This window comes from Pygoscelis adeliae, unplaced genomic scaffold (genome assembly GCF_000699105.1).
Source record: "Pygoscelis adeliae isolate BGI_AS28 unplaced genomic scaffold, ASM69910v1 Scaffold263, whole genome shotgun sequence".
In the NCBI taxonomy this organism is placed as follows: domain Eukaryota; kingdom Metazoa; phylum Chordata; class Aves; order Sphenisciformes; family Spheniscidae; genus Pygoscelis; species Pygoscelis adeliae.
Window position 1 is genome coordinate 457419 of NW_008824552.1, and position 59938 is coordinate 517356.

A 59938-nucleotide genomic window follows, 5' to 3' on the forward strand; every position below is an offset into this window, starting at 1 on the left:
TGCCCACGGCAGGGGGGTTGGACTAGATGGCCTTGAGAGGTCCCTTCCAACCCAAACTATTCTATGATTCTATATCCAGCAACAAGTACCACAGCCCCGTAGGTGCTCAGCCACGTCTGCTGCTCAGGACATCCTCCAGGAGAGTATTAGGATGTTTGTGAGGCTCCTCCCTGAAGAATGGTCCTTGCAAGCTGTATCAGTGATGGAGGCAGAGGAGTAGCATGCTCCTTTCTGTCTCTGGGGTTTGGTGACGCCCTTTTTGTCCCAGGGGATGATCCCAGGAGCAGGACGGTCTGGACGGGTGCCCCCACCCCACAGTAAAAAGGCTTTTTCCAGATGCCTGCTCCAGGCTCTTGAAGACAGGCTGCAGAAGGGCACAGCTCCTCCATGCTACAAAGGCAGGTGATGGAGCTGGGGGCTGGAATGTGAGATGGGAGCAAGACCCTACGGCCAGCACTTTGGGGCGGTGTGTTACAGCAGCAAGACTGGAGACTCCCATGGGCAGGGACAGACTTTTTGCTTTTCAAATGCTCCCAACATGCAGCCTGCAGGTTTATTCTTTGAGGGAAAACCATCCAAAAATCACATCCTCCCGCTGCTTTGCCCATCTTTTTTTTTTTTTTTTTTTTTTTTTTTTTAGCAATCTGCAGAGCTTTTTCCGAGTCAGGTGAGGCTTAAAAAAACAAGTTCCCTGCATTGTGGTGACTCTGAGGCATAGGATGCAAAGGTTTTACAGTCAGAGGAGGTTACCCTTCCCCTCCGTGGCTTTTCACAGTGAACGTGAGTGTAACCTTGCGTAAAACCTTCCTGCAGATTGCCTTGCCTCAGTCTCAAAGTCCGCAGGGAAAATAACTGGAATGGAGTTTAGTGAATCAGGCAAATTAAAAAGGCTCTGCAGAGCCTCCTTGTGCCCATCAAAAGCATTATGGAAGAACACAGCAGTTTAAAGGCAGGGAATCTGAATAAAATGTACACTATTTATAGGAGGTTTACAGCTGTACAATGTTGTCTTTCTGTTTGGACCACTCTTGTGGACCACTCTGATCTTGTGCAGCATGACACGTCAGTGCCTTTGGAGATGCAGACAAGTCATAGCCTGTTTCAACATGCAGACGTCAAAGAGAAAAGAATTTCACAGAGTGTAATGGCAGGCTACTTGCAACCATTGAAATGATTAACAAAAGAAACGGAAAATTAATCAGAGACGTGTCCCACACGACCTGGAAGGGGATGAATTATCAGACCTGCCCTCCCCTCAGACATAAAAAAACCCTGAACAGATCTGTTTACTTCATTCAAAGAGAAAAGGCATCAACATTAGGAATGGCATTTCAATAACTGCCTTCCCCCATCTGCTCTACAAACAAGACAAGACCAAAAAAAAGCAACAAAGGTAATTTTTGTTATTCCCTTGGAAATGTAGGGGGAAGAAGGCTTCTGCTCTAACTTTTCAAAAGTTTTCAGAGAAAAAGGACAAATATTACTGTCATTAAGACATTTTGGTCCTGATATAGTATGATGAAGCTGTTAAAAAGCTGCCTTTCCTCTCTTTATGGCTTGATTCTCTGTAGGAAGGAAGGAGGCTGCCTGTGGGTACCAGGGCACCGCTACTCCTCGGCAAGCTTCAGCGCTGTTCCTTGGGGATCACAGTGCGGTTTGGCACGTCAGGGCACTCTTGGCCAAATGGCTCTCATTTCCTGAAGCTATCAGTAGCCTGATTTCCTGAGAAAACAAGGCTAATGCAGGCAGGCTGGCTACCCCCATCTGATGATGATGGTGCAAAGCTCCTGTGATGTTCCTGTGATGTTCTCCCTTAGCTAAATAGCTCTTCTCCCTGCCAGGTGAGGTATCTTTGGACATCACAGTCCCTCTCACGTACCACTCTGAACATGAGCCTGTGAGATCTTCTCCTAAGACCTAAATCACGCCTTCTAACCCCACAATGCTGCTTCCACTTATTTTCAGTGACGAGTCCCATGAACAAAACCAGAATAAAATCAAAATATCTCTGAATCGGCCTGCCCAAATTCAAGGATTTGCTTTGACCTCGGGGTGAAAATGCCACTTTACCAAACTAGGAGCATTTGAGCCAATTCTGCAAGGTGCTGAACTAACCCAGGTCCCAGTGTTGGCACCAGGAGTTGGAGGGTGCTCAGCACAAGCCAGGAATAATTGGGACCTGGAAAGAGCATCCTGTGGGCCACTGCTTGCCTCTAAGTCCTGGAAAACGAGACCTAAGAAAATAAGCAATTTGGTCAAAACCCCATTCATAACCACAGGAGGTAACCTCTGAAGATGAGGAAAGGGGAAGAACAGCCTACAAAAATCGATGAAGTTGTACCGTATGCTTCTGGATGCACCAAGAATCGAGCTGGCAACTAATGCGACTTTGGGGAACATCTTATCACGTTACAGACTTAGCAGATCTTTAGGGACTTTTTAAAAAAATACAGACTTGCAGCACAAACATGGGCATTTAGAAGGACAAACAGAAACCCTGCTTGCTATGGCAAAAGAAGGCTTTCCTGTTCACTTGTCCTTGCAGGCACAGGATTCTGCTCAGGCCAAAATTTACCAGGATTATAAGATTACACCATATGTATTCATTTCCACTTGCATGCAGGTGACTGCAAAAGATTTGCCTGTTAGAAAATCTGACAGAAAAATCCCTTAGCTCACACCATTTTTAAAGGCACATGAATAAAAAAAACCCAACCTAACAATGGGAGAAAAAAACCCATGCTTTGAAACCTGCCCTGATCAGCTGTTGAAAGCCAGACAAGGGTTTGTTGTTTGGCTGATCTGGGACGGTTTATAAGAAGCCGGATTCTGCCACCCAGTGGAATAAGGAAGATAAACCCAGTCTTCATGCCAAACAGGAGCAGAGCATGGCCCTAGACACGGCCCCGAGGACGCGTTTGGGTTGTGCTTGTGAGACTGGCTCTAGCACTGTGCACCTCATCCTCCAGGCCAGGAGACTGGAAATTAAAGGTGAGAGATGGACGTTGGTTTGAATTAAATATTCCCAGCATTTTCAGGCTGCACTGGGAGCAGTGCTCCTCTTCTCTAGCACAAGCTAAAATCCCACTATTTTTTTTAAAAAGTATTTGGGAAAGCGAGGCGCTGAGAAATGATGCACTCTATGCAGCAGTAAAGATGGCGCCCACTGAGCAAAGCTCCCCATCCCTCGGACCTGACGCTTTGGCCTTCAGAGGAACTGATCTCCTCTCATCTAAACACTGAGCGGCCCCAGCAGACAACCCACCCCAGATACCGGGGTGAGCTCTTGGGATGGGGACTGCATGAAGACATGGAGACAGCAGGCACCACGGCAGTTCGAGAGGCACACGCAGGAGCTGAGTCCAGACCGATTCAAAAAGTTCACCCCAGAGAACAGTTGTCCCACCACGGCTGTTGGCATCTTCGTATCCTTCAGAGTTGCATGGGGTTGAACAAGACTCAGGAGGAGACAGCTCCTCCCTAAAATCACGGCACCATTAGTCTTGTTGTCCCTGTGGATTTGGGATTTGGGACTGCCTTGGCGCATTTTCCTTCCAGTTGCAGTATGCAAACCCATATCCAGAAAACATCCAAGAGGCCCCAATCTATTTTTCCACTTCTCCTTTGCTGAGGTGCCTCCGCAGAGAAGCGATTAAATGGCAGTTTCACAGGAGGCGACTCCACGCACACTACTCTAAACCCAAGCAGACACATCGAAGATGCATTGAAGCGGCTGGGGGGACGGCGGTGGCCACACGTGTGCATGGTGGCACGCGCGTGCCGGCCCGTGTAAACAAACAGCGTCAGGGCATGGTGCTCTGGCTGTCAGGACACACAGCGTGCTCGCAGCGATCCCACAGGGCACGCGGCGGCGATGGGGGCTGCAGAGGACGCCAGCAGAAGGATCGTTGCGGTTCCCCAAAAAGGCACCATTTTTTAACATTGAAAACACAAGATTGGCTCCTTTGAGTGGAATGCATGCATAGTTCATATACACTTTGCAGATGGCAGGTAGGCTCTGGATGGTAGTGTGTGTGTGTATATATATATGTATGTATGTGTGCGTGTTTATATACACATTTGTGGCACCAGAAGAAGAGTCCTTGAGTACTCAGACGTTGGTGAGGATGTTACTGCTGAGCAGCCTCACAGCGATGGTTCCAGAGAGATCGTTTGATCTCTTGTTCCCCTTGTCCTGGAGGTGCAGCGTGTGCACTGACTGCCGGTCGCTGGGATCCCCCGTGAGCGCCACTTGGCCCAAGAACTCATCGCTTATTAAGTTGTGGTTCCAGATCTGGGGAAACAAAACAGACATGAGGGCAGCTCCTTGAGGGATGCAGCCAACCTTCACGCACCGGAGAGGGGAAGGGGTTATTGGGGACCTGCTCTGAGCTGGAGCCGTGGAGGTGGTTGAGGTGTGTGGGGGGTTCACTCTGTTAACTGAGAGGGGTGAAGGACACACATTCACCAGATGTCACGGCTCAGCCACGGTGGTGAGAGGCTGAGCTGCATGAACTGATGATGCTCAGCCTTGGGGAACAGACCTGCTATGGACAGTGTGAGGAGCGGGCAAGTGGGGGTGTCCAAGTGAGAGAGGGTCTCCATCCCTCGGCTCACTGCTTGCCTGCTGGGTACCTGAACAATGATGGGTTGTCCTGGCTTCTTGCGGTAGAAGAGACCTTTCACGTCAAATTCTGGAGACACTGTGTCCTTCTTCACTGGAGAGCGAACCTTTTGCCCTTCGCACTTTATGATCACATAAGGGTCAGCTCCTGGGGAGAGAAAAGGGAATTTTTGCTTTGTTGTAGCTCCTGTAATTCCTCGGAGCCCTTTTCCAAGGGTGTCATGCAACACTTTTTCTCCATACCCCACCAGAGGAGATGGATATCTGCCAAAGAGTTCATCACACCCCAGATGATGTCCATGGAGCTCAGCTGATGGGCTCAGGCTTACTCCTGTTAGGTGACATTGGCCGTGGGTGGCAGGTACCGATGGACTGCTATGAAATGGCCACCTCTGCCTTGACCACATTTTCTACATAAACACTCCTTCATCACTCAAAATCCTCCTGACCTTTGGGATAAATCTTTCATGGAAGACACTGGCCTGCCCACCTCTCCCTTTCAGGACTTCGCTCTGCTGAAAGCAAGCAGAAATAAAGCCATGGATAAGAGAACCGGGCTCAGAGCTTGTTTCACACAAGGAAACCGAGAGGAACGGCAAGAGCCTTCAAGCTGCAAAACCCCGCTTGCTTCCACTGCAGCTCGTATGCTTCCCAACCAGGCTAACCTTGGTTTTACTTTAAGGTGATAACTAGCTACATCAGCAGGGACTGTGCTTATCACCCCTACGCACAAATCATTGGCACATCTTAAATTCCTCCCAGACTGAGTGAGACTCAAATGCTGCAGGGGCTGTCAGCATAACGACTAATGCCGGGGTAAGAAAAATGCTGAGTGGCCAAGTTGATGAGAGATGGCACAATGCTGAGGCAAAATTAAGGGCCGAGATGTGCTAATTTATGAGATCCAAAAATGAGACCACCTGGGCACTGAGAAGGTTTGGTGAGCAACCAGTGAATGGGGAGCCTTAGGACGGAAATGTATTTAAAAGGCCTTTAAAGAGTTGGTTCTTAAAGATGGTTCTTAGAGTATTTGCTTTGGGCAAGAATGCAGGGCGAAGATCAAAATGTCAAAAAGGATCATTGGTGGCAGTGAGAGGCATGGGGAAGAGAAGGATTGAGCACTGGGGGGCAACCAGGGGAAATGAGTGGGAATCAGAGGAGATGAAAGCAGACAAAACGGGTAAGTGGGAAGCCAGAGGAAAGGTTCGTGAAGGGATGTGTAACAGGTCATGGGAAAGGAAGGTTATCACAATATCCCAGCTGGAACAAGACAGTCATGGGGGACAAGCAGGCCACAAAAATGGAGGGTAAAGTTACCAAGTTCAGAGACTACCAGGCCACAGCTGCATGGTACCTGAGCTTCCAAAAAAAAAAGAGAGGCAAAGCGTCCCTCAATTAATGAACATTTTCCCCTTACAAAACAAGTGCTTATTTTGGGAATTTCAGCAGAGAATGAGCTATTGCTATGGGAATTTAACTGCCAGAATGCATTTTCTCACCATGAGCTTTAGTGGCTATGATGGAAAGACAGACCAGGTGGATGAGTTTTGTTGTCCAAGGGAAATGTGGAAATGAGGAGGAACAAACCACCCCCTTCTGAGGGCCAGGGATTTAAGAACCATATCTTTGATTGCCAGACCACCTCCTCACCAGCTTTCTGTTTGCAAGGACCTGGCTCCCCTGGTAAGACACAGCTGCTGGATTTCACAGCTGTTTTTCCAAACTAGCCTTGTCTTTTGGGATGTCACATTAAATCCTCATATTCCATCAGCCGGAGCCAAATTCCTCTCTGTAAATCACTATTTGCAAAGTAGTGTGAAAGGCCTGGGCCGGGAGATGCGAGAGATGCCATTGCACTGGAAAGCACCAAACATGCAGGTTGTTGGTGGTGGGAGCTGAACAGCTGGAAAACAGCTGGAAAAAAGCCATTCCCAAGGGCCTCTTGCTGAAAAAAATGTTTTATGGCTCCAGAATCCACATGTACCCTTGTCTGAAGGAAAGATAAATCTCCTTGTTTCTGTGAACAGTTCAGAGACCTTTGGCTACAGATTTCCCTGCGTTGCTACAGCTACACTAAGCTATTGTGAGTAACCCAAGAAAAAAACATCCTGCCTAGGGTAAAATTCCCTCCCCAAACACCAGACAGGATAGAAGGACTCCCTCTGTGGCATGTGATAAATAAGCAAATTGGGCTAGTCCTTGCCCTAAGGAAGGATCCTGCTCATTACTTTCAGGGCTCTAGCGATACGCAGCCCTGACAATAATGCTTGGGTGAAAAAAAAAATATTTTAATTAAGTTAAAATATATTTTAACTTCACCCTCAGTCAGTTTGCAGACGACACCAAGTTGGGCGGGAGTGTTGATCTGCTGGAGGGTAGGAAGGCTCTGCAGAGGGACCTGGACAGGCTGGATCGATGGGCCGAGGCCAACTGTATGAGGTTCAACAAGGCCAAGTGCCGGGTCCTGCACTTGGGTCACAACAACCCCACGCAGCGCTACAGGCTTGGGGAAGAGTGGCTGGAAAGCTGCCTGGCGGAAAAGGACCTGGGGGTGCTGGTCGACAGCCGGCTGAACATGAGCCGGCAGTGTGCCCAGGCGGCCAAGAAGGCCAACGGCATCCTGGCCTGTATCAGAAATAGTGTGGCCAGCAGGAGCAGGGAAGTGATCGTGCCCCTGTACTCGGCACTGGTGAGGCCGCACCTCGAATACTGTGTTCAGTTTTGGGCCCCTCACTCCAAGAAGGACGTCGAGGTGCTGGAGCGTGTCCAGAGAAGGGCAACGAGGCTGGTGAGGGGTCTGGAGAACAAGTCTGATGAGGAGTGGCTGAGGGAACTGGGGTTGTTCAGCCTGGAGAAAAGGAGGCTGAGGGGAGACCTCATCACTCTCTACAACTACCTAAAAGGAGGTTGTAGTGAGGTGGGTGTTGGTCTCTTCTCCCAAGTAACTGGCGATAGGACGAGAGGAAATGGCCTCAAGTTGCGCCAGGGGAGGTTTAGATTGGATGTGAGGAAAAATTTCTTTACTGAAAGAGTGGTTAAACATTGGACCAGGCTGCCCAGGGAAGTGGTGGAGTCCCCATCCCTGGAAGTATTTAAAAGACGGGTAGATGAGGCGCTTCGGGACATGGTTTAGTGGGCATGGTGGTGTTGGGTTGACGGTTGGACTCGATGATCTTGGAGCTCTCTTCCAACCTTAATGATTCTATGATTCTATGATTCTAAGTTTTTAATTTAGATGTTTTAAGTTTTCAATTTTTATACTTTAAATTTGGCTTGAAAGTGCCTGGCTAAACCTTGCCATATTCAACATGTGCCCTTGACTCAGGAAATGGAGGAGAAAGGCTAGGATCTGGTCTGCTCCCCAGGTGGAAAGGACTGAACATGGGACTCTTGCCACGAGCTTCTGCGTGGCTGCAGGACATGGTGAGGCATGGTGCTGTTGCTCTCTTTCATGCAAGAGCAAGTGTTGGATGTCGAAATTGCATCAGAGCATGGTAGGACCATGAAAATGAACCTTTAGAGGACCGAGGAGGCAGAAACACAGTGTGCTGTGCTGGTGGGGGCTCAGGTCATCTCAGAGGGCTCCTAGGAGCCACACGTGGAGCAGGACTTACAGGAAATAGAGGGAGAGGCTCTCGATCCACACCATCCCAAAATGAGCTGAATTTGACCTACCCTCTACTGATAGACATTTATCCAGCCTCTGGTGATGAAGACTACCCCAACACATCAGCCTGTTCCGTTGCTTCTCTGTCCTTCCTACTAAAAAGCCTTTAAATATGATTCCTGACTTTTACAGCTGCTCCTACTCAGGAGGAAAGCCTGGATTGTTACAGGACCACTGCTAAGGGCTTTGCAGAAGATTTGGGAGGATCTCCCAAGGATCTTAGACAACAGCCTAAATATAACAGCTCCCAGATCACGTGCACAGCAAGAAGCGAGTTTGATTCTCCATGGATTTTCTCCTCCTCTGGTGTCTGAATTGGGCATGTTCACTGAAAAAAATATCTGAGGACATAACAAATCTCAGCAACCTCCCACCTCATGAAACCACCTCCCCCTTCTCCCACTGAAACAACCAGCTCCCATCTCCTCCGGGACTAGACAACAGGCAGGGAAAGACCAGTACCTCCTTGGGAGTCCTGATTCTTGAGCCCAGCTGCGGCGAGGACATGGATCTGGGATACCACTTGTGGGTAACCACACATCCCACTCCAGCAGGTGTGTGGTGGCTCATCCAGCGTCAGCTCTCTGCAGGGAAAAACATGTGGCCTTTGAGAGGTGCCCAGCCTTACCCCATGGGCAGGCCAGAGAGTTTGCTCTAGCAGGATGGAAGGACTATGCACTGTCCACTGTCAGACTCTGCACCCCACTCCGATCTCCTCAACCTGGGTTTGGGATGCTCTCCCCTGTCATGCTTAGGAGCAGAGTGGGAGCTTCTCTACATGTCTGTGGTGAGACCTGTAAAGATGCCCTGGCTCTTGGCCACCCTTGAGAGGAAGCCAAATAGCAGCTCCAGGCAAAGCTATGACAAATTCCAATCAGGAAAACCACATGTCAAAAGCACATGGCTGTCTCCAAATAGCCAGCTCGTCCCCATCACTGCTCTGGCTCCTTACCGGCAATCTGAAGGCACATCTGTGAAAATCCTGAGAAGGAACTCGCCTACATGACCGGGGTCAAAAGTGGTGGGGATGATGACGTAGCGGCCTTCCTTCAGGTCCGTCCTCAGGAAGACGCTGCGGGAGTTGATGTAAATGGAGCTGGCCACCTTCTGCTGCAGGGTGTGCATCCGGTAGTTCCTGTTCAGCTCCACCTGGGCAGAGACCGCAGTGGGATGGTCAGCAGGACAGCACTGACTATCAACGGACATCCACCTTGGGGGGCCAGACGGCAAGGACTGACCCCAAGTGCTGGGAGAGCTGGAGTTAGGAGAACCAGCAAAATGGTCCCAGCTGGGCTGGATGGAAAACAAGCATGGACGTGGCTCTCCCAACTCTGTTGGCTCAGGGACTCGTTGTCTCTTGCATCCCAGCTTGACACTGGGGGCCCAACAAGCAACACATAAGGATCAGTCTAATGGATTTCAACATTTGGAGATAACAGACTAGCCATTGCTTTTAGCAAGGAGAACTTCTCCATGCTGTCACTGTTCACCTCTGAAATCTCTCGTCATCTCTAGAGGGGGGCAGGCTGTGCTGAAGGCACCCCAGAGGCACCCAGATAATGCTTAAATGAACAATACCAACGGTCATGCAGGACTGATGTACCACTCCACCACTAACAAATTTATGGGGGTATTCAGGCCAACATTGAGGAATCACTGTCTACCTTATGGATATCAAAGCCTATGGCCAAGTTCTCTCCTTTGCCCTCTTTGCGACTGGTCCTTTTTGGCTTCTGCTGGATGGAGATCAGCACTTCATCTTCTGCCTTCTTCACATCAAACACATACTAGAAGCAAACGGAGAAAGGTAAGGGAGGACTTCTACTAAGACAGGATCACTGGGCATGGGTGGGGGTGGACACACAGTAGAGTTAACCTCAGCTTCTCCTCACCCACTTCACTGCAGGGACAGCCTAGCTGCAGTACCAGTGTTGACAGCCCATACCCACTCCTCTTGGGAACTGGCATCATCTTGCCAAGCCAGGGATCTCTTTGACTCATCTTAGAAAAAGACTGGGAAATCCAGTCTTTGAATTGCTCGGCAGAATCCAAGGAGTCTAGATGCAGTCTCATACCAGAGACTTTCACCCCTTGCAGTCTGCCACAAGTCCTCCTATGAGGCATGGAAGGAGGAACTGATGTTCACAGAGACCTAAGATGAAGGCTAATACAGAGCTGGAAGCAGGAAACAACTCTCCTACATTCTTGATGACAACTCCTGCAATGGACCAGACCATCCTTCACCTGCTTTTTAGATGAAGGACTTACACAAACTTGGCTCATGGTACTGAGAATCCCAGTTCAGAGCAGGACAGGAGAGAAGAGCTTGTTCCAGGAGATGAACTTCAGAGCAGGGCATTTTCTGAAGGCCAAGCTAGATGGAAATGGCCCTATAGACTACACCTGTCCTGGTAAATTTAACAGTGCCAAGGTTTGGGCAAAGGAACTGGAATTTGATCATTCAGACATCCAAATTGTTGGAAATGGTTCCTGGCCCTGTTTGACTGGCACCAGCTAACACTGCTACCCTGTGGCACAGTTTGCTGTTTGCTTGTGCCAAGATGCTCTACACCAGGCACAGTCTGGTGCAGTCTCCCTGATAAGAGGGATAAGGTTAATAGAGTTGGCCTGGATGCTGGTCATGCTGCGCCAGGGGTCTCAGCCAGAGAATGGTCATGAGCACATTTAATCTGCTAGATGTCTGGTAGCCATTTTGGCCTTCTAGGTCCCTGCAGGAGATTTAAACACTTGGAAGCACATGTGAAGGCTTCAGAAGGTCCTCTGCTCCATGACTCACTTGGGGGTTCTGCAAAAAGGTGTCCTTATGGTTGATACATCCTCCACAGCGGTTCTTCAAGGGGTCATTGTTTCTGGTCCACGCCCCATGTAGCACTGCCTCCTCCCAGGTCTTGTGGATGCTCAGGTAGGACGTGTTGATGAGACGGCACTTGATGATGTCCGTAAAGTATTTGCAGAAGTCTTCAAAGGTCATCCTAAGTCAGGAAAGGACAGAGCTGGGTTATGTTGCTTCATTCCCCTGAACACTACGCTGCAGGGTGTTTCTTGATCATCTGTTAGAGACTGTGTGTGAGTAGCCTCTGATGGCTGATGAATAACAAAAGAGATGGAGCTACCTTTCTCCATGCATGCAGTAAATACTTCTTCAGTTTAAACAATGGAGCTATGTGTTTTGGAGTGGGAGGAGGAGAGTAATGGCCCATCCTCTACACATGGGTACATGTTGTATTGAAACGCACGTGGTGAGGCTGTTAAGTCCAGCACATTCATAACAGGTTCCCAGTACCCTGGTGAAATGGTTTGGACCCAGTGTGATACAGAGCAGCTTGCAATCCTAGGGTCATGGCCATCCAAAGCTAATACCCATGGGCTCAAGGAGGAGGCTTCACTGAAGATCCCGGGGCTTGGAAGGCCATTTGCTCTGGATAGCTGTATGCGTGGAAATGACTCACATGCTTCATGGGGTGGGAGGACTCTGTGGGCATGGCCCGTCGCGACAACCCCAAGAGGGACTCACCAGAACTCTCCATCGTCTTCCACCGTCATCCCCATCTTCTCTCTCTCACTTTTACTCACTTTCTGCCACTCCTCAGAGCTGCGGGAAGAGTACGGGATTGTTACTGTGAGGGCAAGGGGACACACAAGAATTCAAGAGGCTACTTGGCCTCAGCAGGATCTGTCAAGGGCACAAGGCCTGTATAAAGCTCCAGCCATGCAACCAGTCCCCACACCGCTCTGGTTAGCTCATCTTCCAAACATGGGGGGAGTACAGCATGGCTTGGAGCTTCAACTTCCTTCCTGACCAGTGGAGCTGAATCCAGCTCAGCAAGATTTTGTTTGGCCAGTACAATCACAACCCTATCGGTGAAGATAACAAGATGGACTCTGGCCAAAGGCTCTGGTTACAGCAGCCCTTGGTTCTTCATCCCATCCACAGACACCACAGCACTCAGTGGTGGCAGAGGTTGATTCTGTTGGGTGCTGTTTTTGCTGGAACAAGACCGTGAGCGGAAAGGTGAGCGATAATCATCCTTCGCTAGTGTGAACATGCTGGCAATTTCACCACAACACCCACCAGAGCCTTAATGAGAAGGTCTGCCAAGCTCAGCCACACTCTTGCTGACCTCCAGGGACCCCAGGGCAAGGAATGAATGTATCCCAGTGAAATAGTAGGTTTAGGACATGGTTTGAAGCAGCAGCCCACAACTGCCCATACAATGTTATCCTATGGGTGTGGATGTAGCCAAATTGTCTCATGCCTCAAGGCTTGCTCCAACCCAGCTTTTTTCCACCAAATAAAAGGTGCTGCTGTTGCCCATCCTAACTCACGTGTCGCTCCAAGGGCCGTTCCACTCCCGCTCACCCCACGGGTTACGCATGCGGATCATGTCCAGCTTCTCCGACTTGAAGAAGGACAGCAGGCCGTGGCCCAGGCGGACCTTCCGCACGTCCGTCACCGCATATGCGTGGCCCTTCACCAGCCCACAGGCAAGGCGGGCCTCCATGTCAGCCGCTGATGTGGCCTGGGCAGGGGGACACAGACAGTGCTCGTACCAGGGGGATGTGACCACCTTTGCAGGGACTGGGAAAAAAAGAGAGCTCGGATTTCCCAGCAGGTTGCTCTGAGCTGAAAAGGAGAGCACCAGTGCTCAAGGAGAGAGTCAGTTGCCTTGGGAGACATATCAGATGCCATTTTAGGTGCTAGATCCTTCCTGGTCTTCATCTGCTGCATGAGGTCTCTGAGCTCCCATACTGTCAAACAATAAAGCTCATCCTACTGGCTATAATGGGAGGCCTGGCACCCAGCGTTTGTGGAGATGTCTACATGCAGACACCAAAATGCCTTTCTCTGGAAGTGAATCCTCTCCTAACATTTAAAGGGCGGTGGGATGAATCTGGGCTGTTGGACATAGCAATGAGGAATAAAAAGGGTTGGCATCCAGGCTTGACTCCCTTTGCCATTCACGGGAAGAAGTAGGAACCCTTGGCCATAATTTATCGGACCTAATTTAGAAGTCTCCAACAGTGTAAGATGACTGCATCCTAAAATGCCTATTCCCATGTCACCGTGACCATACAGGTAACATTGCTTACTTTGATGGAGCAGCTGATGAGGCCTCCCCGGTTGTGCACCTTCAACACGCGCTCGAAGAGGAGGTTTCGCTTGGCTTCATCAGCGATGTAGTCCCCTTCAGTCAGGTCGATAGGTTCAGAGACTCCACCAGTAAAGTCTACGAGGGCATCAGCTGTGTTGCCTCCGTCCAGGGCCTCATAACAGCCTGACAACCTGAAAGAGGGTGACAGGGATGGCACAACAACACTGGCTTGACATTTTAAGGGGTCTGGGACAGTTCTTGGGGCAGCCCGGAGAACAGAGATTTGTAATAAAACTTTCAGTGGGCGAGGACAGCAAACTAGGGTGAAAAAAATAAGACCCATGCTGCTTGCAGCACTCTTGCTGTCATGGGACAAAGTAAAGGGAACTTGAAATCTCTAGGATAGGCGTTACTTAAACAAACATGGAGTTGGAGGATGTTTTGCTTTGAGGGTAAATTAAGGCTAGAGAAGGTTTTTTTCTTACAGTTTCTGTCTGTTTGAGATATGTCCTACTCCTCCCCAGGAAAGCTGTTGTTTCCACTGGTGCAAACCAACTGATGAATAAACAGAGAGGAAAAACAGGGTGCCCAGGTCCCAGTTTGTCCTGCAACTGCCTGGGTACCTACTTGGCATAAGCTTTCTCCACCAAGGCGCACCAGAACTCGTTTCTGGAGTTGGAGTGGCAGTAGATGAGCTGGTTGTGTAGTGTGGGCAGGCGGTCATCTATCACCACGTCCAGCCACTGACCGAAACGCCAGAACTGGAAGTGGAAGATCCCCACATAGCTCTCGGGTTTCTCGGGATTCCACTCCTGCTCCTTCCAGTCTGGGATGACCTGCAAGAGAGGAGGCACATGCACCTAGGTTATGCCCTTTTTTGCTGGGTTTGACTCTCATCCTGGAACTAACACAGACAACATCAAAGACAAGGAAGAATATGAGGGGGATGGACTTGCTTACAGCCTGGTGGGGCCATATTTTGGACCTGGTTCCTCCAATGCAGACTAGATTAACATGTAGTGAAATACCTTAGACTTCATTGTGCCTTGGAAGATGGAGCTAAAGATCCTTTTCCTCTTTCTAATAATTCTACCCTGGACATCTGCTGCCATCTACTGCTGTAGACAGGCTATTGGAGCAGAAGAGTCCTTGGTCTGACCAGGGGTGGTTATTTTTACGACCACATTTTCGTTCATTTTAGTGTCAGTAGGGTGCCACTAAGAGAGGGCACCTTCTTTGATTCTCTTACTTGATTCTGGTGTGACTTGACTGGCCCAAGAGCAAGTGTTGTATTCATCTGCCTGGTGGCAATGAACAGGGACCAGACACTCTGCGTACATCTACTCCACTAAATAAAAGTGGGAAAAACAAGATCCCCATCCCCACAAGGTCTCCATTCTTCCCTGTCAGGAGATACCATACTCATGCAAGCAAGCACAGGGAGGTGACTTGCTGAAAGAAGGAAAAGAGAGCCGGGGGTGAAAGAAACCCTAGAGCAGCTGAGGGGCTGAGGAAGCGCAGGTTTGGTGTCACTGCCATCTCCACTGCCAGTGGGACAGGCACAAGTGAAGGGTGTCTGCCAAAGTCCATAGTCCTTCATGGCTGCAGGCACCACCAGCTTTGCTTTGGATGGAAAATCCATCCAACAGTTGGGACAGAAATGGGCACAGCCCCACAGCTAGGAGGACCTGCATTTTATTTAGAACCAGGACACAGAGGCACACAGCAAGGAACTGCCCCACCACAGCTTAGCTTTTGTTGAGGGTGAAGGCAACATGGTTTTACTTCATGGCCAGGGTGGGCTGTGAGGCCATGTATAGTTAATGTAGTTGACAAGTACTGACCGATTCAGCTGCAGTAATGTGACCGACTGTCCACACCTTTGCTTCTTTACTTACCTGCTCCTAAAGCATCGTGACCTAAGCGAGGAAAAACCCCAATGTGCCCACGGGGAAAATTATGTTCCAATACACTTAATAATCACTGTCTTGTGGAGACAGCTGCGAGCGTTGGGGTGGGATAGGACAGGACACAGCTACATTGCGTGGAAAGAGGCTCTTCAGGAAGTCCCGGGCCATGGTGAGACCCCCTGCACCGTGCCTTGGCCCTTGTCCAGCTGCTGGAGCCTTCTGCTTTTTATTTTTGGCTGCCGTCACGAAGCCGTAACCCTGCAGAGAGACTTCTCTGGAAGTCTCTCTCTCTGGAGAGCCCCCCAACTCCTTAGCTACGATCCAGCCCAGGGCTTTTAGTGTTCCTACACTGAAATATTAATGATGCCATCAGCCAGCTCACTGGCACTCTTGAGTTGTCTGGATCAATAGAAGCAAAGCAGACAGAGCCATGAAAAAGAGCCGCTTTTGGAGGGTTTGGTGTTTTCCAGGAGTGCTAGCAATGATGCCCCAGACTCCCTCTGGGAGAGCTCCAGGAAAGGTCAGACAGCCCTCCATCAGTCCCCATTGATTCCTCCTGACTGGAGCTCATCCTAATGAATTGTCATAGAGGACCATTGTGCTAATTAACTCACTATTAACATGGGCTTAGAAATGATTATGGCATTGATTAGAGGCAGCTTGTCAGCCAGAGCTGGTAGCGACAGCTTCCAGCTGGCTGGTTCTGAGACTTGGCATTACTGTCAGTGGTGGCAGGAGGTACCAGTCCCCGCCACCCTCCTCTGCCCCTTCATTTGGGGACAGCGCTGAAAACACCCTCTGCTGCTAAAGGTAGCAAAAGCAGTCAGCTTTCACACAGAGCAGGATCCAGGAGCAAGGACTGGTCGTGTTTCTACACCGACCCAAGGGGAAACGAGAGGAGTGGGAATCTCCAGAGCCCAATCTGTCCTCAACCTGCCGAAGTGCAAGGTGTGAGCTCAAACATCAGGTTCATCCCCCCAAGCTCCTCGCAGAGCACAGCATCTCACCCAGGCCAAGGACCCCTCCAGTTGCTCCACTCCCTGGCCAAGGTGTCTGTGACTCCCCTGGCTGTAGGGGAGAGGTGGCAGCTCTGGTTGCAGTGCTGATCGGGACACCACACCTCAAGGCATACAGCACAACCCTGGTCTGTGACCTGACGCTGAGTATTACCTAAAGGATCAACCTGGGGCACATCTACAAACCCCAGCAGTAGCTGCAGCCCAGATCCCTCCAGGAGATCATCATGTGGTTGAGGTCCACGGCTCCCACCCACCCCCAGGAAACCTCCCCAGACGTCTCCATCCCTCCTCAGTGGATGCTGGAGAGCATGCCATGGACCACCCATCCCAGGATCCCACTGAGTCCTGAACTCAACTTGGTTGTGTGACACTGAGGCAGTGGAGACCACGTCTCCTTATTCACTCAACTGTGCTGCTTTTTGCTTAGGGGCTCCCGAAATCTGGAGCTGTAACACCCTTTGGTGGGACAAATTTACAGTGAAAGGGCTCAGAGACAGGTAAATTGGGAGCCCAGAAACACCAGGTTCATTTCCCTGTGCTGGTTTAGGGCTTTTCTCATTTTTCTTAAGAGTGGCTAATTAAGAGGGAAGGCACCTGTGACCCTGGAGAAATGTCCGTGATTAGAAGGAGGAATTGGTAGACGCTCATCCTCCAAGCAGGGGCTCTTCTGCTGGGAACCTGCCAGCTCGGGAAGGGGAGGGAGGGACCCAGCTGTGCCAATCTGCTAAACCACGGTACAAACCAGGATGAAATTCCCCTGGGAGGTGGGACAGAGTGGTGTATCTGAAAGCCTTTATGGGATGCTGAAACCGCGTAGGGAGGGTTTCAGTGACTGGTATAAAGAGGCTCATCTTCCCTGCAGCAGAAAGAGATTACACTGCCCCACTCACCTCCCACCCCCAGCTCTCACGGAAAGGAGGATCCACCTGAGGATCCACCTGAGGATGGTTTCCCGTCCTCTGCCCAGCTTCAAACCCCTCCCCAAAGCACACAAACTGCTAAATGCTCCATTAAGCCTTTCACACCAAGAGAAAAGAAGGTAAATGTTCATTTTACTTTTTACAGGAGACAAAAAGGTGCTCAAAAATACCAGCAGTGACTTGAAAGTTGGCGGGTGCTGCTTTATTGTGTGCAGGATTGGGGCAGCTTCCAAAAAGAGCATGAAGAAGACACGCACAGCCTCAGTCCTTTAAGAGGAACCCTGTTGGCTAGGCTTTTATTTACTGTGGTACATCAATGCCCAGCGAGGTATCTGCAGCAAGAACTCTAACCCAGCAACCAGCAATGGCATATTGTGAGACCTGGCATGCAAAACCCCCTTTGGATGTTGGCAGCGGCTCCTGTTATTTGGTCTAATGTGGTCTGCAGTCAGGAGCTCTGCTCTGGGATGTACAAGGAAGGGTTTCCTATGGGAAAGTCTGCCAGGACCCTAGAAGTGGGTTTGGCCCACAGTGGGTCCATGCTATGGCCGAGCAGGGATGCATCCACTTTTTTTCTCTCCTCACTGAGTCCAGCATTTATTGGGGTCTGAACAAAGACATCAACGTCTCTGGCAATGCCCATGGCATGGCTGTATGATTCAGGGGTTGCTGAGCTTTGGTTGTGGGCAAGACTCAAAGCTCCCACCATCTCTCCAGCCAGTAGCTGATCTTCCTGCTTTCCTTCTCCTCTCTGCCTGGCATAGCTTGGGCATATCATTTTATGCACTATTGTTGGGCTGGGGAGGGCATGGAATCTGCATCTCTGGAGGCTTTGAAGGAGAGGTTGGACTCTCTTGGGGATGGTCCGCACAAGTCAGCAGGCCATGGGTACAAAATCACCTTGTCCTGGCTTTCCCATCACTGCCCTCTCCTTACACTTCTCAGGAAAATCTCAGGCCGTACCTTGAGGAGCGCTCACCCACGTTTGACTGCAACCTTAGCAAAGGACCAACTGTAATAATACTTGACTCTTTCAAAGGACATTTCTATCTGTGGGTCTCGAGAAGCTTCACCACAGTACCCTCTACTTTCTGGTGGAGGAAAAGGGAACGTCCAAAGTCAGTAGTTTATTCACAGCCATGGGACAAGCCAGGCACAAAACACCTTCCTGCTCCTAAACTTGCAAAAGTACCATCTCCCCTCTCTGCTCCCACGGCCGCCCAGACACCGCCCCCTGCCTCAGCATTTGTAGAGGGTAGGGGATACTGCTTTTTGGGGACAGCAGCAGCAGGTTCCTGCTCTGTCGTTTGCAAAGTGCTCTGCAGCCTCACAACTCTCTATAGATGCTTCAGAATAAATATATTCATGGGTGCTTTAAGGCCACAACAATACACAAATTGTTTTTGCTGCTGGGGACGCAATGCTGGCTCAGATCTACAGCCTGCTCTGAGCTGCTGGCTCACTTGCCCGGATCTGCACACACATGCATGCCTGCTCCAACCCATCTCAGGACCAACAACCACCAGGCAGCACAAGGTGGGCAACGTGCTGGAGTACACCTCCCCACAGTGACCCCCAGCAAGAAACGGTGGCGGCTCTCAGGAAAAGCGCGGTCCAACCTCCCTGCACCAGTTTGTCCGGTGGGTTTGCAATCTGCAGAATACGGCATGTCCAAATGTACTTCAGCTTCACGGCCAGGTGATCCTCCATGGGACTGGTCTTCAGAGACACCAAGCAGCCACAGTCGCAGCAGGAGTCACTGCAGCCTGCAAGCACTCAGCATCCTTGCAGGGAGAAGCACTCCATCGCAAACAAGCCCTCCCTTTTTAATGGCTAGGGTGGAAGCTGGAAGCCAGGGCTCTCTCCAGGTTGTCTCTCCCGTTTCTAGTATGGCAATTTCTTATTTTTCCATCAGGCTTTTGGTATGCAGTTCCCACAGTTGGAGGGCTTAGGGCAGCCTCATATTTCCAAGCCAGCAAGACCCTGCGCCAGTCAGACCTGGTGAATCCCTGCTGAATTCACAAGCATGCAGTCTTATACTCTAGGCAAATACAGCAGCAAGCTCATGGCCCCCTCCTCCCCATCATTCAGACAGGGGACAGCAGGTATGGGGAACATTTCACAGGGCTGAGGGGCTCCAGAAGCTCCAAGTGGTCCTCCAATTTTTCTTGACGCCATCCCTCATAAAAAAAAAAGAACCACATAAAAAATGAACCAAGAACTGAACTGAGAGAAAGAAAAATGAAGACAAAAGCACAGCTGGAGCAAGAAGGGCTGAGCAAGAGGGTATCAGGCTTTAAAAACGATGGAGCCCTTCAGCTGGGCTGGTTCAAGGCCGTCAGTGAAAGCGAGGAGGAAATACATCACCTTGCGGATCTGGGCTAACTCCGCTATCCGCTCCCCAAATTCCTGGGCATCTGCCTCATTGCACTCCACCTCCTTGGCCCCTGGCTTCTTCCAGAAGATGCCCACTGGCTCCAGCAGCTGCCGGTTCATAAGGTGGGTGAGATCAGGCGTCCAGTGCTGGGAGGTGCCGGTCACCGTCACCTTCCCAGGTCTCTCCAGCTGGATGTCCCAGCGGAGGAAGCACAGGTTGTGCTGCCGGATGAAATCCACTCGGTAGATGTGCTCATTGGGACGCAGCAGCTTCTCACCATCCTGGGGCCTCGCGTTTTTCTGCTGCAGGCTCTGGAATCGCAGTCGCATGCACCGGGTGAGCTGGTCATCGCGGACGAAGGGCAGCTCGAGCATCCCTGCCTCGGCTGCCATCGCCTCGGTTGCTCCTCTGCTACGTCCTCAGCAACGTTTGGCTCCCAAACAGGACACACAGGGGGAAAAAGCCTCCAAGCCCCTGGAGCTGGTGCCCCCTCTCCGCGGTCCCAGCGATGCTAGGCAACCCGGCCAGTGACGCAAAACACCCTCCGGGGCTTCCTCTGGGTGCCCTCCCGCCTGGTTTGCAGATTAGGAACTGATGGTGCTGCTGTGCACGATAATCTATAGGGAAGGGATGTCTGATGTCAGCCTCCCTGGCAACCTCCCTGACAACCATGGCTCGTTATCCTGAAATGAAGGCAGGCAGCCAGGGATGCCACCCGACAGGTGTGGGTGGCAGTGGCTTTCTCTGAGTGTAGGCTCATGGGATAATTCAGGTTCGAAGGAGACTCTGGAGGGGTCTGGTCCAACCTGCTGCTCAAAGCAGGAATTACTTCAAGGTTAAATCAGATTGCTTGGGGCTTTGTCCAGTCCATCTTTGAGTATCTCCATGGATGGAGATACCACAGCCTCTCTGGGCTCCTGTTCCAGCATCTGACCATGCTCATGCTGAAGGTAAGCTGGAGCTTGTGCTGCTGACTTTTGTCCTGTGACTGTGCATCCCCAGCAAGACTCTGGCTCCATCTTGTCCACACCCTCCCACTAGGTACCTGCAGACAGCAATAAGCTCCCCCTTTGCCTTCCCTCCTCCTGGCCACGCAAACCCAGCTCTCTCAGCCTCTCCTTGCATGTCCTGTGCTCCAGACCATCTTGGTGGCTTCCATCAGGCTCGCTTCAGTCTGCCACTGTCTTCTTCTGGGGACCCCAAAACAGTGCCCAGACGGGGGTTAACAAATGCCAGACAGAGGGAAAGAATAATTTCCCTCACCCTGCTGGCTGCTCTCGAGTTAGTTTGGCCCCCATCTCTGCAATGGTACGTGTTTGACTCATAGTCAACCTGTCCCTCAGGAACACCCGTCCTTTTCTGGATGGCGCAGCTGGCAGGAGTCGGGCTCCACACTGCTGCTGCAGGTGGACGCCAGCAGCTCAGCAGGGGTCTGCCTGCCTTCGAACGGACTGGCCCGGTGTTGGAGAGGGTGCTCACATGTGGGCTTCACCTTAGTGCGCCTTGGAAAGGGGAACTCAGGCACAGTCTGCGCCTTAATGCTTGTCTCTTTGGGCCAGATGGAGAAGCAGGTCCAAGATGCAAGCAACCCAAACAACCTCTTTCCAGGCACTGTAGGGATGCTCTGAGCCCACATGAGCACAAGCAAGACCATTGTGCCCAAACTGGGACCACTCATTCCCCAGCAATTGCTGTGCATGATTAAATCCAGAGCACCGGTGCTGTGCTGGTGGGTTGTCCAGGCAGTGGATGGGATAAAGGGGGATAGTGGTGAACGCTTTTCTCTTTGCAGGGTACTGGGTGGCTCCATGAGGCTGCAGATCCTGAAGAGGGGTGCCATGCCAAGCCATGCTCCCTTCTGCCAAGTGGCCCCGTGACACAACAGCTAAACCACAGCCAGAGTTTCGGGTGCACCATGGAAAAGGCCTGACTCCTGCAAGCGTGCTATGGCATCTTCGGGATGTAGTCACTGCTTTGGACACTTGGACAGTGCAGGGGTTTCAGCACAAAGCTTTAGACATTGTGCGGAGTCAAGTCATCTGGGTTGTCTCCATCCTATCTGTGACTCAGGTCACATGCCATGTTTGCAGGGCACTTTGGGAGCTCAAACTGTGTTAAATGAACTCCAGGAAACAGTTTTTCTAAAATATTTTTACAAAAGGCTGTACCATCACCTGGACTGTGTCACACTTGACTCACAACCACCCAGAATGATCCCTGGAGGCTATCGCTTTGACTTCCAGAAGAAGCCCCAAAAATCAGAGACATCAGAGGCTGTCCTTGGCCAGACAAACCACAGACACCAAGGGCTCAAGGTGGGTCATTTTCCTGGGAATTGTCCTGTAGTCACCAGTCTGCTGTTACTCCTAAAGACCCTGAGGACAGAATCAAGAAAGCTAAGAGCTACACAGACCCATCTGAAGGGACAAAAGAGAGGTCTGAGGAAACCTGACCCTTCTGGCTGTTCTCTGAGCTCTTGCCTCACTTGTTCACTAGCTTTAAAGCACCTTTAACAACAACTGTTGATCCAACCCTTAGGTTTTAAAAGTTAAAAATACCTTCAGGTAACCCTGGAGACCTTTTTGACCTGAGATACATGTGACAATGTCACATGGACCTTGCTTGACTGCCTTGTTTCTTTTACCCCCATGTGTGGTGGCAGTAGAAGGAATGACCTTGCACCTGATGACGGACTGCAGTGGGGTCCAGGCACCATGTGATGTTCCTCTCCTGCCCTGGCTGATTCACAAGATCAGCCTTTGGGTCCTCCTCAGAGAGCAATAACTAACCCCAGGTTGTAGAAGACCTACGCAAAATGGACTTTGGGAGGTGGGTGCCCTCAAAGCTATCTGCTTGTTGCATCTCATCCAAGACTGCCCTGTGCTCTGGAAGCAGCTGAGGGGGAAGGAGACCAGTCTAGGTGGTGGAGATGCAGGGTTGTCTGAACCACTTGGCTTCGGAGTCTGGCCCCTGTCCCTCGTTTGCTGAGCAATACCAATGCAACCTGTGGGAGCGCAGGTTATAGATCCAGACAACCCTTTAGAACAACTGCTGGAAATTATTTAACACCCACCCACCCCCCATTTCAGGGCCTTAATTTCTTTTCATAAGAGCTAGACAACTCTGAAGGGTCACAGAAAGGGTGTTATAGAGCCAGATGGCACCCAAAGCCATGTAGGGCCAGCCAAGAGGCAGGAAAATAGAAAACAGCTCTAAATTAACTTCCAGTCCCCCATTCCCACTCAGTGACTCAAACACCACAGGCTTAATGGGACATGGAGGGAGCCTTGGAGCGAGGTGGAAGAAAGCGTGTGAATAAAATCATCTCTCGGGATACACAGGGATGCGACTGGCCCGTCCTATTCCCTTGAAGGTATTCCCCCTCCCCACACTTGAGAGAGACAGTTTCACTGTGTGAAGTGGAGCAAGGGGGACACAGAGCCCAAGTTAAATCCTGGTGTAAATCAGGATTACATTTTCTAGCAGCAAGGGCAGACCTGGGCCAAGATCCCTGTATTGATATTTCAGCGGTACTAAAACCTGCATCAGCATCTTTCAGCTCCTCCTGGACCCTGAATCAGAGACATTTTGGTGTCTAATGACACTAATACTAGGTTTTAAAGTAGGTTTAAAAACCTAGTGTTTTGCTGCCTTCTCTGTCCTCTCAATTGTTGCTTACATCAGCATATTGACCCGTCAGGAGTAGAGGTTTGCCCTGCAGGCATTGGGTCCTATGTGTGGAGATGCCCAAGGGCCAAGGAGCAACAGGTACCTCAGCAACGTTATCACAATTGCACGTGTGACTGTACCAAGGGCCAAGAGGTCCATCATTTCTGGGCCAACGAAGGGGTCCGAGATATTTGGCAAGGACCGTGCTCTAATCCCAGCACATCCAGCAGAGCTGGTGTCTCTTTGGACCAAGGGGTTAATCTGTGCACTTGACGTCTCCCATTTTGCTTTAAAAGTTGCTGCTGCAGTTTATAGCCACGCTTACTCCATGCAATTCATCGTAAGCCCTCAAAGCACCTTGCAAAAGGTGAGCAAAGGTCCCATCTAATTCAGAGGTCTCCAAAAGCAGGGGTGTGCTGAAGCATGTCTGACCAGAGCCCTGTAGCGAACACCACAGCAAACAACTGAGAGGGAAGGCTTGGGGAGAGGGCTGCAGCTTTTGCTTTCGCTAGAAAACAAACCTTTCTGAAAGAAAGAGGAGGAGGAAAAGAAGAGCATCTGAGAATTAAGGGCATGGAAACTGAGAAGTCACAAACACCCACAGCCAAACTGCCAAGGGAGGAAAAGCAATGCCGTTGGCAAACTGAAATAATGAGGTGTCCAAAGGGACCCGGCTTTTGTTCGGTTGGCGTTTCCCAGGGCAGGGCTGGAAGTGAATGGGGAGGAGGGAAGACAACTTGCCCGCTTGCCCCTGGGAGACGTTGATGCAGAGGAACAAGCTAAACAACCCCTTGCACCACACCTGTAACGAGAGCCACAACAGTCACCACAGCCACGATGGGAGGAAACCTTACTGCTTATCCAGAAGCCAACAACAACTATCCTGTTCCCATATAAAGGAAAACCTTGATTTTAACAGAAAATGGGGATGCTGCAACAAACACAAATTCCTGAGCTTAGTGTTCATGATCACAAAAACCACAAGCAGCAGTGACTGGAAGTACCACAGCACACAGAGCAGATGCAAAGGCGTAGGGGTGGAGGGACCCCTTTTGGGTCCATTGCAGTAGGAGGCTGTGGGTGAAGCAGGTAATGCTGTCTGCACGCTCTGTAGGACTTTGGTGGCTGCCTTTTGCAGTAAAATCTAGGAAAAGGTGCTTGCAACCTGCTGGTCTCCTGTCCTACGATGAGGCCTTGTCCTACGCCTGTATCAGGGTCTGAAGCCCCGTTGCCTTGGCTTTCACAGGAATGACTTCTGTAGCTGAGGACATGGTGGAGGCAGGCACAGACTGTCCAAGGATGCAGCAGTGAGCACCTCTTTCCCCCCTGTACCTCTGTGGTTGCTCCCGGGGTCTGCAGCCCCTTGCTCTGGTGCGGCTCCTTGGTGGCTTTCTGGCCCACAGCACAGTCCCTTTGGACCACACGCTCGATGGATCACTGCTCCACGGTGCAATCCAGCCATGGGCCATGCCAGGGGTGGATGCTTTGGGGAAGCAGCGGCTTGGAAGAGATACTAATACCCTCAAATCACCCTACCTGCCTCAGCGCAAGGTGTCTTATTGCCAAGGTGGGCACACACTGAGCAGCCAAAGAGAGGTAACACCAAACTAGGGAAACGGGGCCAAACGCTGCAGCTGAGCATCCGGAATTTTGTTCTTCTTTTTGCTTTTTAGGTTATTTTGGAGTGGGGAGGGCCAGATTTGGGATCTGGAGGACAGGACGGGACTTGATCCTCTTGGTTAAGGAGAAACTGGCCAAGGGTTTGGCTTGAGTGTGATGTGACTGCAGTCATGATGACTAATTGCCCTTGAAAGATCGTCCTTTAAGGGAGGTTTTTGCACATGAACAGTTTTTCAGGACCTGAGGCATCCCTGAAGAACCAGTTTTTGAGCCGGACAAACACAACGCGAGCCAAGCTGTCGAAGACAGGCTTTCCCCTGGCATGGGGAACCGCTTACCTTCTGCCACAGAGACTCCCGGGACGCCAGGGAGGAGCAGGCAGCCACAAACCAGCAGTTCCCAACCTGGCCCTGGTGTAAGTCATGGGAGCTGATCCCATCCACAAAGAGATGTGGATCATCGCAGATTTCCTGTGGGACAGGAGAAAAACAGGCACAATGGGTAAGCAAGGAGACAGGGAAATCAGGAGCAGTGTTGGCATTGCCAACACTTGGCAAAGGAAAATCTCTTTCTCTCTTCTTCAGGCTCCATTTAAATCCCACCCGCAGCTTTCTGCTGGCCTCACTCATCATGCTGGTGGCAGGAGGACCCTGTCCTGTCTTCTGCTCTCACCAGGACATGGGCAGCATCACTGCCGAAGTGACGCCAGACCTACTCCCTATTCCGTTCCATCATCAGCACAGCTCTGCTATAATTATCCTTGGGGATAATGGTACGTTTTCACACCATTACAGCCCTAGTGACCCATCCCCTCTTCTAAGTCCACTCTTTGTTATTTCTCATAAGCCCTTCAGCTCCCTCTACTCCGTGACTGCTTTACAAGCTTCTCCCTCTCTTATTTTGCTCTGGAGAGCATGAGAGCATCACTGAAACCCACCGTGTCCCATATTGGCACTTGTGGATCCATCCAAAAAGAAAACCCTGCAGGAGCAGGGCAGAGCCAGGCATTTAGATGAGGAATCGCAGCGCCTAAATCAGACAGTTCACCCAGGAAAGCTCAGCGCAGCTTGAGGGCTCAGCCATGGTTGCAAGAAGCCAAGCGTCCTCACCCAGGAGGTCTGTCCTTCCAGATCTTAGCACAGCAGATGGAGAAAATTCGGTGAGCCAAAAGCTTTGCAGCTGGGCCAGGAGGATTAAATGCTCATTCTGACACCAAAACCGGCATGGTAGATTGTGCACGGGCACCGTGAACGGAGAAACTTGGGTAGGAGGCAGCTAGGAGGTGAGCTCATCCCTCCAACCACTCGGGCACCAACCACATCGCTTGTCTTCTGCTCGGCTCCTGGCAGGCTGCCCTCCCTTCTTCCCACTCCCACTTAGAGCCTGGCCAAGAAAGCACTTAAATAACAGAGGGTGTCGAGCAAGCTTCGTGTGAAACACCGCTTTTTTTTTAATCTTTTCTCCTTATCAATCCAGTTTGGAAGGTTATGTCTGCTGGAGGCTGGGAGCGGATGAGGCAGACAAAGCGCTGAAAGAATCTTTTCCCCTTTGTTATTACTTTTAAGTGGAAGGGGGGAGAGGAAAAGCAGATTTTCCTTCTTCCCCCACACCTCCCAGTTTTTCAGGCTGGCTGCACCCGGAATAACATGTCCCCCCTGAAACTTTGCGCATGAGGACTTGCATTGCCTCCGCCCATCACGGGGAGGAAAAGGAATCGCTGCTTCATAAGCACCTCCTTGCTATTCCCACCTAACCCAGTCAGCACCGATCACCTAAAAAATAACCCGAGCTCCATCCAGACACAAACTGGGCAGGGATCAAACCCAAGGGAGAGGATCAACCCCCTCCCAGCTGCCGGCGTTGCAGGAGGTTGGGATAAGCGCTAGAGGGAGGCAAGCTGACAGCCACCAAAGGCAAGAGCCACCTGCGCTTCCCAGCATCGCTGAGTGCAGGCAGCGGCGGGAGAGGGGCGGTGGGCTTTAACTCTTGTTTCATACCACCGAGGAAGCATCCAGCTGCAGGGGATGAGTCCGTCCTGTCTGTTGGTGACGAGGATGTCTGCAACATCAGCTCTTAGTGATCCTGCTCTGGGGGGCAGAGGCACCGTGTTTGCTCGAGGGCTCAGCCATAGTCGCAAGAAGCCATTTGAGGACCACAGCTGCCCTTTCTACCCTTGGGTGAATCTGCAGTGTACCAAAAAGCAGTCGCTTGGTATTACATAGACAGGGGACAAAATGAAAGCATGAAAAACATATCCTGCTTGGCAGAAATTAGCATAGGGTAGAGGGTGTCAGACGCTCAGGGACCTTTCCTAAGAGCAGAGCTGCCAGTTAGCCGTGATTTCCCCATCACCAGGAAAGAGTTTGCAAATTAAAACCCTGTGGTTGCTCATTTTAATAGAGGGAAGCCCCATGCACTCATCAAAAGAGCAGCCTGCTCTGGTACAGACGAGGGGTGCAGCTCATTAGACGCTACTCTCTTGGACCCATGGCAGCGACGAAGGTGCCACGGCTGGAAACGCTCAGGCCAGGGCAGGCTCCCTCTGCAAAACACAATTCTCATTTGACTCAGCTTCTCTTCCCACTAGTGCAGATGGGTCCCTAAGGGCATATCGTTCTTGAAGGATCCATTCAGGCAGCTCTTCAGATGCTGCAGTAGGCGTTTCCCATTCAGGTGCACACTTGGATGTGGTGTTTCAAGGTGCTTTTGGTCCAGTGTGATTGTGCCTGAAAGCACACACTTGCTCTACAACTTAGCAGCCTGTGGACTTTTTAACCTCCTTCCCTCATAATGTGCAAAACCCCATGGCAGTTTGCAGCTGAATTGGAAGTTTCCTAGGAGCATGAAGGTTACTAAATGCCACAATCCCCTGCTGTGGCAGGGGGTGACAGCCTCTCCCTTGACCCAGGATCTTGCATGCCTGGTGCCTGGAGATGCATCAGGCCTTGGAGAAGGAGCGATGCTTTGCACAAGGATCAGCCCAGCACGATATACAGGCCCAACTGGAAGGAAACACCACGTGAGCTCTGCACAAAACTTGTGCAAATCCCAAAATGCTCAGTGAGTCTTCCCAGGAGTCCATCCTGAAGGGCAGAGAGGGGCTGCCATGCTTCTCTGCAGAAGGACCATGCAGCACCCTCAAGCCCTAGGACTGAGCTCCGTCCCAGTGGACTCCCAGTGATCCTTAGCACAGAATCACCAAATCAATGCGGTTAGAAGGAACTTCTGGAGATCACCCAGTCCATCCCACCTACTCAAAGCAGGATCAGCTAGAGCAGGTTGCCCGGGACCGTGTTCAGTCAGGTTTTGAATATCTCCAGGGATGGAGACTCCACAACCTCTCCGGGCAACCTGTGCCAGTGTTTGGCCCAGCCTCACAGTAAAAAAGTCTTTTCTCATGTTTAAATGGAATTTCCTGTTTTTCAGTTTGTGCTCACTGTCTCTCGTCCTGTCATTGGGCACCACGGAGAAGTCTGGCTCTGTCTTCTTCATTCCCAGCCAGCGGGTATTCATGCACATCGTTAAGATCCCCCTGAGCCTTCTCTTCTCCAGACTGAAGAGTCCCAGCTCTCTCAGCCTCTCCTCGTGTCAGATGCTCCAGTCCCTTAACGACCTCCATGGCCCTTCGCTGCACTCGCACAGAGGAAGGCAGCATTGCCTCCTTGCTCTAACGCTGCGGAGCTGATCCCATCAGGGTAAGACCCATCCGGGGGTCAGTCTCCCCAGCAAAACCTCCTGAGAGGTTTCCCATATCCCTTAGACTTGAGCTTCCCAATATTAAATTACTTGGATTCTTCAGTCCCCACTGAAGCTGCTGAGCTCCCACTCACACATTTTCGCCCTGGTCTAGACTGCGTGGCCTTTAATCTGCAGGGATGACATTCCCTGGGTGCTCTGCCTGTACTGAGGTGGGAGCAAGGGACCAAGGCACTCCTTCAGCAAGGCTGCAATGCCCCCAGAATTGCACGGAGCACAGTGGGGCCCCGGTGTGTGATGCAGCACCTTCAGGGTGCAAAGCACACTCAGAGCCGTGAAGCACCATGCCCGCATGCGGAGGTGGGTGGTGAACTAAGACCAGTGGGAACTAGGTCAAAAAGAGCCAAGAAAAGCATTAACTTTTAGTTTTCCTTTTCCCGCGGACAGAGCTGAACGAGATAAAGAGCTTGTTCTGCAGCCAGACTGAATTACAGGGCCTGGGGTTTGTATGTGCAAGGGGAGGAGAGAAGCAGAGATGCTCTGATCGTAGAAGGTCATCACCTTGGTTTCCTCCCCTCCCTCCCGTGCTGCAGACAGAAACCAGGAGAGCAATAACATTTACCCAGGCGGGCGCTTCTCCAAAAAGCAAACACCACGTCATCCTCCCAGCACCATGACCCTGAGAGAAGAGGGCAGCACACAAACGCGCACACCCACACATACCCTGGGGGCCCTTTGGGTTCAGGCATCAGCCACCACAGAGCCAGCTCAAACTGCCCCGTGGCACCCAAGGCTTCAGCAAACAGTGAGTCCATCCTGTCCTTCATCTCACCACAGCCAGCTCCTGGGTCGTGGCTACTCCTAGTCTGGACACAGAGGGTGAACAGCAAGGCATAGGGGGGGACAGCCAAAAGCTATGGCTTCAGTGTGTTGCTCTTGACTCCACCTTGGCCAAGAGAGCCATCCATGCCTCTTCACCCCCAAGGAGAACCTGTCTTGGAGTATCCCAAGGGTCCTAAGCACCATCAGAGCAGATTTGCCGTCCCTAAAAGTGGCTGCTGAAATGGCCGCTGAGCTCGAGGCTACAAAATACAACGTAGAGAAAGCCTGTGCGGATGGTCCTACGCAAAGATACAGCCTGATAACACAGGGAGGGCCAAACTAGTGATTCAAAGTTCTGGTGATTCATATAGTCCTTCCCACATCCTTCCTCCTGCAAGGGATGTGGCACAGAGGCGGAAATCAGAACCGGGGCTGGGAGAGGACTTTGAGGTCCCTGTCGATGAGAGGCTGATTGCAGAGGTACCAGGTCTGGCTTACGGGAGCCCAGAACGGGCCAGTTTGGTCCCTCTGCCTTTGGGTTATTGAAATCCATTAAGGAAAAAAAGACCCAATCGGTGCAATTATCTTGCACTTGGTGGTGTAATTTTGCTTCCCACCAAAAAGCATGCGGGCTTTTCCTCTGCTCTCGCCTTTGGTACCCTTTCCCCCAACACACACCATTTCCTTCCAAATGCATTTAAATCAGAAAATATCACCCTTGTCTTCTCCAGCTAGTCCAATTCCACACAGGGTAGCAATGAGCAAATCACCCTCTAATTGGCTTTGTAATTGGTGACTGTCTTATCATAAATGTTTCCCAGTGCAGATTTCTGAGCTTTAGATTCACTGGGGATCTGGACTGTGTCAAGCCAGCTGCGGGAGGGAAAAAGGTAAGGGGAGAAAATAACCACGTGAGATGCAACATCTGCTGCGTGCCAGGACCATTTTTTGCTAACAAGATTTTGCAAGGAGCAGACTAGTCTAATTGCACTGCAGAGCCTGGCTGTTTCAGGAGCAACGCTTTCACTCAGACTTGCAAAATCAGCAAGATAATCTATTAGCGTGGCTGCGCTTCCTCCCTCCTGGGCAACGGGGAACCGAAAGGATCCTGTGTCTTAAATGTCACTCACACAGCCAAGAGAGGAAGAGGCATCCAAGCACAGCGAGCAAAGGTGACACAGCTGACACGAAGGTCCCTGCGCTGCCTTGCTGCAGGTCCCTGCATTGGGATGCGATTTTGCAAAAAGGACAATTAAAAAATTTGCAGCAGGGTGACATAGGGACGGGAAGGGAAATAGGGTGAGTTTAGAAAACCAGGGCTCCGTGTTTTCAGAGGGATTGTTATAGAACCATAGAATCACAGAATGGTTTGGCTTGGAAGGGACCTCTAAAGGCCATCTAGTCCAACCCCGTACGTGGGCAGGGACATCTTCAACTAGATCAGGTTGCTCAGAGCCCCGTCCAGCCTGACCTGGAATGTTTCCAGGGATGGGGCATCCACCACCTCTCTGGGCAACCTGGGCCAGTGCTTCACCACCCTCAGCATAAAACATTTCTTCCTTAGATCTAGTCTGAATCTCCCCTCTTTTAGTTTAAAACCATTACCCCTCGTCCTATCGCTAGAGGCCCTACTAAAAATTATATCCTCAGTGGTTCGGCTCCACACACATCGAAAGGTAGGTTTGGTTGGTAATATCTACACCCTATAAAACTGTCTGGGGGGGTTTGTCTTGCCTCAGTCAGGCATCCCTAATGCTAATCCACCCAGAGTACCTCAGTGTATACAAATTTATATCTGTTATCAGCTCCCACACCACGCAAAGGGCGTTGGACGCTCCACCCACAGCAAACAGGACTTGCTTGTAAAGGGAATAAAAAAAATACACTCCCCACCAAGCCCATGTCTCTGCTTGTGTACCTCAGCACCACGCTGTGCTGTTTGTTTTGGCACCAGAAAGAGCAGGGACGGTGGCAAACAAGATCTAAAGGTCAATTTGCAGCCTTAGCAGCCTTGACGGGTCCCTCTGCTGTTTTATCTTCCGGGTATCCAAAGTACAAAGGCACCAGAGAGGTCTCTGTTAAAGCCATGAGATGTGGAGAGACGCAACGTGCTGTGAGAGCACTGCACCTCCCCAGGAGCAGATGGAGAGGGAGAAGGATGGGAAGGAGACTTCAACAAGTGCAGAGACCTCAGACCCACCGTTCCCGTTCCTCCCGCCCACGCTCTCCAGGGATGCACTCTTGGAAAGCCTCACCATTACTCAGCCCAGGACTTCTTTGGTCTCTACCCAGCCAAGACTGATGCAGAGGCCACCACAGCCTGGCTTTTAGCATCTCCACACATTCAGACGCAGCCCTCCCCAGACTGCCTCTCCCACAGCGAGTTGTTTTGATGCGTCTGGTTGCAGAGCCGCTAAGAAAAAATACTCGTGGATCCTGACAGCCCCGAGATCTGCAGATCTCGGTGCCGAAGCAGGAAAGTCTTCACACGTCTCGCTGACAAACTGAGGGGTGGGATGCTCAGAGCAGTCAGATGATGTGCCCCAGGTTACCCCATCCAGAGGCAGAAGTGGTGCCTCTTGGTGTCAAGTCCCAGCGCAGTCTGGTCACCGCACGAGCCATCATTCCTTTATGGAAACGATGTCACCTGGCTCCTTTTCATGCTGCATCTCCTGAGCCAGCCTGACCCTTACGAATGCACACAACTACAGCCTTGAGAAGTGAAGGAGAGGACACTGAGCAAAAGCAGCAGCTCTCAGGGATGGCTCCACCTGGATCTCCTTCCCTTAAATCTTAGTATGTGTAGGCATGGGCTCTAGGGAGCTACACCAGAGAGGTGGAAGAGGACAAACAAAAATAAGCTCCCGTGGCTGTTTTAACTTTAACACCCTGTGACAGATATACGCCTCTGCTTCACCACGGTGCTGCCGGCCACCTTCTCCCAAGTACCCCCATCCTCCATCATATCCGAGCCTTGAGCTCTCCTACGGATCTCCCTTGACCAAGCTCCTTTGGGATGGTGCTAAGGACTTGCAGGGCAAGGAACAACCCTGGTTTGGCAGCATCACAGGTTTAAAATAGAATCATAGAATCATAGAATCATTAAGGTTGGAAGAGACCTCCAAGATCATCGAGTCCAACTGTCAACCCAACACCACCAGGCCCACTAAACCATGTCCCTAAGCGCTTCATCTACCCGTCTTTTAAATACTTCCAGGGATGGGGACTCAACCACTTCCCTGGACAGCCTGGTCCAATGTTTAACCCTGTCCAGGTCCCTCTGCAGAGCCTTCCTACCCTCGAGCAGATCAACACTGCCGCCCAACTTGGTGTCGTCTGCAAACTGACTGAGGGTGCACTCGATCCCCTCGTCCAGATCATTGATAAAGATATTGAACAGAACTGGCCCCAATACTGAGCCCTGGGGAACACCGCTCATGACCGGCCGCCAACTGGATTGAACTCCGTTCATCACAAAATACACCCACCCTCCAAAGCCCGTCCTCTCACTGTGGCACACTGCTCCCTCAGTTGTGCCAGCACTTCAAGTTGTGGGGTCTAACCTCAACCAGAGGAACTGCTTTGGCTTGAAACTATCTGCATCAGGCCCCAAACTGGTTCTTGGGGAGGTTCACAATCATGTTGGTACAAGTGAGGGACCATGAACCACAGGCATGAGCCATGAGGATGTCCCCAGCTTGCACCGCTTTTGAGCCATCAGTCCCCACCCTGGAGGACATGGTAGTGGGGATGTGTTGGTGGGAAGGGTGGAACCTATTCAAGTAAGCCCTGCTGTGAGAAACCACAGTATTTTGGGAGGAATGGTCCAAAACCACCCACTCATCACAGAGCTATTGTGAAATCCTGGAGCGAGCTGGTGTGGCCACGAGTTTGGCTGCACCGTTTCTGCCTCCGAGTGACATAATTCAGGTTTGGCACTTGTGCCTGTTGAACGCTGCCCTGCCTGAATCCCAATTCCTGTGTCTCACCGAAAGCCAATCTTCTAAAACAGGATTTGGGACTCTAAATCATGCAGGTTTTTTGTTGTGGTTTTTTGTTTTTTTTTTTTTAATTATCCTGAGAGCTAAGTTATTGATGGGAAAAGAAAGAACCCGAAGCTGCAAAGGAAAATTACCTCCACCCTCCACTGTGCATATCTCAGATCAAAACCTCCTGACTACTTTTCCACGGGGATACCTCCCACGCCCCCTTGGGCCATACTGTCCCAGGGCGAGGAACTGCCCTTTGGTTTATGATTGTGTCATATTTATAGCACAGCAGCATGTCGATCCCAGACCAGGACTTGACCCCACCACAGTCCAAATTAATCCCTGACTATGCAATGATGTTGAGTTTAAGCCATTTAAAGAAATGACTTCCAGCCCACACCTATTCTGGTTATTCATACCCTGGGTGTAGCTTTATAAACAGAGAAACCCGCCTTACGAGAAAACCATCCTCTAGAAGCAGGGACTCATGAACTTCTGTAAGCTGGGAGAAAGGACAAAAAGGGGCATTCTTTAGAGAAAATGATTCAATATTCAGCCACCAGGAAAAGGCTGAGCTCCTGCCACTGTTGAGAGAAGGAAGCGGAGAGAAATTTGGCAGCAGGGTTGGCTGTAAGCACCCAGCGTTAGCTGGCGCTGGCTGGCACCTCCAAGGGGGGTGTTCACCAAAAAGGATGAAGCCTGTATTTAACAACCAGCGGGGATCGTCCCATGAGGCCATAGGCTCGGGTCATGAAACTGCAAGAGCTCACAGAGACATCAAACCCAAACAAGCTTCATCTCTCCTTGGTAACATCACCTTCCCCTATGGTGATTTCCTCCTGACCTGCTTGGCTTTCCAGGCATTACGCAGCATTTCCAGACGAGACTTCGAAGCTTTCAACTCATGCTCAGTTTGCTGCCAGTTTACTGAGAGACACAACGATGTAGGTACAGCAGCAGCAGCTCCAAGACAGGAACATGCACAAGCTCTCCCAGGAATATGTAGCACAGGGTCTCCACACAAACTCACTACATGGCTTACATGGGCTGTATACAAGTGTATGGTTAGACTTTTAGACAGTTTCTCCAGTTATTAAGCACTCTGTTTACATCTTCCATCATCAATTCTGACATAACTCTATTGGTGGTATTTGTAGCAGACCACAGTCAAGCTTTAACCATCCATGAACGCTCCCCACTAAGATGGTTGGTTCACCCTTTTCCTTCTTGGAGGTGAACTGGGGATGCGGCTCTCAGTGGTGGTTTCTTCCCAAAGATCCAGAAATATCAAAGAGGTGGGATGCTTTGTTTCATCTCTACCTGAACACACAAGTCACCCCTCCCAAGCTGCAGTCTCTTGCCAAGCAAGTCAACACAGCTCCTGCTGGCCCCAGGTACCACCCAAAGGGGACAGATGCTTCAGCGCTCTCTTGCTGACCTGATTCCTTCTTGTGAGATCTGAGACACCAGCAGCATCAAGGGATGGGGAAGCAATGCCAGCTTGCCCCTGCCCCACAGGGACTGGGAAGAGTGGCTGAAGCACTGATCTCCTTTAGGGCACCTGGGTAGCCAGGGCCAAAAAGCGGGTGAAGCCAGAGCATCTGGCAAACTCCCGTGAGAGCATCACCCTGGGGTGCTGCTTTTGTCTGCGCTTTCTATGCCAAAGGATAGTCTAAAAGGGACCTGTCGGTGGGTTTTCATAAAGATGAGCATCGAGATGAGGATGTGAAGGGGTCAACAGATCACACAGGTTGGCACCCCGCTGTGCAGGCTTGGTCCCGGCAAGCTCAACTACCAAGCGCCTGTGCTCTGCTCCAGGGCGCTGCCAACACCTAAAGCCTTCGTCCTTTCTCAAGGACACTTTTCATTCTCCTCCGCTCCCCTGAGTGCCCCAGTTCAAGACTGGTTTGTCCTTAGGGCTGCCTGGGACACAGCAGGGAGTTGAGCACCGGTTCCCTGCAACCGCATGTGGCAGCGAGGCAGCGCGCAGGGTGGGGACAGATGGCCACGAGCGTGGGTAGGACGGTCAAGGAGGGCAGCACCATCCCAAGGAATTCGTCCTCCCATTGCCCAGTGTTTAAGCACACACAGGTCTAAATGATTGCATTGGGCTAAGTGCCTTCGCTTAGGACAAAAATCCCACTCTACCGTGCTTTCCTGCACTACACATCTCAGTCTGCTTCATAAACAGGTTTTTAATCTTTGCAGGGCTTTGGGGCAGTACTTGCACAGTCTCTGTGTTAGATTTCATATATCAGAGGAGAAACGGTGTCATTCCACTTACTGTCAAATTGTACTGGGGCTTTATTTTAAAAAGGGATGACTTGGAGAATTTAATGCTCCCTACAAATAATTCAGACGGCATCAGTAGTTTGGCAGCAAGGAAAGGACAAGCCCTTGCCCTGGGGTGTTTACAAAGACAGACGCTAGCTGCATTTATTCATTCCCGGTCAACCCATCGATGCTCCTGGACTGGACGGGAGTCCAGGCTCTGCTGAGCGAGGCAAGAAGGAAAGATGATGGAGAGAGGGTTTGTACCTGCTTCTTTACCGGTGTAGGTATCCCTCTGCCCCGACCACATATGCGTTACAGGGTTACCATATATTTAAAGGGAACAGAAATGCAGAAGCAAGCGAGTGTGCACACGGGATCCAAGGGGTGTACACTAAAGCTAAGCCAATTCACAGAGAAAAAAAAAAAAAAAGCAAATCCTGTGGCAGAGACTACTCTTTAGAGCAAGTGATCCAGAGCCACGGTGGATTTTCCTCTCCTGGAAAAATAAAACTGGATGGTGCTTAGAGGAAGCAGGTCAAATTTAGTTCAGTGGGGAGTTAATTCAAGGAAGTGCTGTGACCTCTCGTTACGCAGAAATCAGCTGATGCATTGACAACGGTTCCTTCTGGCTTCGAATCTGCCAGACCGAGGAAACAGCTTCATTTCTGCCCCAACGGCAGGGCCAGCGTGGCCCCGGCTGTCGTCCTCCCACCAACGCTTCCTCCTATTTGTTTCTTTCTTTAACCACTTCTTGCAGCAGCCGGGCTCAGCCCTCAGTTTTAGCGCACCTCATGTTTTATTTTCCTTCTGCGAGAGGCAGCACCGTGCCTGATCGAGTCTTTGCAAGGGGACTTTGCAAGGGCTTCGGCGAAAGGCGCTTGTTCCAGCAGGACTGAGCCTGCCCTTAACACAGGCAAATCACCCCAAAATCCCATCCCCTCTGAGGGCTCAAAAATTAGAGCTCACAGGTGGTGCAGCATCTCCCAGCTTGCATCAAGATTAAAAGCCTGGGCTGATCCAGGGCATAACTAGCTCTGTACCTGCTCCGCAGGCTGAATGTGCCCCTCTGGCACCCCAGAGCCAAATCTAGGAGGATTTGCACCATTCCCTCCCATGGAGCTCAGAGGGCAGCGGATGCCCAGGGCTCCTTTCTGCGACACCCTCTGCTATCGTTACGGTCTTCCCCGTTACCAATACAATTATTTCTAGACACCGACGTGCAGTTGCATTAAGAAGCAGGCAATGAATCCAATCCACTGATTTTACTGTTGCTTTTGCATTTAAGGCCGTGTCCTTCTGATGCCGAGGACAGAGCAGACCGGCTGGCTAATTTCTTATCAAAGGCTGCAGTGAGCCATACTCACGCTAGGCAGCTTATCACCCCCTATCCTCATTGGGACAAAGGGGGAGAGCATGATTGCCTGGCACCACGGGGCCGTGGCCCTGGGAGGATCCGGCAAGATCTGCTGGAACACAGCCAGGGTCGGCGTCATGTTTAATGAGAGGAGAGACCTTTTAAAATAAGCATAAATGATAACAAAAATTCTCTTGTCCATCCTTGAGGGGAAGGGGTGGGGGGAGCCTGCGACTGGCTTAAAAACGTAAAAACAAGGTCAATTCAGAGATTGCTTTAAATGGTGACCAAATCCTTTCTTGGCAAGGAGCGACCAGACTGGCAATCAGCTCCAGGCTTTACTGAAAACGGCAGATAAATTAACAGGCGAGCGGCTCATAAATCCTAAGCTGAGAAACGCAAAGGTCTGGAAGGACTCCAGCTCCCACGATGGATCACAGACAGATGACAGACTCTGCTCGGAGGAGACGACCCCTCAGTCCATCCAGCAGCACAGAGGAGCCACAGCATCAATGCTAACCACAAGCATCCTTCGGGCAGGCCCAAAACTGAGCGAGACAGGCCAAAATGCTGCAAAAAGCTGAGCAAAGACACCCCTGGAGCGCAGGTGCTAGAGGTTAGTATTTCTGGCAGAAGAAGGTCCAGGTGGGGCACCAGAAGGTTATTGCTCCCAATGACCATTACCAATTTAATTGCCTCCGTGCGCCTGCTTCGGGTGAGCTCTCAGAGCAAAGAACTGCAAGAACTTAACCTCTGTCTTCCCCATTATCTTCACTCTTGTGTGTCTGCCAGGTTCCCACCCTGCGCTATACACTGGGAAAAAGGCCTTTTAATGCAGAAACTTGTGGGCAGGCAAGTGCCGGTCCTGCTTTTAGTGAATTAGTTCATTGACTCCTTTCCCCTTCCAGGAAAACCCCGTGGGGATTGATTGTATAACCCTCACTCAGCAAGCGAAAGGAGCTAAGTGCTTAATAACGTACGGAAAAGGGGATCTGAAGGATGCTCTCCCATCCTGCAACATCTCCTCATCCTCCAAACACAATAGCATCGAATTCAGGAGACAATGGATATAATGGACAAAACCCCTATACCCAAGGCAGGCTACATATACGTCAGGCCGACAGGGAAGTGGCTACTGAAAAATGGTATTTTCTCAGTTTGTAAAACAAGATTCCTCTTGTCTGGCTGGAAAAAAAAAAACCCAAAACACAGGGCTGTGAATGAGAGCATCTCTTTCCAGTGCCACAGAAAATGCCATGGCCCTACTGCCCTAAGACCACCCGCTTCCCACAACCCTTCCCAAAACAACTGGCCTCTCTGTCTCCCCCAAAACTACTCTGACTCTCAGACTTTCCCCTCCAAATGACATTGCCTCTGCACCCAGATAAAACAATATTGCCATTTAGCAAGAATCTACCTTTGTGCTGCTTAATCAGTGACTACCTCCCTTGACAATTCCTGCAGAGATAACTCGGCGCTTGCAAGCAAATGCTGGAGATATAAAAATACTGAGAAACAGGGCTGGAGGGCAAAACTCTTCCCCTGAAGACAGGAGGGTGTAGACTTCATCCGAGAGAGCTTCTCTGGTGGTTGCAACCAGCCAGGCTTGAACTCACAGTGCAGAGGTGCAGCTCAGGTTCAACCATCACCGCACATCACCTTGAGCCACCCAGTCACTGTGACAACCGCCTGCTTGGAAACCCTCGTGCTTCGTCACAGCTTCTCCTTACACCACCTTTGGCGCAGCTTGGCACTGAGTTGTCACCTGGCCCCCTCCGAGCACCTTTGGGATCTCTTGTCCCAACCACTCTGCACCTCAGGGAAGACCATGAGGTGCTTCTGCGAGGTCCTGCGACACACTGCTGTGGACAGGGAAACACTCAGCACACAGCAGCCCGGTCTGCCTCCCAGGACAGGGAGGAAAAAACCTTCTCCAGGCTCAGCCTTGCTCCCTGGGAAGAGCTGAAGGACCAGAGCATGCAGTTCATGTGGTTCAACGTCACATCTGTGTGTGGCCTAAGCCTCCCACCAGGCTTCATTTGCTTCCCACAGGAGCGTAATGATGCCAGATTTGTCCTGGCTGGTGACCAGTCTCAGCAGCAGGTCATCGCTTGGTGGACTGAACCTGAATCACGCGGCCCTCCTTGCTGCAGAGAGAAAGCAAGCCCTTGCTTGCCCAGGGGTACTAACAACCCTAATTTAATCCTGTACCAATCCCATGGCATCACTGGAAATGCACCCAAGAAAAGTGTTTGGGACAGTGATGATTAGAAGAGATGAACTGCTTTCCCACAGGGTAGATGAGCCTCTTCCACCCTGGGCCATCACTTTCTCCCAGGGGATCAACAGACACAGCCGGGTGCCCCAGGTCCCCCCCTTATTTCTGGCTCCCAGCCTGCATCTCATCCATCCCCTTCCCTTCTTCTCAGTACCCCCCTTCCCCATTTACCTAGCTCCCGAAAGCCCAGACCAGCTCACCAATGCACAGACTAAAACTCCTGCTCCCGTGCTGCACTGCCAGCATTCCTGTCTCAAACGGGGAAGGCAAAACCCAGAGCTTGAGGATCAGGCTAAAGACTTTCTCTGCGGGTGGTACTACGTGCCTGAATACAGAGATCTCCCTCTCCTTCATAAGGTAGCAGGCAGACTGCAAGGGAAAGGAGTTTCAAGCAAGGTACAGGGGTTCGGGCTTAGTCCAAAAAGCTAGGTTTAATTCCTAATGCAATAGCCAAGTGCTGCTGCCAGAAAGAGCCGCTGATGCCGCCCTAGCCAGCTCCAAAATCTGCTTTGGCTCAGCAATGAGCAGTCAGTCTCATTTTTAAGTGGATGCACTAAAACAACGCTCTTCAGGACCCCCTTCCCAACTCGGGCTGATGCTGCGGCTTCCCTCCCTCTGACACACTCGAGCAATTAGCTTTCTGGCTTCACCGTGCTGCATCACAAAGACGTCCGGCAAACAACCACCGAAGCCAAAGCCCGATTAGAGGGCTCAAACAGCTGCTCCCTCTGCAAAGATCTGGCATCCCGAGCAGGGCTCGAGGCCAGGGGAAAGCAGGGAGGAAGGGAGGGAGGGAGGACACCCCGCTGGAAAGAATAAGGCTGAGCCCGTTCCAGGAAAGGCTGCAACGCCAGATGCAGGAGGAAGTTGAAGCAAAACAGCCTGACCTGGGAAGGGTTATTCATGAAGTGTTCCAGCAAGGCCCTTCAGCCTCCTCTTCCCCCCCCCCCCCCCCCGCCCAGAAAAACCTCAAGCAAGAGGGAGAGCACTGCAGAGATTGCTTTTTGTTTTGGTTTTGTTTTTTTTTTCCAAAGCAACCTCAGGCTTTGGGAGCACGTGGAGGAGCAGAAGGGATGAGGGCAGGTCCTGGTCAGGAAGGAGGGGATGCACATACGAGGGACGGGCTGTCTAGATCTGTATTAGTGCCATGTAAATGGCCTCAAGTTGCGCCAGGGGAGGTTTAGATTGGACATGAGTAAAAATGTCTTTACTGAAAGAGTGGTTAAACATTGGACCAGGCTGCCCAGGGAAGCGGTTGAGTCACCATCCCTGGAGGTATTTAAGAGACGTGTAGATGAGGCGCTGAGGGACATGGTTTAGTGGGCATGGTGGTGTTGGGTCGATGGTTGGACTCGATGATCTCAGAGGTCTTTTCCAACCTTAATGATTCTATGATTCTATTCTATGATTCTAAATATATGGGACTGAGATCCTGCCTCTGCCAAAGCTCATTCCCACTGCCCCAGTGAGTTCACTACAGTTACTTTTCACATGCAAGTGCTTTGCCTGAAAAAGTTAGCTCCGACGTATCACTTCTCTGCATAGATCATAAGCAACAGCCTTTCTGAGAAAGCAAACAGTTGTTTTTAATAGCTGATGCCTTTTGTTTCCACTCTCCACCCACTCTGCTCTCACAGCAAAGCTTGAGGCATGATGAGCTCTTGCGTTTTATCATGCAGTTACAGCTGAAACCCTCCAAAACAAACCATGGCCACGGCCCTGAGAAATAACAGAGGTGTGTACACACTATCCCCTCCCTGCAGACAGCGTCCCCGGGACTGGCAGACTCCATTTCTGGGTCAGGAGCTCCCCAAAACACACTCCCTTGCCAAAAGCTGGGAGTATCACTCTGTTTTTCTAAACAAGAATAAAATGTGATTGCCTAAGGAAAGATTTGCTGCTTATAACAGAAAGAAGATGTTGTAGGGTCTTAGTGTGGCTTAATAACCATACCGTGCAAGTACCACACAAGCAGAGCAGTTGATTTGAACTTCATGGACATTTTGGACCCTACTGAATACTCCATTAAATTGGAGAAGCCAATGATGTTTCTCTGTGAAGACTCTACCCAGTTTCTCCCATGCGACTTCCAACGGTTACTTCCAGCTCTTCCTCCACAACCTCTGAGCGTTGGCCACTACGTCCCGTGCAGAGACCAGACCAAGCAGTTTACAGATGTAGGAAAGAGCATGGTTAATTCTGCAGCAGACCTCAGGCTGGACACAGAGCAAGACCCGCTACAGCGGGTGTGAAATTGTTTCAGAGCAACGTGGGATTTTACAGCTGCATTCATGCAGTTTCTTACACCCTCTCCCAGCTCTCTTGCAGACAGCAAGGTGGTGAGATGTATATCAAGATCCCTAACACCCAGATGCACTGCGTTTGCTTTCCTGCAGAAGATGCTGGGACCTTAGAAAGCTGGTATGAGTTCAGGCAGAATTGGGTCCAGCAACTAAAAACGTCACTTTGCATTGCCTGGCTGGCACAAAGCAGTTGTTCTCCCCATGAAATTCAGCCACTTTGGCCAAAACGACAACTGAAAGGAAAGAACCTGGAGAAGTCCTTTAGAGAAAGGAAACTTCAGCAGTAACCTGGGCACACGTGAGCTCAAATTCTTCTTTTATGGCAATTTTGTGGTCAGGGCAGCTAGACAGGTCTGATCAGACGATCATACCAGACAGTGGCATCGAGGAGAGTGCTATTGCTCAGCATGGACTCCTGGTGCCAAAATGGCTGGCAAAGTTCCCTTTGTCTGGCGCAGAAGCAGCAAAAGAGGGACCATTTCCACCTCTGGTTAAGCACGCAGGACCTTGCTTGCACGTGGGACCCAATTCCATCACCCATTCCCGCTGCCAGCCCATGCAAGAAGGAGCCTCTGTTCAAACTGCAGAGCTGGCTGGTTGGAAAGAGCTTGAATTCACTCCATGCTTGAGCAAGGATGGGCTTGGACCTAGCTGAGCATGCCACCATGTAGGTGAAGATCACGAGGTGCAGAACCTTTCTTAGAAAGACATCATGCTCTTGGGAGCAAGGCAGCAACGGGATACCTTGCTGGTTGACCTCATGTCTTCCTAAGCAAGAGTTGATGTTACATGCCTGAACACCAAGAGCTGCAAGTGAGCTGAAAGCCAGAAAAGCAGATGGAGAAGAGGTGGGTCACCCATTCAGAAAAGGTCTCCCTTCTCCCTGAAAAGAAGCACTGAGAGGTCTATGTATCATAAAGTCTGAATAACCGGAGTCGTTCGTGACCCACGTAGCAAGCTCTGCGACATAGATGCTCAGCAGAAGACGAGCAAACTTTGCCTCTCTCCAACTGCACCCGACCCTCTGTCATTAGATGTGGGGCTGAATTAACGTGTGTCTCTGAACGCAAAACAGCAAGGGGGTGTCAAACACGTCCTTACCCTTTAGTCCCTAAGAAAGTTGTTTAGAAAGTCTTGGGCATCACCTATATGTGGGACGTGCAAGGGGTTTTCATGGTGTCCTCCACAATGAGACCAAACCAGGGTGAGCCCTGTTTTCAGAAGGCAGCTGTGCACAGAGCATCTTTCCGTGCCAGCGGACAAGGGGAACAAGCTAAAACGCACGCAAAGCCTTGCGCAAACCCTATGTCCAGGCAGAGCTGGCATGGAAAAGCCCAAGGCAGAGCAGAGGGAAGCGAGACCTCCTCCCACAAGGAGCCCGGTGGGATGCCGGGGGGGCTCAGCCCCTCCTGCCACACAGAAAGAGTCGGTTCAGCTCTGTTTCTCCCTTCACACAAAGCCTTTTTGTCCACCCCCTCAGACTGCCTTCACCCAGACAAACACAGTACTGTCTTGTGAAAGGCCAGCTGATTTTCTGGGCTGCCGGCGGGGGCGAGGAGGACAACGGCAGCTCAGGCGACCCTGCCACGCTGAAATGCCACCAAGCTGTGTGCGAAACGGCATGGGCTGGGCAGCGAGGGCTGCTCCTCCCCCCAGGCAAGGAAGGAGACCCAGCTGTCTTAGATGCTGTGATATTGCCCCTCCCCAGCCGCTATTATCGTTGCTCCCTGGGACTCCTTGTATTTCATGGCAGTCAGAGAAGTGGCCTCATAGTCAACCCCAAGCAGATGGCCATACCAGGGCGTACAAATTCCCCTAGACATAGCGCCCTCAGGCCCTGATGTGCATCTTTTGGGCGGGCAGGCTGTCCTTCTGAGGACAGCAAAAGGGGGACAGGCAGCACTGAGGACAGGCAACGTTACCCCCAGCCTCCTACAACCTGCCTCCATGGCAGACACAGCAGCGTGGAGGACACGCAGAGTGCTTTTTGCAGAGGACGTGCAGAGGACGTGGGTTTTGCACAGGAGAGGAAGGATGGGTTAGACCACCCACCTCCCAAAGACCCTGAGACCAACGAACCTACCCAAAACAAATGGATTAACAAGAGTATTCAGAGGGAACCCTTTGCCCTGCTGGACCCACTGGACTTAACAAGAGCGCCCAACACCAACCTGGCTGCAAATCTTTCTGTTTTATGTGTGGGGAAACTGAGTCACAGAGAAGCCTCTATCGTTCCCGAGCCTCACTGGGAGCAGAACAGCCTGGACCTGAGTGCAGCAGGTCTCCCTGGCATCCCAGAGGCTCATGATACTGAGCCTGGGCAAATAAACCCTGCTGGGGAGAGGAGATGTTGGCTGGGGCTTGGCACCCTTGCTGAAGGATGTGCTGTGCATTTTCAGGGATGCCTGAGAGCAGAGATGGTGTAAAGCAGTGTCGAGGTGCAAGGGGACGGGTGCACTTACTTTCGGCCGCTTCCACTGGATGCCCTGGATCCTTGACTTGTAGAAGAGCGAGTCGTCATTGGCGGGGAAAAGCGGGTCCTCAAAGAGCTGCTTCCGTCTCTGACACTCCTTCTTCAGGGAGGAGTAGCGCTGGTTCTCGTATAGCTTCACCGAGGAAAACATCCTTCCCCACCGGCCCTGGGAGGACAGGCAGAACGGGAGTGAGACGGGGCAGGGTCTGGCCAGGGACACCCGATCCTCCTCTGCAGCATCTGGGTGGCAGGACCAAGACATCGTGGCTGGAAACAACCCCCCAGCCTCTGTCTCTGCCTTCCCCCAGATCTGGCTGTCCTACATCGCTAGACCCCACATTTATAGTCCCATGAAGCACCTCTGGCTCACTCCAGGAGGTACCAGTGTGCTCCATCGCCAATTTAAACAGGCAGGGAAAATCCTGCATCCAAACGAGGAGAGATGGATGACTCCTCAAAGCTCCAGCATGCGTTGCAGATCCCCTGGACACGGGACTCCCATTTCCCCCAGAGCTGGCCAAACACCACCAAAACAGGCACAGTAGGAGACGATAACGGGTGTCCTGCCTTTTAGGGAATTCGTAACTCATTTGGGAAAAACACAGCCCTTGGAGGCAAAGGAGGAGAAGACATCCCCTGCAAGCTGGATGTGCACAGGTTTTAGGGGGGCTGAGCCCCACCCAGAGCACCCCCACCATGCAGCCTCGAATCACGGACATACATTTCAAGTTTTCATCAGAGACGCCAGTTTCTCAGTAGACTTTATCAGATCTGGTTTTAATTAAAAAAAGGCCCCCTGGCAGAGCACCACGTGTTTCTGGATTAATTATTCTGTCTTGACAAGTGTCTAGCTTCCAGGGCAGACACGTGAATTTAGCAATCCAGAAGACAGCAGGAAACCATTGCCCAAATGCCCCCCAGAGACAGCGCAGCACCTTTCCATCACCGCTCCATCACCCCTGCTGTTTGGTCCCTGGGTACCAACCACTTTGGTCGGGTCCTCATCCCTCCATCCTGCAGGTTGCGTCACCTTGGTCCCACAGCAGGCGCAAGGGAAGAGGGTGCTCTACGTTGTTCCCCTTTACAAAATCACAGACCTTCTTCCAAAGCTCCTTCCCTAAAGTTTCTCTGTATTTATTTATAAGAGCCATGTACAATCCTTCTTTCCCCAGAATGGGATTGTCCTGTTCAAGCGGTTGATGATTACTGACCCTGGTCTGGAAACATCTAGTCTGGTTTCCTAAAGGAATGGGGTTTTGTGTGCCACATAATGCCAGCTGCAGTCTCCAACACCACCCATGGTAAAATGAAGGGCGTCCCATCCAGCGGGCAGGTGCATCCAACAAGCTGGCTTAAACCATCACTCCCGGTGAGATGTGTAGAAACTATACGCTTATTGTGGTGAAGATCCACAGACGCTTAAAATCATCACATGCGGTGGGACAAGGAAATCGCAATAAAGGCTAATTGGAAGCAGCTAATCTGAAAACATCCAAAATCCCAGGGATTATATGATCACAGGGATTATATGATCGTTGGGCATCGATTTAGGAGTTGGACTAGAACCCTTGTTGAACACCATTCATTGTTAACGAATCGCTAGGATTAGCTGAAGGAAAGTAGGTGTTTGAGAGCTAGACCAATGCCCATGCTGATCAGAGCACTCCTCCAAGAGCATCACCCGCCCAGCCAGCCTCCTCGTGTCTGGGAGAGATGAAAACACTTCACTTCTGCAAGGCAGAAGAGCAAAGCACAGGTTTTAACTGACAGTATTTATCAGCCTGATTAGCAGCACAAGTGCTCATCACTCAGAGCTTAAGTGAACCCAAAATAACCCTCTTGTCGGCTGCTCTACAGGTCTCTGCTGCTGAGGATCAGTTGCTAAAGCAGCTTGTGGGGTGCTTTGTGCCAGCCACCCACCTGTCTCCAAATCGCCTAGCGTGTCCCAGCCCCATGCCCTGAGATGCAGAGACTGCAAATAACTGTGCAAAGGGGCAATTAGGCCTTTAATTAAACGTGATCTGAACTGCAAGAGAGGCGCTACCCTGGGTGGTCTGCGTAGGACGGACTGGCGCAACAGGTAGATGCATCTCCCGCAGGGAGACCATTGGCACTGGATGGCGAACAACCTGCCCCAATGTCCCTCTACTCCCATGTCCCCGATGTGGAGGAAGAACCTAGTGAGCATTCAGCGAGGATCCCCCAGGATTGTGAATTGGAGATTTTATAGTTTATAACTATGAAAACATCCCTGCTCATTGCAGGGGGGTTGGACTAGATGACCTTTAAAGGTCCCTTCCAACCCAAACTATTCTATGAGTCTATAACATCTTAGCTTGCAGGCCGAAGACAGGGAGAGCAGGTCAAAGACAGGGAGAGCAGCTCTGCCTTCGGTGTGCTGTGTGACCTGCTAGGACCCTGCCTGCGTGGGGCCAGTTAAAAAAAGTATTAACTCGCACAGGAGCCTTTGAAGGTAGCTCAGCAATGCATTGAGGTGCTGCGGTATAATGGGCTTATAGCAATGCTCATGGGATTTTCTCCTTGGCATCAGGAGCAGTTCCCAGATGCTACAAAGAGGTCCAAGTGCATCACCTGCCCTCAGAAAAGCCTTAAAAAGAAACAGCCCGATATCAAAACCTGAATAATACACCAGATTTACTCCGTGTAGAAGAGCAGACAGCCCCACCGAGCAGTCAGGGAACGCACCCAGCAGTCAAAACATGCAGCCACCCTGCTAAGAGGGCCAGAGACCGAGCTAGCCTCCAGACCTCCAGCAGAGGAAGGGGGTGAAGGACAGGGGAGATGTCCCCAAGGAGGTCGTGGGGACATCTCGGCAGTGAATGAGCTCCTTCCGAGTCACCGTCAGGCAGGACTTTCACGAGTGACAGCACTCGCTGCTACAGAGAGACACAGGCAAAGCAGCAGTGCTGCGAAAGGATGGTTGGCAGCTGCCTTCTGCATGAATACAACAGGCTGAGAGAGAAGGATGCTGCTGTTAACCGAGACACGAGATGAATTGCCTGGACTGGTGTATGAGCTGGGCTGACAGACGGGAAAGGACATTTCCACGGGAGGCTGTGCAGAAGGAACCAGCGAGATTTAGGAAGAGAGCCTGGAAAGGAGGGGAGGGAGGTCCGGTGCCTTCCTAAAAGACACGCTCGAGTTAAGGCAGGAGTTATGGGTTTGACGCAGGAGATGCTGGACGCCGCTCCGCAGCCTGTCCCGTGGCCGAGGGCTGGCACTTGGCTGCTCATTCATAAAATCACTGCTCCTCCCCGGGCAGCTCTGCAACGACAGCTTGGAGCTGCGTTTTCCAATGACCCTTGCAACGCCGACTTCCATGAGACACCCCGGGCAATGTCCATCCTTAGGAGAACAGGACCGCGGTCCTCTCGGCCAAGGAGCTCCAGCCTTTCTGCCGCCCAAATTTGCCTGGGGAAAAAGGGCCAACTCCTTGCCCTGCTACCCTACCCCACGGTGACTGTCACCTTGACAGCCATCTGTCCTCGCTGCGGGGCTGCTCTCGCATGAGAGGGCGGAGATGGATTTGAGTTGCAAAGGAAATGCCAAGCAGAACGAGAAAGGATACTGTTTGGGATCATTTAAAAAAAAAAACCCAACCCTTGCAAAATAATTAAAAGGAAGGGGCGGGGGGGAATGTTCTTAGGGAAGTGTTAAAATTCATTACTCCCTCTAATTTGCAGCATTTCATGCTTACCGGGCTGAAGTTCAGATCTGCCACATTAAAATGCTCAAGGGCTGCCTAATTACTCTTTGCCTTCTTGCACCAAGCTAGGACGCTCCAGGAGCACAAGAACTGGGCATTTTCATGCCTGGTCTGAATTAACAACCCTACACTTGCACATGCATGTGTTTGTGTGCAAGCAGGGAGGGGTATCCAGACTCACAACCCTCTTAGCAGAGCTGAAGTTTTGGAAACAGAGATCTGAGCCCAACCTCAGACCAGCCACGAAGGAGTTAAACGGGAAACTATTTTATTCGACCAGGTGTATGACTCAGGGGTGTTGTGGACTCCCCCTTTTCACCTCCAGCATTGTCCAGGCGTTCAAGCTCCTGCCAGCTGGTAACGATCACGGCTGAAACAGGGAGAAGGATTGAAGAAAGGATACTGTTTGGGATCATTTAAAAAAAAACCCCAACCCTTGCAAAATAATTAAAAGGAAGGGGCGGGGGGAATGTTCTTAGGGAAGTGTTAAAATTCATTACTCCCTCTAATTTGAGCATTTCATGCTTACCGGGCTGAAGTTCAGATCTGCCACATTAAAATGCTCAAGGGCTGCCTAATTACTCTTTGCCTTCTTGCACCAAGCTAGGACGCTCCAGGAGCACAAGAACTGGGCATTTTCATGCCTGGTCTGAATTAACAACCCTACACTTGCACATGCATGTGTTTGTGTGCAAGCAGGGAGGGGTATCCAGACTCACAACCCTCTTAGCAGAGCTGAAGTTTTGGAAACAGAGATCTGAGCCCAACCTCAGACCAGCCACGAAGGAGTTAAACGGGAAACTATTTTATTCGACCAGGTGTATGACTCAGGGGTGTTGTGGACTCCCCCTTTTCACCTCCAGCATTGTCCAGGCGTTCAAGCTCCTGCCAGCTGGTAACGATCACGGCTGAAACAGGGAGAAGGATTGAAAGTGCTTGCGTTGGCCACAACAAAATACTTGCTGAAAGTCTCTTCTTTCCTTCCCCACAAACCGCTTCCTCTCCTTCCCTTCCAGCTCGGAGGCTCCTGCACCGGGACGGGGTGGCACAGGCTCACCACACTTGCATTATCGCAAGGCTGCACCCCAGCCAGGAGCAAAGGGCTCCTTGCTTGTAGGTCCTACAGCTGTCTGCCTCTAGGTCAGACAAAACACTCTGTCCTTACAGGACAAGGCCTGTGTTCTCCATCTCTGCTCTCACTGAACACAAGATACCTTTGATATCGCATCGCAAAGGCGTAGGATCGGCCAAGGAGAAGACAACGTAGGAACCAGGCACGTGGTTGCTCAAGCCCCGGCCAGGGGCAGTCTTATGGGGGCAACCCACAACACTGCAGCCTAATAGCAGGGTGTTCAGAGCAGCCAGGCTCTTTCCAAAAATGTTATTTAAATCATTTTTTCCAGCTTCCTTGGGTGTTTCTATTGACAGGCATGGGACAACACTGGGGTTGCCCTCCCGTCTACCAACACAAAAGTCCAGCTCTCTGGAGCAAACGCTGCCGACACAAGGACAAGCTTTATACACCCTTTCTCCAGAACCCAGGGAAGATGCAGTTAAACCGTGAATCACTCTCTACACCAAACACGAGATAAGTGCTCCACACCTCTTAGCCAACATCTTATGAACAAAGAAGCCTCAAGTCACGGGCAGCAAAGTGACAGTCCCATTGAAAGGCCACCAGGACCAGCAGCACATGGTCCACAGCAGGTCTGAGCTGCATTCCCAAAGCCCTTTTCCCGCTCCCAGCTGTGCATCTACCGTAGCTTTGCTTTGGACTTGAAGTGGCATGGCCCGGAGCCAGCAGGACCGTCTAGCATCCTGCATTAGCAACGTCCTCAAGGACTGGAAGGTGAAGCCATACTGATGAAAATTAGAAAACAAGACAACATTTCTTCTCAAATTGACTGCGGTTAACCAGGGGAGCTAATTCCTGCGGGAAGTCATAGGTAGTTCATCTCTAGACGTTTCTGAACAGAGTTGGACGTCTTTCCAGAGTAGCTGCTTTAGCCAAAAATGCAAATTACTGAGCATTTACAGTGGTTACTTGCTGAAACAAAACTGTTGAAAAACAGAAGACTGAATGTCCCTTTCTGGCTTTTATCTCTTTCCTTCGTCCGGTGGCATCTCTGTTCTCATCTAAGAGCTAAAAACTCCACTAGGCTAAAGGTGAAACAACCATTTTTACTCTTAATCGTATTTATATCAAGCTCTGATTTTTGTCAGTGACCTGCTGCAGCACAGCTGGGGTCTGAATCCAGACACCTGAACACAGCACCTTTCAGCCAGAGGGTTAACCTGGTGTGCGTGCACACATTTCCCCCTCAGGAACTCGATCTAGTGGATTTAGTCTCAAAAAAAGTCCTGATGGGGTTAAGGGCTATTTGTTATGAGTGAGTAAACCCGCTGTATCGATACGGCTTTTTGCAAGCACGTAAGTGTGGCAAATGCCCCCCTGATGATACCTCCTCCTCTATGGAGTGGGAAAAAGCATCACTCTCCATCTGCAGGGATCCTGGTCCCTTCTGCAAAGCACTCTGAGACCTACAGAGGAAGGTACTGTCTAACAGCTGGCTATTACTGCAAAAACCTCAAGGAAAAAAAGCAATCTTTCATTAAAAAGTGCATTTGCAGCACAGCCAGGGAAGGGGCCAGGGTCACTCATCCTAGAAGAAAACTAGTGCAAGTGACTGTATCACCAAAGCAAGCCTGGCTGGCAACATCGGCACAAAATCAACCGAAGATGTCACATTTGGAGGCTGTTTCCAGCAATGCACGGTGATTTTTATCACGCTTGGTTTATTTCCTCTGTTTTTTTCCTCCAGAACATCGCTCCGTTGCTGCTTAACGGCAACAAGACGGTGCAGGTAGAAACACAGCTGGCCAGCGCGAGTCTTCCTGTGTTCCCCAGGCTCAGTTTTGGGGCCAGTTCTGTTCAATATCTTTATCAATGATCTGGATGAGGGGATCGAGTGCACCCTCAGTCAGTTTGCAGACGACACCAAGCTGGGCGGCAGTGTTGATCTGCTCGAGGGTAGGAAGGCTCTGCAGAGGGACCTGGACAGGCTGGATCGATGGGCCCAGGCCAACTGTATGAGGTTCCACAAGTCCAAGTGCCGAGTCCTGCACTTCGGCCACAACAACCCCATGCAGCGCTACAGGCTTGGGGAAGAGTGGCTGGAAAGCTGCCTGGCGGAAAAGGACCTGGGGGTGCTGGTCGACAGCCGGCTGAACATGAGCCGGCAGTGTGCCCAGGCGGCCAAGAAGGCCAATGGCATCCTGGCCTGTATCAGAAATGGTGTGGCCAGCAGGAGCAGGGCAGTGATCGTGCCCCTGTACTCGGCACTGGTGCGGCCGCACCTCGAATACTGTGTTCAGTTTTGGGCCCCTCACTACAAGAAGGATGTTGAGATGTTGGAGCGTGTCCAGAGAAGGGCAACGAGGCTGGTGAGGGGTCTGGAGAACAAGTCTGCTGAGGAGCGGCTGAGGGAGCTGGGGGTGTTTAGCCTGGAGAAAAGGAGGCTGAGGGGAGACCTCATCGCTCTCTACAACTCCCTGAAAGGAGGCTGTAGCGAGGTGGGGTCGGTCTCTTCTCCCAAGTAACTGGTGAAAGGACGAGAGGAAACGGCCTCAAGTTGCGCCAGGGGAGGTTTAGATTGGACATGAGGAAAAATTTCTTTACTGAAAGAGTGGTTAAACATTGGACCAGGCTGTCCAGGGAAGTGGGTGAGTCACCATCCCTGGAAGTATTTAAAAGACGGGTAGATGAAGCGCTGAGGGACATGGTTTAGTGGGCATGGTGGTGTTGGGTTGACGGTTGGACCCGATGATCTTGGAGGTCTCTTCCAACCTTAATGATTCTATGATTCTATGATTCCTCTCGTCCTGCTCTCCCCCAAGGCACAGGGCCACCAGGCAAACACCACCGGCAAGGAAAAAGCAAACCCAAAGCTCAGAGGTTTGCAACTGATGGGGGCATCAGTCACCACCCAGTGCACCGGCACCTTGCACCCATGAGCAGACCCCGACAAGCCTCTCGCTGAGAAGGGACTGATGGGTTGGCATGGAGGTGCAGCGTTCAATCGGTTTTTTCCTGGGAAGGCTGGGGTTAACGGGAGGGTCAGGGCATCCCAGGATTTCTGTCTCCTAAAGGAGCCAGCTGGGTGTGATGGCCAGGAGCTCCCTTTCGATTGGGTAACTCACACCCCGGCCGCCTTTGGCCTCGGGAGTTCCTCATTCCTTGCAGATATGAGTCACCGTTTGCAAACAGAGTCGATGTGGGAGCTGCAGGAAGAAAGGGCTGCCCTGCACCGTAAACACCCTAATAACCCTGCCTGGTAAGAGCACTGCACTCAAAATGCGTTTGTGGCACCAGCCAGACTGGCCCTTCTGCTCAACACAGACATTAAGGTCAGAAGGGACCAGGACATACGTCTGAAGGCATCCTGGCACGGGCAGGAGAGACAGGCTCAAAGCAAAGCTGGTGGCAGCATCCCCCACCGGACTGGCAAATGCAGGAGGCTGGAGAGACGCGGGACTAGCAGGGACAGAAAACAGGAAGAAAACCAAAAGGAGATGGCAGAAGGACAAACCCAAAAGCAGTGGGAAGGAGGCTAACGTGCCACCAGGCTGCCAGCCTTGGCCGAGGGAAGCAGACAGGAGCTGAAGATATCCACCACTCCGGGTCTAGCTCATCCCAACCCACTTATGGTCTGGGGAGGACACAGAAGCTCAGTTCTGGCTACCCCCCAACACATCCCCAGGTGCTGTTCAAGCCCTGAGCCAGCCTTACCGTGGCAGACACGTGTTACATCGGGCTTGTTCCCCAGGCCACAGCAGAGTTAAAAACTCTTGTAGATCAGCCGAGGTTGCGGAACGAGGACTGAAAGGTGAATTAATGGGCTGTGTCAATGCCCAGCCCCTGGAGTCAGCCATCGCTTCGCTGACCCTCCACGCCCCAGCACTCCATCCTTGACCGTGGTTAATAATTGCAAGGAGCAGCACAGAGCACCGGCAACAACGAAGCTCTCCCGAACCCACTCAGAAGCCCTGGGGCTTCCCAAAAAAACCTTGCTGACGGCAGGAATCTTCTCCAGGGCTCCCCCAGGTTTACATACAGCGGCCCAAACCGGGATGGAGTAGCACAGGGGCGTGGGGCTGGTCTCACCTAGCAAGGTCTAGGTTCAAACATGGCATTGCTCACACAGAGCAGGTTTTCAGGCATCGGAGCAATACAGCCTAGGAAGAGCAGAGTCACGCATGCAGAATCAAGCCACCTCCATCTGTGGTCGTCCGGCCACATGGCCCTTGCTTATCCCAAGATGTCTGTCACCCCACACGTGCATCGCGCTGAACACAGACCACCCACCCCACGAGGTTACAGGAGCGCTGTGCCCTTCTCAGCATCCATTTTGCTCACCATTGGTTAAAAAAAAAAGAAAACAAAAGGGTGCTGTCTTTGTAGGAGTGGAATGAACGTGTATTTCTATTATTTATTCAGGGCTTCTAATTGAATGTCTGGACCAGCTCCTTTTAAATCCGGTCACACTGACTCCACTGGAAGCCTTGCACCACATCAATGCACTCACACTGGTTTTCTTGCCAGCTGGGCAAAAACATTATGGTCTACAGACAGACCTGCACCTCTGTGACGTGGCTAGAGGGAAGGACAGAAGAGTCACAGGGCATTGCTTGAGGTAGCCTAGAGAGCCTTTTTCTTGGGCATTATGGGTCACAGAGATGCTTCGTTAAGAGGTTTGGGTAACTGGAAAATTCGTTCAGAAAACTCATCGTTAGCACAGATAAAATGCAGCACGTCTCCATGCAAATGCTCTGCCTTCAATAGCTTCTGCAGCCTCTCGGATAATTAAAGCAATTGAACTTCAAAAGACGCGGAGACGCGTGCCCAAGGAGCAGAAGAGATAACGGGGCTGCAGGTACTCTGTAGGAGACTGAATCGAGGCAGCTGGATCCTGCAAGATCGTGCCTCCCAGACTAGCTGTGCTGTTTGTCCCTCCGGCTGATCCAAAGCATCCCTCCTGCAGCTTCAGCCCAGATCACGTCATAACACCAACACCGTCCCCAGGGCGATCGGTTTCTTCTCTCTCCCTCACCTTCACCCCTTGGTGCAGGCAGAGCCCAAAACTCTGTCCCCTTGGAGGCCTGGAGATACAACCGAGTCCTTCAGGTCTCCTCCTGAGAGACCCCTGCCCATATCAGAAATGCGTCCCTTGACCTGCTCCAGTTCAGACCGAGCGGGATCCAAACATCACCTGCAATTTCAGCCAACAAGGGCTCCCCGCTGCCTCTGACATCAGGCTCCACACCCCAGGCTTTGCCCCAACCCTACAGCTCCTGGCCTCAAGTCAGGACTCAAACCTCTGCCAAGACAACATCTCCCAGCTTTGGCTAATGAACAGTTTTAGTATTCTCTCTTTGCCTGACCTAGACCTGAATAAAAGCGCCGAGGCACTCTGCTCCTTGTCCTCCCCCAACCGGGTACCTCCGTTTTCAGTTTTCCCCTTTCACAGGCTCTTAACCCCCTTGCCAGCCCCTTCCTGAGCCCCATGTCCTATAAATCCCATAGCCACAACAGCAAATATCCAGACCACACGCAGGTGCTGCCTGACGTCAGAAGAGCATTCCCCTCGTCTGCAAAACCTTCAGGCTGGGCCAGCAAGGTATGTCACTTTTTGATTTTACCTCTTTTTCCCTCCCTGTCTTTCATACGCTTTTCTTTCTGTGACTCTTCTAAAGCACCACGAGTACAAAAGTCGTACTTAAAGGCCTGCAGCAACTCAAGTCGCTGGTGCTTTTGAAGAGGGAAGCCTCTCTCAGGTAGGTTGAACCGCCTCGAATTTGTGAGCTTTATTAGAAATCTTTCTTTGTTACTGGATCCACCCGGCTCTTGCAAGCTGAAAGGTCTGAACATAAGTTCCCGCTGTCCTGGTTTGAGCTCTCCAAGTCATGCTTCTGCCTTGGATGCTGCAACTCCCCCACCCTCCCAGCCAACTTTTTCCCCTTATTCCTTCATTTCAGCAGCGCTGCTCTTCTCTAATATAGAGGCAAGAGTTTGCCATACTGCCCTTGGAGCTGAAAGGCTGCAGCCTTTCACCAGGCAGGGACGAGACACCAGCTTTCCTCCCCCAGGGAGACGGATACAGGTCACGACGCTGAGCACCGCAGGTTACCTCCATTCAGTCTCACCTCCCTACCAAGCATCCCTATCAAGTAGCAGGAGGTTGGATGGACACCTCCCATGGGCCACAGCTGGTCCAGGACCTACAGCTGGATGACCAGAGCCAACTGGCACCACAAGAGCTGCTGCTGCGCACTGTGGCCGACACGCACCGCAGCACTGCGATGTTTGCTGGGGTAGGGACGGATTACCTCCTGCCGTGGAGATGCTTTCAGCTCTTCGTGCACAGCAGAAATACTCAGGGAGGGCCTGATCTATTTCACAAGGGACAGTGACCTCCAGAAAGCTCAGGAGGTCTCCACGCACCAACACAACATGCCCTTTGGTAGGGGGTCACGATCTGGTGCAGCACCCATCTTTCTTTGCTTTTGCTTCCCAGCACTTCCGTAACAGGGTCAGCCCTCAGGATGTGATGCATCCCCATGTCACCCTGCTCCATGCGATCCAGAGGGCAAGATAGGACCTCTGCACCCATGGGGCTCCACATGGTCCCCTGGGGCCCTTCCTGTGGTAACCTGGAAGAAGACCCTGCCCTTTGCTAGCCTTTCCTTAACACCCCGAGCTGTGCCCTTGGGCAGGCTGCCCGGGTCAAACTAACCCATCACCAAGCCACAAGCACAAACAGTGAGACCAAAACCCTGTTCCTCATTGCTGCAACTCCAACCTCATGTTGGGGGGCAAAATCCAAAATCCTCGCTCCTCTGAGAGGATCCACTGCCCTGTGGCACTCACCCTCCTGGGGCTGCCCCTAAGGGACATCCCCCAGAGACCGGGACTACAGGCAGCATCATCAGGAGGGTCCCTACGCAGACAGGATAAAAAACAGCCGTCCACCCCGGCCAAAAGGTTTTTTCCAGGTGAGGATTTCTCCTCTTTTGAAGACCTCTTGCTCTGCTGCAGCCCAGCAGGGCTGGTGCTTGCTCGTGCTGCCGGGCACGGCAGCAGGATCCATCACCCCTGCTCTCATCCCAGCAAAAATATCTGTCACCGCTCCGATGTCTGTCCGGAAACTCTGCCCGAAGCTGGAGTGGTCACCGGCTTGTCTGCAGGAGGTGGCTCAGGGCACGTTATTACCGCGCAGTTAACGGCGAGCGGGAGAGCACGGGCTGAGCACAGGGCTCTGGGATGGGGATTAAGCCCCTGCCTCCTCTCCCAGCAGGTATCCTGCTGGAAGTCCTTGCTCCGTATCTCTTTAGACGTCATGCTGCAGCAGCCCTGAGCTGGAGCGGCACGTCACGGGGTACGTACAAGTCGTACCCCATGACGTGGGACAGAAACCTGCTGCAGCCCCGGCCACAGCCCCGCGTTAGACGCAGTAAATCACCGCTCTCCTGCATGAAGACATGCCAGGCAGCCGAAGGCAAGACTTGCCGGGCAAGCAGCCAACGGACACCATCCCCATCCAATGCCCATGCAGCAGTGGGTGGCCTGGCTCCTTGCAAAAGCAGACTTTGCAGCTGCGTCTTTTACCAAGGCAAGACTTCTCTTTGCTCGGCAGAGAAATCACCTCCCTTAATCGTCCCGGAGCAAGCCTTTAGAGTATTTACACATGCTCAGACAACTGGTAGGACCAGCTCCGCAAGGCTTTCGGAGCAGCAAGCGTGCAAATCCTTTGTAGGAAGCTCTTGCTTACCAGGGTGTGGCTTGCAAAAAATTAAACAAACCAGCCCCAGACTCTGAGCAACAAACAGGCGTGCTTCCTTCTTCTTTATAAGGGGACTGGGGGCAATGGTGGAACAACTCAGGACGGGCTGGGAAGGGACGGAGTCAACCAGAGCCATCTGCATCCTGCACCAGTGAGCCAGGGAACCTCAAACAAGTCGAAATGCAATGTAAGCTGGGACGGAGGGCGCTCGCTGCAAGGGATGGATGTGTTTTTTCACCCAAGGAGTTCACTGTATGAATTATCTGGAGACATAACAAAAAACCAGCAACGACAACAAAAACAGAGTGGGGGAAAAGCATCTTGGTTTAAGGGAAGGCCAGGAGCAGAGCTGGAGCCTTGCCCTTTTCACCCGGTGAGCTGAGAGAGCTGCTGCCCGTCATGCTGCAACTCCGCAGAAAGCAATATTACGTGTCCTTTTCCCTGATGGTGAAAGCGTAGCCTTGCCCTGGGCTGCTGCAGTCATATTTGATTAGTTATGGCCAGATTACAGGATAAACCTCGAAGCAATAAAACAGGGCTGCAGCCTCCCTCGAGCTCCAGCCAGCCAGGGAGACAACTCGCACGATAAGCTAAGGAGGTACCTGCGCGGTGGGGAGAAGAAACCCTCTGCCACCTATCATTTCAGAGCTCCCCATTAAGGTTTTCCAGCCTCCCAACGTTACGGTGGTTGGGATGCTTTACAGTCCCCTCTCCCCTCAACCTATGCTCACGACCGATTGAAATCGCAGGACACGAGAGAGCAGAGATGGTGCTCGGATGGACGGTGGGAGGACTAAAACTGGTCATTTTTGCACAAGGGCAAACCAAGGGGCAGGGAGCGCTCTTTTGTGCCGGAAGAGTATTTTAAGATAAAATGCATCAAAACGTTATTGAATTGGGACATACCCCCTAGAGCACATGAAAGCTGCCTACGGGATGCGCGAGCAGGCGGGGCGGTGAGGAGCTCAGTCCAGCCCCCTCTGAAGGGCTGGATCAGGCCCAGAGGAGCCGGTTCTCTGACCTACATGCTGCAAACCCCGCGGGCTCCCAGCACGGCTTTGCAGGGGTATCATCTGTCACGTCTCCAGCACAGGAGGATCCCCAAGGCATAAAGATCTGCAATACTGGCTGAAAACTAATGCATCGTGCAGAAAGGCAAAAGCTGCTGAAGCCTCCCCGGTCCCAGAGCGTGGAGCAGAAAGGATTTTTTCCCAGAGGGGGTGAAAAACTCAATGGCAACCATTCCTATTTCCACCATGACCTCAAGAAGTTACCCCTCTGTTGAGGCACCAGAATGGGGGTCTCTCCTACAGTGTAAGCCAATTTAGCAGGAATAACCTATGGATGAAGAGGCTCCATGGTGCAAAGGGGAGAGCTAAGAGCAGGGGAAGAGTTAATGTTGCAGCCAGGCAGATGCTCAGCTGGTGAAAAAAGCAGCCCCCATGAAGCCAACGGGTCCGTGTCCGTTTTCTGCACCACCCAGAGCCTGACCCTTTCTCCCTGGGTAATCAGCTGGAAGTGAGCAGAGCCAGAGTAATCGCCGCACCTCATTCCCCATCCGCGACGCTGCCCACAGGGCCAGGAGATGGAGGAGCACCGCCTGGCCCGAAGTAGGTCAACGCAAGCCCATCGTTGGGCCTTTCTGCTCCACAAGCAGCTCAGAAGAGCAGGTGAAGGCGAAGGCATGAAGACATCAGCAAATAAACAGGAGTCGAGTGTGCCCCACAACACCACGGCATGAGCAAAGGATGATGGACGCCTCTCTATGGGCTGAAACCCTCCTGCAGGTATGGAAGAGGTTTCACCTCTGGACAGCTGCAGAGAAAGGATTTGACGCCTCTAGAGGCTAGTGAGGAGGAGGAGGGCGAGTGCCTGAACCCAGCCTTCAAAGCACCGCTGCCTCCTTCTCATTCTCCACATATTAACCTGCTGCTGCCGTGCTTGGAGTAAGCGTTAGGAGAGGGGTCTTGGCACCTCCGGACCGGCCAAAATTATCTGGTAACGAATGCACAAGCGTGAGCAGATTCAGAGGATGCACCCGTTCTTAGTATCATCATACCCCAGCACAAACGCTGTCTAAATCTCTTCTTGGGATGAGATCCAAAGCCTTCTTAAAGCATCGATGCTTTGTTATTAATCCGTGCTGTAACCAGGGAAGGGAGAGCTGGATTTTATTTTTTTTTTGAGGCATAACCAAAGACAAAAAATTATCTTGGTGACATGGCTGGGCTTCATCTGCTTCATGTCTGGTCCGGTGGAGAGACCCGCTCGGCTAACACAGCCCTTCCCGAAGGAGATACCAGGACAGGGAGTCCTGGCCTCCTACCTCGACAAGCCCCAAATCCTCTTTATATCACAGTCGAGCACTTTAGAGGAGAGGTGATGTGCCCTAATTAACACTCTTACCCTCCTCCGATGAGATGCAGGTGCAGAGCCTCTAGATAAGCCTCCCAAGCTAAATTGAATGAATTCACACCCATTTGTCCCCACACCAACACTGTCCTCCAGTTTAAATAGCTCTTCTGTCTCCCTGGTGTTCACCCCTTGGATGTATTTATAGGCAGCAAGCACATCTCCTCTCCGCCTTTGTTGCGCTGGGCTTTTATAGCCTCCCGTATAATCGCTCTCCATCCCTCTGATCAGCCTCACAGCCCTGTTTCCCTGCACCTGCTCCAGGCTGAGTTAATCCCTCTCAAGCACCAGATCTCAGAGCCTGGTCCTTCCACCTTAACTCTTCCATACCCTTGTCCCACCCACACCCCTTCGCCTTTTTGCAACCCTCCCAGAGGCACCAGGGAACCAAACCAGCCCCGAACCCCAAGTCTCTGCCATCCCAACGTGATTCAACCTCCAAACGTAGCACAAAACCCAGCCATACAGCACCTCACTGTACGGCCTGATATACATCTCAGGGGACATCCCCACACCCTGCAACTCATCCTCAAGGTCAGCTGGTTTCCTCTGGCCGAGCGTCTCACCCGCCCCGTGCGGATGGTGCCTCTCAGCTTGGTTTCACAGGCGAGCCTTGGCGTGAAAAATGAGAATGAGCTCAGATCTTCCCTCAAAGGCTTTAAGCAGATTTAAGCTCTCCTGCGTGGGGTTAATCTGCCCAGCAGTGCCCTTTGCCACCTCCCCTAGCCCCCCTGCCCAGAAGTCTTCTCCACTGACATACTCCCACATGCACTAAGAGTGTAAAGCCCCGTCAAGTCCAGATAAAGGAGACCCGCAGCATCTCCTTTACCTCAAAACGACAGCAAAGCTA

At 51.5% G+C, this 59938-nt stretch overlaps 2 protein-coding genes across 2 annotated transcripts; both read right to left on the reverse strand.

The window, feature by feature from the left end:
- Positions 1-4111: 4111 nt before the first annotated feature.
- On the reverse strand, positions 4112-44260 carry CAPN5 (calpain 5). Its single transcript, XM_009321932.1, has 12 exons — positions 44099-44260; positions 25259-25390; positions 14033-14241; positions 13404-13596; positions 12639-12832; positions 11827-11904; positions 11089-11284; positions 9956-10078; positions 9244-9440; positions 8754-8875; positions 4636-4772; positions 4112-4294 (listed from the first exon to the last, which is right to left on the reverse strand). Exons 1-12 carry the CDS (start codon positions 44258-44260, stop codon positions 4112-4114), a joined length of 1926 nt encoding a protein of 641 aa, XP_009320207.1.
- Positions 19544-20023, reverse strand: OMP (olfactory marker protein). Its single transcript, XM_009321931.1, has one exon. It carries the CDS (start codon positions 20021-20023, stop codon positions 19544-19546), a length of 480 nt encoding a protein of 159 aa, XP_009320206.1.
- Positions 44261-59938: the final 15678 nt, after the last annotated feature.

What these genes read in the sequence shown, in the direction of transcription:
- OMP (XM_009321931.1), bottom strand. Translation starts at nt 20,023, where the DNA reads ATGGCAGCCGAGGCAGGGATGCTCGAGCTGCCCTTCGTCCGCGATGAC.
- CAPN5 (XM_009321932.1), bottom strand. Translation starts at nt 44,260, where the DNA reads ATGTTTTCCTCGGTGAAGCTATACGAGAACCAGCGCTACTCCTCCCTG. An exon ending in GTGGAGAAAGCTTATGCCAA is followed by an intron (nt 13,597 to 14,032) that starts GTAGGTACCCAG and finishes ACCCTCTTTCAG; the next exon opens with GTTGTCAGGCTGTTATGAGG. An exon ending in AACGGCCCTTGGAGCGACAC is followed by an intron (nt 11,905 to 12,638) that starts GTGAGTTAGGAT and finishes CTCTTCCCGCAG; the next exon opens with CTCTGAGGAGTGGCAGAAAG.